The sequence below is a fragment of the Electrophorus electricus genome, chromosome 26 (genome assembly GCF_041902795.1).
Source record: "Electrophorus electricus isolate QZ-2024a chromosome 26, ASM4190279v1, whole genome shotgun sequence".
NCBI classification, from domain to species: domain Eukaryota; kingdom Metazoa; phylum Chordata; class Actinopteri; order Gymnotiformes; family Gymnotidae; genus Electrophorus; species Electrophorus electricus.
This window is the reverse complement of record NC_137522.1, coordinates 8,667,709-8,737,368: the sequence shown is the minus strand read 5'-3', so window position 1 is coordinate 8,737,368 and position 69,660 is coordinate 8,667,709. Positions and strand designations below refer to the sequence as shown.

The window sequence follows — 69,660 nt, the reverse complement described above, 5'->3', positions numbered from 1 at the left end:
GGGTTGGAGGAGGCCTGGGCTGTGGGGCAGGACGGGTTGGAGGAGGCCTGGGCTGTGGGGCAGGACGGGTTGGAGGAGGCCTGGGCTGTGGGGCAGGACGGGTTGGAGGAGGCCTGGGCTGTGGGGCAGGACGGGTTGGAGGAGGCCTGGGCTGTGGGGCAGGACGGGTTGGAGGAGGCCTGGGCTGTGGGGCAGGACGGGTTGGAGGAGGCCTGGGCTGTGGGGCAGGACGGGTTGGAGGAGGCCTGGGCTGTGGGGCAGGACGGGTTGGAGGAGGCCTGGGCTGTGGGACAGGACGGGTTGGAGGCGGCCTGGGCTGTGGGGCAGGACAGGTTGGAGGAGGCCTGGGCTGTGGGGCAGGACGGGTTGGAGGAGGCCTGGGCTGTGGGGCAGGACGGGTTGGGGTGAGGGAGAAAGCAGCACACTGTGTTTCTCTATGAGCCTTATTAAGTGTGTATTTTATTTTGTGCGCATGTACGTGTCTGTATGCTGTGTATGCTGTACAATAATCTGTGTGACTGTGGTGGAATGCTGACCCTGAGCAGGGTGCTGGCCGTGGATGGGCTCGGGGAGGCAGAGGCTCAAAGGCTCAGCTCACATGGTTTGGATCATCGGGCCCCCTCGCCGAGGGAGGACTGGGAACGCACGAGAACGCCATGCAACACCACCCCCGTCCTGGTGATTTATGAGGGAACACATAAAACTCTTGCCACATTGAGGAAAAGGATTATTGAATATCATAATTTGATTCGTGATAATAAAGAACATATATCGACCGTACAAAATATCATCGACATGCAACATTGCCACCCTTCCTTGGGTCTCCTCAGATCAGCGCTTCACATTTTTTCAATCAAATTTGACAAACATCAGTGGCACTTTTACAGTTTGAAATAAAAAAAATACTGCCTTTATTATTAAGAGTTATTTACATAAGCATCTAATCCAACTTAAATTAAGACATGGGCTGTGGGCGACGTTATGTGCCGCTTTGGTTAAGAGCATGTGTGCAGTACTGAAAACCTCTGGCGTGACTCCAAATCACTATTATAGATTTACAGATTCCGGCACTTTATACATAATTTACAAGACAGATAATTCTGGCTAACAGATTTTCAGCCCCCCCCCCATGTTCTAATCAAAAAAAGGTTTCTGTGTGCAGAAGAAGGCCAAGGCAGAGAATCTGACAGAAGACACAATGTTTTTGCAGTGTCTTTGGGGAGTTTGTTTCAAACTCTTTGCATGCTTGGGTGTTGTTTGTTTGTTTGTTTGTTGGCCAGGGCTTCATCCTTGCTATTCTCTCAAGGCTCTTTTTGTGGAAGCTGTTGGAGACTGTTGATCTGGGAACAGCCTGTCCTGCTGCATTCAGTGACTGTTTCCTAGCCATTGCTGGACTAAAAGTAATTTCCTTCAGACGTGCGCGTGTTATCCACCAGCTAAGGGACTATGTGACAGGCTCCGCTGGTAAAGTCAAACTCTATGGTTGTCACATCTGTTTTGTAGCCTTGCCCAGATTTTTGCCTCTGTGCAGTTAGATGCCTGATTCTCTTTTGTCTTTATTTTTACATTTTCTTTCTGTTTCAATTGTATATGTGTGATATAGAAAGAGTGTAGAGCAACAGCCATAATAATTTTACACTTGGCATGATGCATAAAGTTAAGACACGAAACTCTACAATGTGATAAAAATGGTACATAACTTTACAAAGCCCATTCTGACCAGCTTACATCAAATTGAATAGGAGAGGTGAAATAAGATAATAATGATGACAGGTGATAAGATCCATTTGCTGTGATATAATATGGTCAGTCAGAACATTCGGCATCTTTGTCCACCAAATGACTCTGGGACGTCACTGTTTTAGTAGATTTTATTTTGCAGAACACTGCTCTCTGCTGGTTGTGTAGTGTTATTCAGTTATTCCAATAACTTTCTACAGCACATCCAAACATTTCACTCTCATCTACTAGAGAGGTCATGTAGTATTGATTACAAACCACAAATTCACTCTCAAGTGTTTTCAAAGGTAAATCAACATAAATAGATAATAAACATGGGAAATAGTGGCAGCATTTTGTCAACAGCAGCATTACTGAAACAAATCCAGGTGCTACTGCTTTGACCATAAGGTTATATGTGAAAGAGAATAACAGTGTTAACAGGCGTGTACAATACATATAAGATATAAGCATGAGGATTGATCGTAAGACTCAGTACGTTTTATTAAAATGGTATTAGTGGAGATTATGGAATGACCTACAGCTGGTTCAGTAGCCTAATAACCTGTAGGCTAAGCAGATTTTCATTCTGGCAGGCCTGGATTGGATGTTGCAGTGCCACATACGTATGGCACCTGTAAACAGGCCATGTGACTGAAAACTACTGTGATTTCATGAGCCTCCCTCCCTAAATGTCCTGTAAGGCTGGGATTCGTTGCCAGTGATGAGCGCAGCTGCTCTGACTGCTCTCTGACGCTTGCCGTTACGCAGCCAGTCAGGATGCACTCTGTGGTGCTTGCTCTGTAGAAGCTAGCAAGGATGTTAACGCGCGGCCGGGCAAACCTCGCAGCTGTGTTGGAGTAGAGGGACCAGGTGAGGGCATCAGTGAGCTGCACGCTGAGGAACTTAACACAGCTTAACACATCACTTCAGCTCCTTGGATGGAAGGGAGTGTGAGCGTTGATGCAGCTTCTCTGTCTCAATGTCAGGAGGTGGCGGCCACCGAGGTCGCTGTCGTTACTCTACTCTGACAGCGCTCTGACCTCATCTCTGCAGGCCGTCTCACCTCCAGCTGAGGTGAGGCCCAGGATGGCTGTGTCATTCGCAAAGGTGTGGATGATGCTGGAGTCACGACACACTCGGCCACGAACAGGGAGCGTGGGTTGGGGCTAAGCACAGATCCCAGGGGAGCCCCTGTGCTCGGAGTCAGTGTGAGGGAGATTTTGTTGCCCTGCTTTCTCCATCTGCACTTGTGGTCTACACACGCCAGAAAGTGCAAGAGCCAGTTTGCAGACGGTTGTTTAATCCCAAGCCCTCAAGATTTGTAATGAGATGTGCACGTGATAATGGTCTTAACTGCTGAGCTGTAGTCAATGAGCAGCATTTTCTCATAATTGTTCTTCTTGCCCAGGCGTGTGAGAGCAGAGTGCATCATCAGAGCAAGGCATCATCTCTAGATGCAAACTGAAGAAGCTCCCTTTTTCCATGCATCCCAGCGTGCCTTTTCAACCTTCCACAAAGTCACAAAATCCTAGCATGCAGCTGCCAGGAGCCATGGTGATGTCACTGCATGTCATGGATCAGGGAGCAGGAGCAGGTGCCCAACCACCGCCAGACCTCTGTGCCTGTGGACTCTGAGCTGTCGCAGATAGTGTACAGTGACATTAGATTTCCCCTGCAGCAGACCACAAAGGGCCACAGCACTGGTGTGCTGAATCAGGACGCCTACAGTGAGTACACCAACATCCTGGACAAGCAGTGAAACTAGTGACATTTCCAGCAATTATTTTGTTGTCAAAATTAACACTGAATTTGTAATTATCCTTACTGTCCTCAGAGTGTCATCACTGAACCAGTGTGGAAAAAATGGCTTCATTCACTCATCTCCATATACTTCAGGCTAGTCCATCCAGAGGGGTTAAGACTTCTGGCCACGTTGCTACAGTAACTTTTAACTCTGAATTTTTACACGTTTTAACGTTCACTTGCCACCTTGCCCTTCCCCATGGAACCATTTCCCCAGAAGGGAATCCCCATTATTGGGGGCCAGCCAATCAGCTTAAGGCAAGATCGCTCAATGAGGGCTAAGAGATCGTCAGCATCTTTCTAGACTTCAGGAACAGAACTTGCCCCCAGAGCTTTTAAATTTCCTTTTCTAAATACTGATAAAATGGCAAAGAAAGACATTTTTAAGTGTAAAATGGCAAATGAACTAAACAATATTTAAAAACACGGTATTAAGTATGCTTACATAGGGTTTTGTGCAGCTAATCAGTCAATACGTCAATCAATACATGACAGCTGTTTGATATAAAATGTTTTTATACAGCTTATTTTAAAGCTACATCTTGTGACATTTTTGGTAAGGTCAGTACGACTCACATACAGTACATAGGTCAAAAGAATGTTAATGTTCAACTGACATAAGAAAACATTTAATCTGGATACACTCTGTAGCGATTTTGGCAGGCTTTCTGTAACATCTGAATCCACAGTGGACAACAGGCGAAAGTTTACTGCAGCATAAGAAAGACAAAAAGCACAAAAGAAAGAAAGAAAGAATGATGTTTATTACAGCATGGCGTCAGGATTCGGCTAAGTCGACACTTTAATCAACACAGTAATAAAGCAGGCTACTCGTGCAGGACATAACGGCCTGTGCATGCAGCTACAGAAACGATTGTAAACAAGAGCCGTCTCAACCAAAGGATCTTCCGCCAGCCCTACCTATTACAGCTGGCATGTGGACACCAGTCCATCTGAGGAGAAAACCAAAAGATTGGTTTTCTCCTCAGATGGACTGGTGTCCACATGCCAGCTGTAATAGTTCTCTGTTCAGATGCAAATGGCCCCCTTTTCTGAGTTTAATAGACCCTCCAGCCTCTGCCTTTATGCCACCGACTGCCTCTCACACTCGACCAATTTCCTCTTAATGTGTGTTATTGATAGCACAAGCTGGAGAGGACAGCTAAGTGACAGACTAGGATTCATTCAGTCCACGCTGCCCCAGTAATCCGCACCATGCCCAACAGGAGAGACCCTGATAGGAGAGCTAAGCCCTTTTTCTGTGCTCCTATGACAGATTGCCTGTGTGCTGCTGTGGGTTCTGGCTGGCAGAGAAGCTCCCTGGCAGATGCCTATCATTAGCTGTGTGGGTTTCACCACATTAATCCAGCATGCCTGGTGTTGTCCTTCAGTTCATCTGTGTTTACTGGGACCTCAGCGTGCAGACAGGATGTAACCTCAGTGAGTCACACGCTTCTTGCCTATGTAGCTGAGAAATGCTACGCGAGTACTGGATGGTTTTGCTCCTTGTAGCAGTGAAAACAAATCCACCTGACCAGAGGAATCATTAGTATTAGACTTTAGGAACCTTTCGTGGTGGTGAGAATGTCTACTGCCGACTGTTATACTCCTGATTGATTAGAATTAAAAACAGCAAAGCACTTTTCTTTGCCTGAAACCAAATCTTTCTATAAATTAAAAAGGATTGTCAAGAACGTGGCATAATTTGTGTATAAATTCGTATAGATATACTAAAATTTTAAATTGTTAAAAATAAAAGAGATATGTTAAATTATGATAAGCAGCACGTTTATAAATGTCAAGTAGGTAGAAAAATTAAATCATATATTATTCATCATTTACCAATAATGAAATGATAGAAGAAATGCATTGTACTAATATATTGATACCGTAACATTCGCTGCATACAACAGAATTTTCATCTAGAATATTTATTTATTGCAAAGCAATGTCATACATAAATACATGAAGATAAATCAGACAGAGTTGCTTATTGGGTTTATGGACTTTGTTGTCTGCACTGTGCTGTGCTGTAGATGGCGCTGTTTTGGACCTGCTAGTTGTGCAGCCATACTTGGCAAATGAACTACTGTACGTTATTGCAACTGAAAGGAGTGGGTGATTACAGTAATGAAAACAAGCCAAGATGTGTTCAGAAGAGGGCTGGTCTGCAGAAAGATGAACTGAGTTAACCCCAGAGCGTTGAAGGCAGTTCCGGTAACTCAAACTCCTTTTTGACATTGTTTGCCATAACTATCAAACCCTGCTCGAACATTCGTACTGTGCCCCAGTATAATGTGTTTAAAGCTACTGGGCCCCAGTGTAATGTGTTTAAAGCTACTGGGCCCCAGTTTAATGTGTTTAAAGCTACTGGGCCCCAGTTTAATGTGTTTAAAGCTACTGGACCCCAGTGTAATGTGTTTAAAGCTACTGGGCCCCAGTTTAATGTGTTTAAAGCTACTGGGCCCCAGTGTAATGTGTTTAAAGCTACTGGGCCCCAGTGTAATGTGTTTAAAGCTACTGGGCCCCAGTTTAATGTGTTTAAAGCTACTGGGCCCCAGTTTAATGTGTTTAAAGCTACTGGACCCCAGTTTAATGTGTTTAAAGCTACTGGGCCCCTGTATAATGTGTTTAAAACTAGGGTGTTAAAAACAAATAGTACATATAGCATATAGGCTCAGAATTTGTTTCTTTTTGTAATATGGATATCTAATTTTTTAATAATACCGATATCTAAGTAATTATAATATATTATATATATTATAATTATAATTATAATATATTATAATCATTTATAATAATAAAAAACTATGGTAACATCTACAAAATCATTTAATGTTTAAATCATAAGTGAGATCATAATAACCTGAGATGTACTGGACATTCTTTTGAAATAAAAGACCATATTAAATGAAGTAAGTGTGGTTAAAGTGCTACTTATTGTCACTCAGTGATGGGTTTATGACAGAGCCTTCCCATTACGTTTGTGGTCTACAACAGAAGAGGCAATACAGTGACCCATGTGAGTCCTCCCATTGTCTGCGTGAGCCGCCATTCAGCTGGAACGCAATCTGATGAAATAAACATTAATGTCACATCAAAGCTGTTCTGCTCAGTTGACTGGCATTGAATAAACAGTGATAATTTATGCTAGTTTGAAAAAGTTAAAAACAGCAGCCAATTAAAGCTAGCTTGCACTGAAGCCAACTAGCATACTTATTTTACAGAAATTAAAGACTTTGTTAGTTGTCATGATTCCATAAATTAGAAGTCAAGTCGTTTCGTCAAATCCTTCATTGGTCTAAGGGAAAAGGAATTTGTTGTGTGGCCAGTATTCAGAACACATCAAATAAATAAATAAATATTAAATTTTTATACATATATATATATATATATATATATATATATATATATATATATATATATATATATATATATATATATATCTGGGGTAAATTTGTGATTGATTTTTATCTATGGTTCTTTTCATAGCTCTTTGAAAATTCGCAGTTTAAAAGTGATGGTCTAGCAAACACTGGCAGCAGTTGCCTAGGCAACAAATGACCAATGTTATAAGGAAGAGAGAGTGTTTAAGGTTAACACTCTGGGGGAGAGCAAAGACTGTGTGTGTGTGTGTGTGTGTGTGTGTGTGTGTGTGCGTGTGTGTGTGTGTGAGTGTGTGTGTGTGTGTGTGAGTGTGTGTGTTCGTGTACGTGTGCGTGTGTGTGTGTGAGTGTGTGTGTGTGTGTGTGTCTGTTTGGGGTACGGTGAGACTGGATTTCCTACTTTTCCTGCTTTCTTACAGTGCAGTGGGCAGCTGCTGCTGAAGTGTATGGTTTTGCCATCTTACTGGTTTAAGACATAACGTGGAAGCATTAATCACAAACCACAAACACCAAAATTCTGTTCCCCGCAGTAAAACACTTCATCCATAATGGGGTTGCCAAAACTGAATTCATTTGAGCTGTGCATGACAGCATTTAACTTTAACTCCAGATGAGTAGGCTAAGGGCAATGGCTGCATGGACTAAATACAGGCCTTCTCTGCGCAGACTGTACATACAGGCCTTCTCTGCGCAGACTGTACATACAGGCCTTCTCTGCATAGACTGTACATACAGGCCTTCTCTGCGCAGACTGTACATACAGACTTTCTCTGCGCAGACTGTACATACAGACTTTCTCTGCGTAGACTGTACATACAGACTTTGTCTTCGCAGACTGTACATACAGACTTTATCTGTATAGACTGTACATACAGGCCTTCTCTGCATAGACTGTACATACAGACTTTGTCTTCGCAGACTGTACATACAGGCTTTGTCTTCGCAGACTGTACATACAGGCTTTCTCTGCATAGACTGTAAATACAGACTTTGTCTTCGCAGACTGTACATACAGGCCTTCTCTGCATAGACTGTACATACAGACTTTGTCTTCGCAGACTGTACATACAGACTTTGTCTTCGCAGACTGTACATACAGGCTTTCTCTGTATAGACTGTACATACAGGCTTTCTCTGCATAGACTGTACATACAGACTTTGTCTTCGCAGACTGTACATACAGGCTTTTCTGTATAGACTGTACATACAGACTTTGTCTTCGCAGACTGTACATACAGGCCTTCTCTGCATAGACTGTACATACAGACTTTGTCTTCGCAGACTGTACATACAGGCCTTCTCTGCATAGACTGTACATACCGGCTTTCTCTGCATAGACTGTACATACAGACTTTGTCTTCGCAGACTGTACATACAGACCTTCTCTGCATAGAATGTACATACAGACTTTGTCTTCGCAGACTGTACATACAGACTTTGTCTTCGCAGACTGTACATACAGGCCTTCTCTGCATAAACTGTACATACAGACTTTGTCTTCGCAGACTGTACATACAGGCCTTCTCTGCATAGACTGTACATACAGACTTTGTCTTCGCAGACTGTACATACAGGCCTTCTCTGCATAGAATGTACATACAGACTTTGTCTTCGCAGACTGTACATACAGGCTTTCTCTGTATAGACTGTACATACAGGCTTTGTCTTCACAGACTGTACATACAGGCTTTTCTGTATAGACTGTACATACAGGCTTTCTCTGTATAGACTGTACATACAGGATTCCTCTGTATAGACTGTACATACAGGCTTTTCTGTATAGACTGTACATACAGACTTTGTCTTCGCAGACTGTACATACAGGCTTTCTCTGTATAGACTGTACTTACAGGCTTTCTCTGTATAGACTGTACATACAGGATTCCTCTGTATAGACTGTACATACAGGTTTTCTCTGTATAGACTGTACATACAGGATTCCTCTGTATAGACTGTACATACAGGCTTTCTCTGTATAGACTGTACATACAGGTTTCCTCTGTATAGACTGTACATACAGGCTTTCTCTGTATAGACTGTACATACAGGATTCCTCTGTATAGACTGTACATACAGGCTTTCTCTGTATAGACTGTACATACAGGATTCCTCTGTATAGACTGTACATACAGGATTCCTCTGTATAGACTGTACATACAGGCTTTCTCTGTATAGACTGTACATACAGGATTCCTCTGTATAGACTGTACATACAGGATTCCTCTGTATAGACTGTACATACAGGATTTCTCTGTTTAGACTGTACATACAGGATTCCTCTGTATAGACTATAAATACAGGCTTTGTCTTTCTCTTTCTGTCTCTAGGTAGGAGGCCTCCTATTTTGCCCAGTATTCTCTGATAAATTGTTGATGACTGTCTGCCTGATTGTCTTGAAACATTGGGCAGCAGTGAATAATGCTCTGACCGCTTTGCCTTCATAAAGCTTTGGTATGCTTGACGGGCTCGGACACTCAAATGTCCAGTGCACAACATTTCAGAAGTCTCGTCCTCTGTCCATGTGATTTCCTTATTGATCATCTGATGCAACACAGTATAATTTAATTATATCATTCAATCATTATTGCAGTGTGCAGAAGGCAACAATAAGGCAAAGACCTCTAGAATTTTTTTTATTATGGTGTTTTGACCATCCTGTCTTAGACATTCTAGATGTGGGTTTTTTAATCAATGGGTTCACATTAAGGGTTGACCAAAGTATTTTTATTGCAAGGATGCTCCAATCACAGTAGGTACCCACATAAGATAAATGTGGTATTTTTGCCCATAAAGTGCCATCCTCATAACCCAGAATTGTGCAGTCACTTTTGCACAGTCTAATTATTGCCATTTTGTACTGTTTTGGCGCAGAGATTAATGCATTTTTAGTGTTACTTGATTAATTAGATTAACTGATTGATGACATTGAGGGGGAATCCAGTCATCCATGTTGCATGTTCATATATATTCGAAAAATAGAATTTGCTGAGGTATAATCTTGAGAGGAGATGGAGAAAGGGTTTTGAGTGGGTGACCCCAAAGGTATTCTGGAAGATTATCAATTTCTCAGGAGGAGGATGCAACATCACCCAAGCTGTTCTGAACAGTGGTGGAGATGTTCTGACATCTACTGGGGCTGTTATTAAATGGTGGAAAGAACATGCTGAGAAACTCCTCAAACCAGTGGACATGCCCCGTGGACATGTTAAGAAACTCCTCAAACCAGTGGACATGCCCAGTGGACATGTTGAGAAACTCCTCAAACCAGTGGACATGCCCAGTGGACATGTTGAAAAACTCCTCAAACCAGTGGACATGTCCCATGGACATGTTGAGAATCTCCTCAAACCAGTGGACTTGCCCAGTGGACATGTTGAGAGACTCCTCAAACCAGTGGACATGCCCAGTGGACATGTTGAGAAACTCCTCAAACCAGTGGACATGCCCAGTGGACATGTTGAGAAACTCCTCAAACCAGTGGACATGCCCAGTGGACATGTTGAGAAACTCCTCAAACCAGTGGACATGCCCAGTGGACATGTTGAGAAACTCCTCAAACCAGTGGACATGCCCTGTGAACATGTTGAGAAACTCCTCAAACCAGTGGACATGCCCTGTGAACGTTCCCTTTGGGAAGGAGCTGACGTATCATGGGCTTTTATTCAAGCGTGATAAGGGAAGTGTGAGACTGCCCTAAGGATCAGGTGAGCAGTAGCAGCACTGCGGTTTCTAAACCACTCTGTGGTGGTGAAGTTCCCATTCCTACCTTTGGCCACGAGATATGGGTAGCGGCCAAAATAATAAGAGTACAAATACAAGCATTTGAAATAAAGTTTCTCTGCGGGGCTTCTGGACTCTCACTGTGTGACAGGAGAACCTCAGAGTGGAGCCACTCATCCTCAAGATGGACAGGAGACAACGGAGGTGGTTTAGGCATAAAGATGCCCCATGGTTGGCCCCCAGGCACGTCCTACTGGAAGGATGCACAGAGACAGACCCAGAACACACAGGAGGGATTATTTCTCACAGCGGGCCTGGGAGCGTCTGTGTGTCACCCAGGTGGTGCTGGAATCCATCGCAGGGAAGAAAATATTATGGGCTGGTCTTCTCAGCCTGTTTCCACGGTGACCCTCAGCAGGAAAAGTGGAAGAAGATGATGATGATGATGGATGTTTTGAAAACCCTGCCATCACAACACTACTGCTTTAAAAAAAACAACAACTTTGATTTAAATTACAAATAACCTTTTTTATTATACATTATACACCATACAAATATATATGCAAAATTTCTATATTTTCTGATATTCTCAATTTTCTTCACATCAGGCCCAGTTTATATATATATATATATATATATATATATATATATATAAATGCACCACTGCATTTGAACATTTGATGGGTATATATATATATATATATATATATATATATATATATATATATATATATATATATATATATATATATATATATATATATATATATATATATACCCATCAAATGTTCAAATGCAGTGGTGCATCATCCACTGGAAGCAGGTTTCTCAATAGGAAATAGATCATAAGCTAAAGGTTCAAAGGAAAAAAAACAACACTTGATGCATTTTTAATTAAGGTAAAGGGCAGATGGTTGATTAAAATTAACAGCACAGCTTCATGCAGATATTAACATTAAGGTAGCTGACAGGAGAGTAACACCATGCAGTAACATGCAATTTTAATGATTTAGTCTAGAAGGTTCCATCATCTTGAGCAGTGCCAAAGTCACACATTAGTCTATAATGTAATTGTACATATGGAACATAAACGTTACATTGGTTTAATTACCTAATATTCTGGAAATAGGTTAGATTTTTGTTGTGGTGCAGATAAATGTATACACTTTTTGGACTACTCACAAAACAGTTGTATTAATTTATTAGGCCTATTTTTTGGTGGTAAGCCAAGAAATGAAGATGCGGAGAATTCTTATAGGGTTAGAGTTGGTGTTCAAGTAACCTATCTTAGTGAATCATAAATACTGGCTAAATTCCGCTAAATGGATCACATATTTTAAAAACGCGTGTTTATATGTTAACACACTAACATATAACATTTTTCAGTTAAGGAAGAACTCATTGCATAGGTTAAGATGTGTGAGTAGCTCTGCAAGTAAGTAATAAAAAGACTCAGTGTTTCAGAGCGACGCTTGAAAAATCTCCTTTGTAAAGAAAATGTCGCAGGACACACAGGCCGTTTCCGACGCCCTTGGTCCGTCCCTGTTGGCTTCAGTGGATCTAGGTCTTATTGTGTTTCACTGGCAAATCACTTTATTTAATAAGACAACAGTATGGATGGAAAATAAATGGAGCCGGCTCCGGAAAAAAAAAGGGCCACAACATATTTGGTTAGCAAATTACTTCCCGTCATTCACTTCTTCTCATCCGGCTTTCATCTTTGCGCATGGGAAAGAAGAGTTATTCACCAAGGCGGCCATGCCTCCAGCTTGTGACTCATCGCTTTTGTACTGACAGGAAAGACATCCTTTCGCGGCGATTCAGTGCTCCCTGTCTCTCTCTCCACCTGCTCTCGTGTAAGGTGCAAAGTTAAACGACGTGAGATAACGGTAATTGCTCATCTTATATCTGTGCGTCATATCCTAGGCGCAGTCAGAAGGCATCTGAAGCTGACAAATGCAGTGTTGTTTTCAAGCTGGTTCAAACGCAGTGTGGATGTTGATGTTGGATGTTATATTTAAATCCGCGGACGCAGAGACAGGTGCAGCCTGAATTACGCATCTATCCGCCAGCCATTAGCCTACCGGTGTAAAGGCAATAACGCTCGCAAGACACCGGTGTTACATAACGGTCGCGCAGTCTAGACTTGCTTTGTCAATTTTATTTTTATTCAGAAGGGATGAAATTGGTTGACTGCACCCACCCTACATGCCCACTCATCGGACACACTCGAGAGAGAGAGAGAGAGAGAGAGAGAGAGAGAGAGAGAGAGAGAGAGAGAGAGAGAGAGAGAGAATGAGAGAGAGCGAGAGAGAGTGGTAGCATTTGTTAAGCTGTTAGACTCCATTGCAGGTGAATTCAAGGCTGTAAAAGGATTTGCATAAAAGGAATCTCTCAGTCTCTCAGCAAGTCCGGTGCAAGACTGAGAGTTATATCAAAGTCTTGGACTGGTTTCGGCTTGGTCACGGAGAGGCAGTGGCTGGAATGACATCAGCGCGTGGGCAAGCAGCGTTACTGGGTGTAACGGAGATTAACGCTTTAGCTGCGCTTAGCGACCAGTGGGAACTCTTTTGGTGTTTATTTCATCATTAGTCGCAGAACCTTACATGGTAGACAGATATGTCCTATTTTTTATTTAGCTGTATCTGATAGCCTAGTAAAATGTATTAAATGATGCCACCTCCTGGGAAAGCAAAAGAGAGCTACAGCAAGAGAAACAAACACGAACTTGTGAGATATAAAAATCTCCTGAATTAGCCGAACATTTCGGAAGTGGTTAAGCAGTTGTTATCTTTAGCGCTCATTTGTTAGGCTATAGTCCTTTTTTTATCTTTTTGTGTATTTGTTTACCGGTTGCATCAGAATTAATGTAGGGGTATTTTTAATTGCATCATACTGGGCTATTCTTTAAGCTGGCATTGTTTTTATTTACTGCATATATGAGATTTAAATGTTATGGGTGCCTCATGTTTTCTTAACCTAGGGCCACAAAAGGGCATCCAGATCTGCCAATGAACATGCGTAAAAACCAAGCCTGGGAGTGACTTGACTGGACCAGGCCTCGTATTTCCAAAGAGACTGAAGTAGATTCATTCACGGTAATTCGCCATCACATCTCTACTTAGCAGTAAGAAAAATCAGGAGAGGCAAGTCTATTAGTTTTTGGTTTTTCACACCTCTGCGTTACCTCGGTTTTAATCAGCAGGATAGCGTGTCTGTTTGCCTAGTAACTTGTTTACCAGATTGTTTGCAATCAATCATGGAATCATGGATGCTATTCGCAAAACATTTTTGTATTCATTTATAAACTAAGTCAAATGTTTATACTAGGAGAAATATTTATATGTGTGTGTGTGTGTGTGTGTGTGTGTGTGTGTGTGTGTTATTACCTTTAATTAGTATCAAAATTATTGATATTATTTAGCTGAGGCATTTATCCAAAGTGATTGACAATTATGACCCATAATTAAGGGTTATGGGTCTTGCTCAGGGTTTGAACTGATAACCTTCTGAGTACTACTCAGGTACCTTAACCACTGAGCCACCACTGCACTGCATGGGCCAAAATTACTTATATAGCACCCACCACCAGGCCTGACCTTCGGTCTGACCTTTCATAGAACGCTAGGCAACAAACGTCCTGTCATTTCAGTGACAGGCCCAATGATCTGTTGTGATTCCTCACACAGTGCACTTCACACATGCCCTTCACTCTGATGCTGATGGACCTGTGAAAAGCAGCAGTGTGTTTGTGACGACGCTTTCCAAACCTCTCTGGACCAGTACTCCCACACCACTCTGGACCAGTACTCCCACACCGCTCTGGACCAGTACTCCCAAACCAATCTGGACCAGTACTCCCACACCATTCTGGACCAGTACTCCCAAACCAATCTGGACCAGTACTCCCACACCACTCTGGACCAGTACTCCCACACCACTCTGGAACAGTACTTCCAAACCAATCTGGACCAGTACTCCCAAACCACTCTGGACCAGTACTCCCACACCACTCTGGACCAGTACTCCCAAACAAATCTGGACCAGTACTCCCAAACCAATCTGGACCAGTACTCCCACACTGCTTTGGACCAGTGCTCCCACACCGTTCTGGACCAGTGCTCCCACAACATTCTGGACCAGTACTCCCACACTGCTCTGGACCAGTACTCCTACACCGCTCTGGACCAGTACTCCTACACCGCTCTGGATCAGTACTCCCACACCGTTCTGGACCAATACTCCCAAACCACTCTGGACCAGTACTCCCATACCACTCTGGACCAGTACTACCACACCATTCTGGACCAGTACTCCCAAACCTCTCTGGACCAGTACTCCCAAACCTCTCTGGACCAGTACTCCCAAACCACTCTGGACCAGTACTCCCACACCACTCTGGACCAGTACTCCCACACCACTCTGCACCACCACTCCTGAGCTGCTCTGGGCCAGCACTCCCACACCGCTCTGGGCCAGCACTCCCACACCGCTCTAGGCCAGCACTCCCACACCGCTCTGGGCCAGCACTCCCACACCGCTCTGCACCACCACTCCTGAGCTGCTCTGGGCCAGCACTCCCACACCGCTCTAGGCCAGCACTCCCACACCGCTCTAGGCCAGCACTCCCACACCGCTCTAGGCCAGCACTCCCACACCGCTCTAGGCCAGCACTCCCACACCGCTCTGCACCACCACTCCTGAGCTGCTCTGGGCCAGCACTCCCACACCGCTCTAGGACAGCACTCCCACACCGCTCTAGGGCAGCACTCCCACACCACTCTGGGCCAGCACTCCCACACTGCTCTAGTGCAGCACTCCCACACCGCTCTAGGGCAGCACTCCCACACCGCTCTAGGCCGGCACTCCCACACCGCTCTAGGCCAGCACTCCCACACCGCTCTGGGCCAGCACTCCCACACCGCTCTGCACCACCACTCCTGAGCTGCTCTGGGCCAGCACTCCCACACCGCTCTAGGCCAGCACTCCCACACCGCTCTAGGCCAGCACTCCCACACCGCTCTGGGCCAGCACTCCCACACCGCTCTGGGCAGCACTCCCACACCGCTCTAGGCCAGCACTCCCACACCGCTCTAGGCCAGCACTCCCACACCGCTCTGCACCACCACTCCTGAGCTGCTCTGGGCCAGCACTCCCACACCGCTCTAGGCCAGCACTCCCACACCGCTCTAGGGCAGCACTCCCACACCACTCTGGGCCAGCACTCCCACACTGCTCTAGTGCAGCACTCCCACACCGCTCTAGGGCAGCACTCCCACACCGCTCTAGGCCGGCACTCCCACACCGCTCTAGGCCAGCACTCCCACACCGCTCTAGGCCAGCACTCCCACACCGCTCTGCACCACCACTCCTGAGCTGCTCTGGGCCAGCACTCCCACACCGCTCTGGGCCAGCACTCCCACACCGCTCTAGGCCAGCACTCCCACACCGCTCTAGGCCAGCACTGCCACACCGCTCTAGGCCAGCACTCCCACACCGCTCTGGGCCAGCACTCCCACACCGCTCTAGGGCAGCACTCCCACACCGCTCTGGGCCAGCACTCCCACACCGCTCTAGGGCAGCACTCTCACACCGCTCTAGGCCAGCACTCCCACACCGCTCTGCACCACCACTCCTGAGCTGCTCTGGGCCAGCACTCCCACACCGCTCTGGGCCAGCACTCCCACACCGCTCTAGGGCAGCACTCCCACACCGCTCTAGGGCAGCACTCTCACACCGCTCTAGGCCAGCACTCCCACACCGCTCTGCACCACCACTCCTGAGCTGCTCTGGGCCAGCACTCCCACACCGCTCTGGGCCAGCACTCCCACACCGCTCTAGGGCAGCACTCCCACACCGCTCTAGGCCAGCACTCCCACACCGCTCTGCACCACCACTCCTGAGCTGCTCTGGGCCAGCACTCCCACACCGCTCTAGGCCAGCACTCCCACACCGCTCTAGGCCAGCACTCCCACACCGCTCTGGGCCAGCACTCCCACACCGCTCTGCACCACCACTCCTGAGCTGCTCTGGGCCAGCACTCCCACACCGCTCTAGGGCAGCACTCCCACACCGCCCTAGGCCAGCACTCCCACACCGCTCTAGGGCAGCACTCCCACACCGCTCTAGGCCGGTCTTTGGGGCAACGCTGAGCCACACCCGTTTCGGCATGTGATGCTTTTCCTGCACTCACGCTCTCCCTGCCAGCCTGTTCAGATAGCTGATTACAGAGAGGAGAGGGGCGAAGTTGCCTTGGTAACCGTGAGTCATTCTGCAGCAGTCGGTTTAGTCACACTTCCACTGTAGAATTCTCTACACCTCCCTCCCTCCTTCTCTCTCTCTCTCTGTCTCTCTCTCTTTCTCTCTGTCTTTCTCTCTCTGTCTGTCTCTCTCCATTCTATACATTTCTGTCTGTTTGATGGCATCCAGTGGAGGAGTGATGTAGCTCCACAGGCTGGGTAGAACACGCAGCGCGTCAAACGCTGTTCCTCACGGCACGCTCTAACCACCAGTCTCCCTCTAACAGCATCCAAACCCCAACTCCCTTGTCATTTATCTGTCCCACTTCTGCCAGCTTGCTTGGAGGGCCTCCTTCTTAACAAGGAGCCGCTTGAATTTTAGCCAGTATCACTGTGATGTGATATTGCTCCGTAGCTACACGTTGCAGTCATGTTGCTATGGTTGCGGTGATACTCTGCTGGAGTTGTAAGCTACTGATGATAAAATCTCACATGATGCGAAGCGAGATTTATTTTTTTTAACACAGAGTCTGTCGGCTACAATCAATATGGAAGTGTGATTCTGACATAACGACATGACGTGTATGTTGATTATCGTAAGGCCATGTTTTGTATGGCTAATTCCTTATGGTAGCGTGGACAGGGCTTTAACAGAGCTTGCTTGCAGAGGGCTTTCATACTAATCACAAACTGCCCATTGACTGATGGTCACGAACATTCCGCACATAAAGTTACATAAAGATAAATATAAATGACAGCCAATTTTTCTCTCTGCACTGGGAGAGCTCAAGGGCAGTGCTTTTGTAATAACCACAGCAGACATTTTTAAAGGCAGACATTGTGGAGAAGCAGAAGGAGGGCTGGATGATGCAGCTCAGCTGTTAGGGTTAGGGGTTAGGGGTTGGGGTTAGGGGTTGGGGTTAGGGGTTGGGGTTAGGGGTTAGGGTTAGACATCGTGGAGAAGCAGAAGGAGGGCTGGATGATGCAGCTCAGATGTTAGGGTTAGGGGTTGGGGTTAGGGGTTAGGGATTGGGGTTAGGGGTTAGGGTTGGACATTGTGGAGAAGCAGAAGGAGGGCTGGATGATGCAGCTCAGATGTTAGGGTTGGGGTTAGGGGTTAGGGATTGGGGTTAGGGGTTAGGGGTTAGGGTTAGGGGACGTGTGGGCATTAGGGATTAGGGTTAGGGGTTAGGGTTAGGGGACGTGTGGGCATTAGGGTTAGGGTTAGGGGTTAGGGTTAGGGTTAGGGGTTAGGGGCGGGGGACGTGTGGGCGTGGTGCTCGGCGCTAAACACTGTCTCCGGTTTCTTCCTTTTCTCGTTCTTTATTTTTCTTTCTCGGTCTCTCTCTTGTTCTCCCACTCTGCCTCATACAAGCGCACAACTATGAAACACAGAAGCAATTTTGTGAAGAAGCAGTGTCCATTCATGTGGGCTATACTCTCTATGACTCATTCAGGATAGCTGGCTTGGCTTCTTAACAATCTCCCACCACCTTATGCCTTCCGCCCCCTCAGTAGAGAAGCAACCTTGCACCTCACTACCCCACCACTACCCACCCAGCCTTAAAATCCAGCCCTCAATAAAACACACTTCACATTAGCTTCATCCTGTCCACTGTCTCCTGAGAGCAGGTAACTGGTTTCATCCTGAATGTTAATGCCTTTGTGCTATAGCTTGTTCTTTCATTTACTTTAGTTCTCTTGTGTCTATTAAAATTTGTCTTTTTAGTAGTTATGCTCATTACAACCGTGTTTTTGAATGGTTTGTTAAGACATAAACAACATGTGTGAGGGGGCTTGTCAAATTAGGTTTTTAGCCAGCTGTCTTGCTAGGTAAATGTTTTCACATTTCTCTGTGCAGTTTAATTAGAGAGGAGAAACTGAATGACCTTCCAATGAATGTGTGCATGCACAGTCTGCTCTGAGTCACTGGGGTTCTCCCACGCACTCCCTGCCTCTCCCTGATTTGTTCAAATGGCTAACAGTAAAGGGGTGGGCTAGGACAGAGAGAGAGAGAGAGAGAGAGAGAGAGAGAGAGAGAGAGAGAGAGAGAGAGAGAGAGAGAGAGAGATTGCTCTACGCGTTAGCCAAATGGCAAGGACGCCTCTTGTGATGGTGTGTGGGTTATATATCTGAAATCCTTTTGTGTTTGCAATGAGTAAGGATCCACCTTTGCTCTTTGGATCATACAGGAGATGGAGCTTCACAGTCATCGGGCTTCCTCTTCTCTGACTCTCACAGCTTCGTGCCTCAGAGCCAGTGTATCTCTGAGCTAAGGCCCACGTGGAGACCGAAAGTGGGGTGAAGTCTCCACATGGGGCATATGTCCTGCTCTTAAACTGCGGAGAAGCGTGTAGCGCCTGACTCATCCAGCGTGCGTCACACACGGTCATCTTAATGAGCACGGGATGCACACACAGCACAGAAGGCTCATGGCCCAATCTGTGGCTTTTTTTTTTCTTTGATCTTATGCAAAGTTTTAGCTCATCAGTAAGTTTGCGTTTGGAATTCCGACTGACAGCTTAGAATAAATAGCAGCGTGCGCACTATCGCAGTCTCAAAGTGAACGGTGCACCAGGGGCTTAGGATGAGAGACTACAAATGAACAATGTGCATGCATATTCATAGGACTGTCTGTGTGTCTGCGGGGAGATCCAGGGGTGAGCGAACTTCTGCAGCAAATCTATCCAGCTTTGATCTGCTCGCTGGGTTGTGCCTTCACACATCAATTCTAGACTCTTCTCCCTGCACAATGCCACTGCACAGATCTATAATCCAATTGCCGTTTTGGCCTGTGGTCAATAATAACCATCACACTGTGATGCCTCTTAGGGCAAAAACTAAATAAAAATAGTTAACTTGAAGGCCAAAATTAGTGAAGCACTCCCCTCCCCAAATCCATGAAAAAACCTCTCCCAGCTTTAATGGCTTTGTTATAAATGCATTTTCAATGTAGCAGTGCTCTTATACCTATATCTGTGCAGTAGACTTGTAATGATACATTGTTATGAGCCTACAGTGATTCACCAGAATCTTTGAATGGAAGGAACGCACGTTACAGAAACAGGAGACAATATCAGTTGTTTGTGTTCTTAGACGGCCGAGTGATTGTCATCGCACTGCAGGCAAAGGGCCCTCTCTTCCTGGTTACTCCACGTCGCTATTGATCTAGAATCATAATTACTGCACAGCCATCCTTAATTTATTAGCCCGGCTGATATGAATATTTGATGTTCCCAGCAGAGTTTCGGCACCTGGCGGGGGTGGAGGGGAGCCCATAGCATTCTGGCGACGCGCTGTACTTCCACGGCCACAAGGCGTAAGGAAATTAGCCAGTAGAAGGAAGTCTGGATCGCTCTCAGCTTTATTGCTTTATTATGATGTTTAGTGTAGATTTGCAGGAGATACTTTGTTTTTTCAACTGGGAACAAAAGGACAAGTCATGCACAGATATAACGCGTCGTTCTTTATTGACTAGTTGGAAAATAAACCCAAAATAAACATTTACATTGGTTGGTCCCTCAAGGCTTAGAAGATCCAGAGTAAACAGATCGAGGTAAACAAAATTTGTTAGTTATTCAAATTTTCTGGCATTTTTCCTTCTGTGAATTGAGCTATTAAATGTCAAGCAATTATACAGAAATGCTTTAACTCTGTGGAAATATAGCTTGCAAAAGAAGTGTATACTTTCTCTGTTGGAAATATACTAGCAAAATCTATAGATTTTTTGGCCATAGACATATTCCTAGCAAAGTCTCATTAGTCAGCAAGACACACCCCTAAAATAAATAGACTTCATTAAAATATTTTAAAAAATATATCAGTACTAATATCATTTGATTTCTATTTTTATACTTCAAACAAATAAGCATCCAATATGTAATCTAGAATTTGGTACTGAATTTCTGATTTCAGAGAAAATGCATATCTTTACTAAAGCAGCTTCATCTCATGCAAAACAATGCACACTAATGCATCAATTTGACAGGCTACTTGATAGCAGACAAAACATATCACCCACGTATCCCCATTGGAGTCTAAACCTAATTAAAGCAAGACTATTCTAGAATCTGCAATGGGACACTGTTGTGCTTGTACACAAATCGCCCTTTGTACAAATGACCTATGACTGGAATTATACCGTGTTTCTCTCTGTTGGCTGTCCTGGATGGGTTATGGAACACAGCAAACAGCAGGTTTGTGCTAGCAGCAACGTAAGAGAACCTGGTGAATTCAGTCATACATAGTGTGGAGAGACTTAAGAAGTGCTGTCAGACACACAGGTCCATGTTAATGGTAGTTTTAAAGACATTTTATAAATGTTATATCTGTCAGTAACAATACTACTCACTTTCTATCTCTCTCTCCCTCTCCCTGTGTCAGGAAAATTTGACACATTGTTCCATCTAGGTCTTTGGGACTCATTATAAACTGCGTTCACCACACAGGCCAAGGGTCTTTATCTCCATTGTCTCTTGCTTTCAAAGGCAAGTACATCTGGAAAGCACAAAACAAAAGCAGAAAACTGAATTCTGTTCTAAATGACCAAAAAGACATTGAGAACGTTCACAAGCCCGTGAACCTCATCAGAGAAGATTGCGAATACTCAACACAGATCCACAAATAGCTTTTACCCAAAGCATTCGCTAATCACATCTATTCTCCACAGGAATCCGTGAATCGGAACTCCATGTTTAATCCTGTTTATTGGATAATTGGAATTGACTTGAATGGTGGCATTCGAGATGGGCTCCACTCGCATGGAGTTGTGTGTGGATGTGGAATTCACCACAAACAACCCCTTTGTCATTTTTCCCAGAGGCAGGAGGGAGAGATGGCGCAGTCACTGGCCTTTGGGGACATTTCTCTTTTGTTGTCTTCACATGAAAATAAAACGTTAATGAACGCATAGTGGTGGGCCTGTGACCAGCGTGCAGGAAGAAGCATTGCGTCCACATGACCCTAATCAAATCTAATACAGCACGGATGACCCTGGAGGCAGAGCAGGTCACACTCAGACTCACAGAGGCTCATCTCTGGGTGCCCCAGAGTGGGAGGTTTATGAATGTTTCCCACAAACATCATTCTGATTGCAGTGTGTTGATTAGGTTATCTGACCTATTTGGCACTAAATTCTTTAAGACCGTAAACTCTAGAATTTTCATTCTTCAAATGTTAAACCAAAAAACACACATAGATTAACATTAAATAATAAAATCATAATAAATAACGCAGAAATGGCATGGATTGAAAGAAAAGCTCAGAACGTTACAGTTATCCCATCAAAGGTGGTTTCTCCCCATTTGCATTTAGCTGACGCTTGTATCCAAAGTGACTTACAGTTATGACTGAGTACAACTTGAGCAATTGAGGGTTAAGGGTCTTGCTCAGGGGCCCAAACCTGGCAGTGGTGGGACCAGGAACCTTCCTATTACTAGTCAAGTACTTTAACCACTGAGCTACCACTGCCTCATCTCAGCAGTTCTGGGATAACCCACAACACTGTAAATGAGAAGGACACTTCACGAGGAACACCGTGCTTCCAGGACCTCAGATGAACATGCATACTTCGAGGTCACACTCACATCACAGCAGTGCAGCATACACACCTCAATTCATCCTGTTAAATTAATGAGATTTTGCATTATTTTACAGCCAGACTGATAAACCAGGGGATTGAACCGGAGCATTGGTTGAAGGACTGGATCTGTAGCACACTGGCTCAGGACATTAATCAAGGGGTTTGATAGATATTATTGATATTATTGATAGGCATCATTTGTGCTCACTGGTCCATATGCTAGGATTGCCTTTTACAAACTTAGACGGAACAGATCCAATGGCAGGTCCAACTATAAGGTTGAAACCCTACTAACAATAGTCAAGCATTGCCACAAAAGAGGGAAAACATATTTGCAAAAATATTGCTAAATGATTTTGCATTTGCAAACAGATGAAAAGAGAAGCACATTTGGTCATTGGATCATAGCGAATTAAGAACGTTTTGTCCAAATGGGGAGATGGTGAATGGAGGTGCAGAACAGAAATATGGCAAATCAATGCAAGAAGACACAATTAATCGAAAGTCAAATAGCACCCAATTTCACAGTGGATTACCTAGTGCAGATAATATATTGGCTTTTGAGCTCAACACACAACTAAATGGAGCCTGAAAAAAAGCAGTAACCGACACATTGTAATACTGTACAAAATTAACATAATGTCATGTCATATGGTGAGGTAAGGGTCTTGATCTCCACTTACTCAATACTGGAGATAAAATAGGTAGGAATTCCTCTTAAAAGCTGACCGAGGACCTGCTTTCCCCATCCCTCTCTCATAAGCCTAGCCCTAAAGTGACAATGCAACCTGGTTCCAGATGAGTTTCTGAGGGAGATTTCCACCAAGCCTTTGGACACTGAAACCCCTGCAGATGGGAGTGTGTTGTTGGTGGGGATGAGTGGAGCCATGTGCTACACTGGGCTGTGGTCTGGTGAGGCGTGCGTGGCAGTCAGCGTGCGCTCTGTCTGTTCCCTGCTCCTGTGCAGGCCCGAGTAGAGGCGCTCCTCGAGGCTGGCAGCAAGCTTACCGCTCAGCTCGGCTGAGACAGTCTGGGGGCCGCACCCTATCCCAGACAGCTGCGGGGGCGAAAACTCGCCTGCCGACTCAGAGGGCGGGCCAGTCTGTCCGGACTCCTCAGCCGGGACTTCTGGTTGGTCCGTAGTGCTGTCAGTTATAGAATGTCCACTGCTGTCAGTGCTGGGAGACCCATCCCTCACGGCAGCCTTGTGAGAAGCCGCTGACCTCTGGTCGGTCTTTGGCGTGTCGGGTAGGCCGGCCGAGCCTTCGCTGTTCTCTTCGTCCGGGGCGCTAACGATCCGCGGGAGCGTGCTGTGGTAACTGCTCTCAAGGGGGTAGTTGACGGTCTCCCCACGGCGGAGCGGCACCCGGTACCGGTCGAAGGACGTATGGAAGCGCTGGCCGGGGTCGCTGTGCTGCTTGGAGCGCTGCCACTGCTTGCGCAGGTGCACGCGGGAGCGGTGCTTGGGCCGCAGCGGCGACCCCTGCTGGTCAAACTGGGGGTCGTGGCGCAGGAACTCATGGAAGAGCGCATCCGTTTTCTCATCTATGCTGTAGTCCCGGCGCGAGAGGGGAGGCACATGGGCCCGTCTGTCAGGCTGAGTGAACATCTGTCCGTACGGCGACCACACCATGCTGCCCTCATCCAGCTCGGCCACTCCGTCGCTGCCCCCACTGGCACCCACGGGCTCCTCTTCCAGCTCCTCGTCAAAGATGTCTGTATCGAAGCTCTCACACACAGTCCCCCGATGACCGGAGCTGGTGAAGCAGCGTCGGCGTTCCCCGGCCGAGCCGTCCTCGCCGATGCCGTACAGCAGCTGCGCTTCTTCCGAAGTACGGCACGGGGCTTCGATGGAAGCGTACCCGCTGTCCATCTGCAAGAGCTTCCGGGTCCCCGATTCTCCATCGCTGCCCCTCTCCGAATCCCAGCTGTCCTGCTTGCGTGGTTTCTCCAGAGCCTCGTCCCGGGACAGCTCGCCGTCGCGCTCCGTCCCGTCCCCGATGTCCTGGGAAGGGTGTCTGCGCAGCTCCATCTTTACTGTCCTCATCCTAAGAGAGCACACGCTGTCTGCATCGCTGTGCACTGAATCCTTGTCATTGTTGCTGCTCTGGTCAGAGGAGACGTGCTTCTCCAGAGAAGCACGCAGGGTCCAGATGTCACGGTACAGGCTCTGGGGGTCCATGCTGTCCTGACGACAGCACACCCCGAGAGCCTCGTCTTGGGGCTCGGCACTAGTGCCGATAGCCCCGGGCCCTGTAGCCCTGATGTAGCTAGGCTCCACCATCACCTCCACCTCTAACCTGAAAAATGGAGCGTGAAAGGGCCATCAGAAACAAATCAAACACTTCATACAGACCCAGCAACGGGAGTAGGAGTACAGTGACGCTTCGATTGGTCTAATATATATATATATATATATATATATATATATATATATATATATATAATTACACACACACATATATATATTTTATTTTTTCAACAGCTTTCAGACAGACACGAAGAGATTGAAGCAGATGTTAGTGGTAAAGCACAGATGGCACGCGGCATTCTACGCCGCACGCAGCGGTCGAGGTGAGAGAACTACAGCATAACTGTGCATCTCCGTACATGTGAATGTAAAAGCGGTGAAACAACTTATAAGATCATCATGGACGACGCGCAGGCCAGCATACGAGACTCCTGAAATAATCCGCCGGCTGCTACTCGGCCCGTCTCCTGAGAACCACCCAGTCTCCAGCCCCTGCTGGAGCTCTGTGCCAGCACTCCAGCTTGGGAAGGCTGGATTGGGGGGGGGGGGTTGCGTGGCAGAGGCGGATGGCTGCAGTGGCAGACGGATGGATGGATGGGGGAAGGGAATTAAAGATACCTGCCGAGGGACGGTGGAGGCGTGGTCGTGGGGGAGAGGAGGCGGGGCGGAGGCGGAGCCGGCGACCTGCTCGGGCAGTAGGCCACGTCCTTAGTGCGGGCGATGTACTGGATGAGGTCGATGTGGCGGGTGCCCGGCTCGTCCTGGTCCGTGCTCTCGCTAGCTGCACGCTGCCTCTGGAACGGCCTTCTCTTGGGGGAACCTACGAGACAGAGAGCATGCTGGCAGCCCCGCACCGAGAACGCCTTTCCTACGGACCCACAGTTAGATGCAGCCCATGCTTCCACGTTTTAATGACCCTGTTTGTTCATAACCTGTCCAGTCTAGTGCAATGCTTCTGGGGAAATTAACCAATAAAAGAACCACATCTGCTCACCTCTTTATGGGTGAGCAGATGTGTCTTGTAATGAATCTTTTTCATTGCAATGTGTGAAATCAATGTTTTGATGCTCATGCACACCCCCACACACATACACGCACCCTGTCTAGCGATCATTATCCACTTCTCTTCAAATGAAGGTCATAATCAACCATTTTCTGAGGTAATGTATAATTTAAGAGCTTACAGGGCTATTCTACCATTTACTATAGAAGCCTAGAAGGGAACACGAAAATCATTTAAAACTCCCTTACAATAAAACGCAAAGAACATTTGTTGATCTGCCATATGCCTTCATCACGAGGGCGCGTTGAGTCAACAGGTTGGTCTGTTCCTTTCTAATGCATGAAATCACCGTCCACTCTAATCAGCCATAGTCCACAGATGCAGTAGATGAAAAAGTCCGTAGCCTTCTTCTAATGATAAGCTTGGGCACTTTGTTTTCTCGCCCTCGGGGCAGGAAAATGGCTGTTGTGTGTATTCAAATCACCGTTTCTGTTTACCGTATTACCATTCATGCTGCTTCCTTAGGAAAGGACAGAACTCATTATTGCACACGCTGTCTGTCACCAATCATAACACGCACATCTGCTTAGGACTGTATTACGCAGAAGACAGAAAGCGACACAGCACGTCTGCTTAGGACTGTATTACGCAGAAGACAGAACGCGACACAGCACGTCTGCTTAGGACTGTATTACGCAGAAGACAGAACGCGACACAGCACGTCTGCTTAGGACTGTACTACGCAGAAGACAGAACGCGACACAGCACGTCTGCTCTGCTGCTGGCTTGTAACTGAAAAGGGCTGCGTCATCCAGCCTCATCTCCGCAGGGCCGCTTAGATATTTGTCTTTTTCTTTTATTCCACAAAACATTTCAGTATCGAAAAATATTTAATGATGACACATGTGCTTTTACTGAAATAACAGGGTAATTCAAACGGTTATTATTACTGATCACCGTCATTCTGTCATGACAATAAGCCCTGGTATATTTATTTGTTGTTTTTATTGGATGGGTTGTCAAGTTAACCTTTTTTTGGTAATAAACAGACAGACTGTTAAAGACTGAACATAAAAACCAATGACATTTATAATACAGTCATAATGAAGTCTTATAAATTAAATATAAATGATATAAAAATCACCTGGATGAGGGTAAAAAACATATGTGGAAGCAGTTAAATAAAGATATAAGGCATTGAAAAGGTTAACAAAAGTTAACCCTTTCACATATATTTATGTATGTTTGTGTTTGGTTGGTTGTTTGATTTCAGTTGGATCTTTTTGTCAGACAGATCTCCAACAGCAGGGGGGAGTGGGCCATACCTCTGGTATCCAGGCTGGACGCCCTCTGGCTGCTGCCAAACCTCCATCTCTTGATCTTGAAGTAGGGGCTGGCGCCCTCCAGACTGGCATGGCGTCGAAGCTTGGTGAAGAACTGCACCACTGGGCCCTGAGGGCCACTGACCAATGAGCAGGGCCGAGCTGCTGAGACAGACAGCCTCTCCCGGCCACTCCCTGGGCTGCCTCCATTCCTGGCCCCTCTCATTTCCATCTGAGTGGGGGTACCAAGCATTTCCTTTAATGCAACCAGTTAAGAGCAAATCTGTCAGTTCCTCACCAGAGTATTTGCGTCTAAAATAACGTTCCCCTTATTCACTCTTTAATCATAAAAAGGAAAAAGGAAAATGATACACTTTTGAAAAATGAGAGACAATTATGTAGCTGCCAATACGTAGGCACAGACAGGCATAAAGGACAGAGTGATCAGTGTGTATGGTGTTTAGAAACACATTCCCTCTCCTTGTTTATCCATCTACACACACAGCGCAGTATGCAAAGCAGCCTATAGCTCCTCAGTCATTTATAATTCTGGTGACCAACTTGTTTGGCTGCAGGTGGTCTTGGTTGCAGTTCTGGTTTCACTGGAGTGTGTGTGTGTGAGACTCACCAGGCTAGGGCTCGGAGGCTCAGGTCCAAGAGCTGGTGGGCTCTCACAGAACGTGGTATCCACAGTGGAATTGAGGGTGTCACCTGGCAAGGCAGAACTGGGACTACCGCTCAGGCTGATGAGGGCAGTTTGTGGCACCGGGCACAGCAGAGGCTGGGCACAGACAGATACACAGTGCAGCTTTACTGCCCGGGGTTTCACAGTAGGCCAGGCTTAGCTCACCAAATGTTCCTGGAGTCTCTCAAATTTATGCAACTATAATGGCAGCAGGTATCCTGTCTGCTCGTTTACAAGCACGTGCCAATCTTAAAGAACCCACTCAGGAGACAGGAGCCTTAGCACAGAATTAGTACCCAGAGCAATCAAATAATCTGCAGAGCAATGGCAGGGACTAAGAGTGATCCTCTGCTTAATAAACAGTGTGTCCCACAGACCAGCAGCCAGCAGTCCCAACCCACTACAGCACCAGTAGCACAACCACACTTCCCTGCTAGCTCCCCAGCGGGCATCACCTGGAATATGGAGAGGCTAGATTTAGTGACGGGGCGGGTTGCCATGGCGATGCTGCTCTCCGCTGTCTCACACTCGTGGATGGTGACGATCTTGAGCGTGGACGGAGGGAGGTGGAGGTGGGTGAGTCTGGCGTTCTTCAGGTGGTGGAAGTCGCCCTCGGTGAGTGTGTACCTGAAGCCATTGTGAGAGAGAGAGAGAGAGAGAGAGCGCAAGACAAAATGAGAGGGCACTCAGGACGGCCGCTTCGGACACACAGGAAAAAAAAAAAGAAGAAGCTGAAGAAGTAAACATGCCTGAGAGAAATGCACATTTGTACGCTACACATAGCGTAGCGTGGGCGTGCGTTACATGCAGATAACTCCTCTCAGAGGAAAAGCAGGCTAGGCAATGTAGCTAAATGAAAACAGATGATCAACTCTGTAATTCACATCACCTAATCCTGCATGCAACTATATTTTTATCCTGTCAAATTAGTTTAAAAATAGAAAAGATAAAACATTACCAAGTGTAAAGATGACCACTTCCTGTTTACAATACTCTACGAAACTGCCACAATAACAACATGTCCCAGTCAGACTTGGTTAAAAGTCAGACTGTGCCTGTCTTTGGCAAACATAGTGTCTACCATACGAAAAGAATGATATTAAGTGAACAGTCTTCTGGTCTGCTGTGTATTGACAGCAGAGTCCAGCACAGTTCGGCTCATCAGAGATCGTGGGAGGTGAGCGAGAGTGGGTAGCCAACCTTCGACCTTTCTCCTGCGCTTTCTTGCCATGGTCAAAGAGTGCTGCCTCGTTGAAAGACACCCGGCGGCCCGTGGTTCCTGTGGAGAGGAAGCGCTCGGTCTCCTCATCGTGGGAACTGCCTGCGGACACACACTCCACCTCGTCCACGCGGATTGTGATTTCTGCAGCAGACAAACAAAATACGCCACCGGCTGCGTTGGTGCAACACATACCAAGGCTAGATGATAGTCCACTTAACTGAACCTTGCTTATATTAGACATGATCATCTGTGAGAAGATATGTTATGAACAAAGCTAGGACCATCATACCATGCACTGGCTGGGTCTCCTCGAGATAGGGGGTGGTTATTTTCTCTGGATCATCTCTGGCTCTGAAGCATAGAATGAACCTTCCAGTACAGAAGGAAAACAAGCAGTCACATTTAGGTAAGGACGCAGATGGTCCTTCATCCCACATCCACAATGAAATGGCAGTCGAATGTGCTGAGTCTCGTGAACTCAGCCTACTGCGCTATTTGCATAAATGACACGCTGTAATAGATGTTTTCTGGTTGCAAGCGACAAGTTCTCTGCCCATATGGGTTTCTGTATCAGTGAGAATAAACTGGGGGGGGATCTGTACTCTGTGACTCTGCACCACTGTGTGCATTTGTGTGTGTGTGTGTGTGTGTGTGTGTGTGTGCATGTGTGTGTGTGAGACTGCGTGTGTCGGCACGTACTCCGCACACCAGGGAAAGATTAATCACGCCTGATGGCTGCTATGAGATCTCATTTGCCTCGTCGTTTGTGGGAGTTTGCAGCGCGGCAGGCCAGCCACTACAAACTGTAGCCAGCTCCCACAGTCAGTGCCTCTCAGCCACTACGAACTGTAGCCAGCTCCCACAGTCAGTGCCTCTCAGCCACCACGAACTGTAGCCAGCTGCCACAGTCAGTGCCTCTCAGCCACCACGAACTGTAGCCAGCTCCCACAGTCAGTGCCTCTCAGCCACCACGAACTGTAGCCAGCTGCCACAGTCAGTGCCTCTCAGCCACCACGAACTGTAGCCAGCTCCCACAGTCAGTGCCTCTCAGCCACCACGAACTGTAGCCAGCTCCCACAGTCAGTGCCTCTCAGCCACCACGAACTGTAGCCAGCTCCCACAGTCAGTGCCTCTCAGCCACCACGAACTGTAGCCAGCTCCCACACCCACTGCCTGTCAGTCATCACACACTACATTCAGTTCCCACACCCACTGCCTGTCAGTCATCACACACTACATTCAGCTCCCACAGTCACTGCCTGTCAGCCACTATACACCGTAAGCCGGTCCCACAGCCACTGTCTGTCAGTCAGCTCACCCTGCATCTGGCTTCTATAGCCTCATCAGCAGACAGGAATACAGTGAGAGATCTATTTATGGGAACATGTCTATTCCCAAAGAAAGGCCTGACTTACAGAACTAGGACCTTCAGCTCATGTGAACTGTGTGTGAACTGTGAACCGGACAAAGATCAGTGAGCACAAAATAAGTGAAAGAGCAGCTGTATAAGGACCGATCATCTGCATGTCTCGATTGGAGTTTGAATACCAGATCCTCAACCAGGTTTTATATACAATGGCAGTACCACCCCGCCCGCTCTAACTCTGCAGAGGTCTCTCTCTCAAAATGAAGGCCGCTATCACCGACAGCATCTCACATGCTTGCGGCTTCTCCGGCGTTGTGCTCCAAGGATTACACGTTTGTTACCGCCCAGTTCTTAAACTGTCTGAACCGGCCATGTATACTGCCAATGTAAAGCACTATTCTGTGTTCGTATATTGCCTGCTGTTGGTTGATTGGGGGGCCTCTAGCCAGTACAAACTTTGCTTCTGTACTAAAATGTGTCAAAGAAACTTTGAAACTAGCATATTATTAACTTTTATAAATTAATTCTGAATTAAAATAGAATTTAGTCATTGGTTGTAAAGTTTATGTTACACATAAGTAGATGTGTACAAATGCATTACATTATTCCAAGCTATAAATCTTATTGGGTGTCATATCTTTGCTCGCTGATGGGGTTTGTGTGTGTTCTTGAGTGTGTGTGTGTGTGTGTGTGTGTGTGTGTGTGTTTTTGCCTCACTGTGCATAGAGACGATCCCCATCGCAGCAGCGACGGCAGGTGATCAGCAGGACAGAGACAAGGACCAACGTCCCCCCCAGGAAGATGGACAGGAGGACCAGCAGCAGGATGGCGCCATCCTGCACCCCAGGCTCCAGGGGGAGCTCCTGAGGAAACACCACGGAGACGTCACCCAGGCAGGAGTTTCCACACTGGAGCATGCTTTTACTCAGGATTAAATTCTCTTCCTTAATCCAAGCTATCACATGACAATAACAGATATTTAAAATATATGGTACAGCAAACTGGTTCTGATGCTTAAAACTGGGGAAACTGAGATGGAATTATTTTCTGGTCAATGCGGAGCTTAAAAAACAGCTTTTCCTTGATCTCAAAACACATAGGCACATGCGCACACACAGTACTCGAGAGTTTGCATGAAAGCTCTTATGTTCTGTGTGGCAGGCGAGCGCTCGCCTCTCTGTGTAGTGGGCGGGGAGGGTGAGGAGGACACAGGTGTGTGTGCTTTTGTTCCTGAACTGAGCTGTTAAGTACAGTGTTCACTGCTTCGCGGAGAGGAGGGTTTTCAAAGACCCAGCAGTGCCGACCTGGTCCACCAATACAAGCACAATAGACACCAGGTTTCTTTCTCCAGGAGATCAAAGCCCATATATATTGCACAATGCCAACTGTTTAATTATCATCTATGCCCATATATCCAAAGAGACACCCTATAAGCTAAATTAATGCACAAGAATAAGAAATGAATAAGTCTGTGGACTGTACATGTTCACCATGCAATTATCCTCCCTTTCTCTCTTCTAGAACAGACTATATACCTCAACATCTGAGTATTAATTGTCTGAACGACTAGAGCCAAATTAATGGATGATACTATTTGGATAGCAGGCAGGCAAAGCCGTGAAAGGCATCGTGTTAAAGTGCAGGTCTATTACATTACCAGTGACAGAAACTGATATAGCACTGGTGGATCCAGAATTAATGTAAAGGCCAATAATTCAGTCATTAACTTACTAGTGCTTTGGTAAGAGAAAGAAAGAGAGAGGGAGAGAGGAAGATGCTTTCTATAGACCAAAGCAGAAAAGGGATGTTTCAGTATAAGAGTTTGACACAGTATAGACTTTAACTTAGATGCACTCTTATAGACTAGGTATAACATGAATCCAGAACCGTTAGAATTTAGGAAAAGATCAAAGTGCAGAAAACAGCAACAGAGTGGTCATCAGTTATAAATGTCTTCTGCACTCCTGCTGCCATTGGATGTAAAGCACCAAATATAAGAACGCAAACCTTGGCCAATCGTCAACACTGCATTTCTCATTAATAAATTAACACAACTGATGCTGATAACTGACGATACCATAAGCAATTCTGATGTGCATTGCATTCTTTGTCTAAGCTTTCTACAGCTCTGCTCGACTAAAAGTTCTCCTGCGTCGCTAATCTGTTTAAACCTGGCCGTGAATTCAATTACTGCGTGCACAGAACAGGATATTTTCTTTTTGCATCTCTGGAGATACTTCTGGAGAGAGACTGGAGGTAATGAAGAAGAGCAGGAAGTGTGAGGGGCAGACCGCGAGGGGGACTTACTGTGGCGCTTTCTGTTAGGTTGTTCCAGACGGCCGACTCATTGCTCATGGTCCAGGCCGGCAAGTGCGTCCCCCTGAGAATGACATGCAGCTGTTTTTATTACGGCTCTGCAGGAACACGGAGTGGTTTGGTTTCCAAATCTCCGACATGGATTAACGTCACTTTGAATGGCATATTCTGCTGTCCTGAGGTGCACACAGAGTCCTGCTGTTCTGCCTTTATCTTACTGAATGATTTCAGCCCAGGCTGTAGTACAGGTTTATGAAGAACACAGGACGCCGTCTGCCTTCAGCATGATGCAATGGCCATAGAAAACATGTAAACACAACATTAACTTCCACAACAGATCATACATCTGAAGTCCTGCTCTCCTGACAGTCTTTCCTGTAAGATCAGGGTTCAGCTTTCTGGCAGCTCAGGCCTGGCAGCTTCCTCTCTGATGTCATTATTGCTGCAGCTTATACCTAAACCACATTTCAGTGTCTCTCTCTCTCTCCCTGTCTGTCGTTATACCTCTCTCTCTCATTCTGTATCTCCCTATTTCTCACTCTCACATCATGTATTTGTCCGTCTACCACACACATGCACACAAACACAAGCATAAAGCCACATTCACACTCACCTTCCAAGCAGGTCCACTTACATAGCAGGCAAACGAGAACATGCAGAGAGATGAGTGCCCTGTCTGTTTCCTCAGCGCCAAGGTGCTGCTTGAAGTCAGTGTGCGCGCATCTGTGTGCACGCGCGCGCGTGTGTGTGTAAGCATGTGCGAGTGAGAGCGTTCCGTGTGTGCCGTTGTAAAGCTTCTGGTTCCTGCTGCATAGTGGGCCAGCTTCTGCCCACCCACCTGGTGGTACAGCCTCATAACAGCTCCACATTATCCTCATCTCTCTCTCTCTCTCTCTCTCTCCCTCTCTCTCCCACCCCTTTCCAAAGCCTTGCTAGCCCACATTAAATGACTAAAATATTTCACGTTCTGAATATCAAAATCACACAGTATAGTACATAGCTATTAGAATTCAGAACTCAGGCTCTCCGGGGGGGGGGGGGGGGGGGGCATTTAATGAAGCATGTTGACTTTTTTCCAATACAAATATTTTAATATAGGCACTGATCAGTGATGTAGACAGCTTTACGTCAGTAAGGGAGTTAACTTTTAACTCTTCCGTCCATTTACATTATAAAGAAGTGCACTGCTTGACTCTGGTTAAGAAACATAAGGGATACAATTAAATATTAAATATTACAATACTTTCACATATTGTAGAATTGTAATGGTGAGGCAAATCAACTACTGTGTAACATCATAAATGACTGATGATCGAGACAGTACCCAGGGTGCAGTTGTTGGAACTCAACTATAAATTATTTTTGCAACGTTCGCACAAAAACACCCTTGCCGAGAAGGTGAACTGCAAAGCATGATTGAAACTGCTTCTGCTGTGAGCAGCACAATCGCCCTGGCTGTTGCACACTATATTTATTAATGATGTATACTATCCAATGAAATAACTCAACATCCACAGACATGTCTTTTATTTCGATGGGATACGAACTGATGACATAATGCTGACATCATTTCAACTTCAACAGCCGATACTTCATCAGCACATAAACCTGGCAGCGAAGCGAACTGTCCCGGTTGAGAGACAAGAAGCATCACTAGCGTGATCACTATGCCCGTTTTGATCTTTTTGCCTGATGCTTTAGTTCACCACGCGGTGTTGATCATCCGATCCCTTAGCTGATAGAACAGGCAAACACGACCGTCACGCTTTCTTAAGACTTTAGAAGCGACGAGATTCTTGGATTACGAACCGGTTACATGCAGAGGACAATGAGCAGTGCAAAAATAGGCTACATAGCAAAAAAAATAATAATCGAAATGACAGCAGTTCAAAAGAAACAAATAACATACACAGCGCAAATAAATAATCACATAGGACATTATCTTACCTATTTATAATGTGTGTGTCCCATGTAAGAATCCTTCGTCGAATGCAAACGAGCTTCTCACACCACGTTTATTTCTAGTTGAAAGCGATATGTATTTATGAATGAAACCCCAGCGTTAGACACACCCACCCACCCACCACTGATCCAGGAAAGCACCGTGTGACGTAGAGGGGGAGCTGAGGCGAAGGAGTGACAAATAAGACAGGGTTCCTACAAGAATGTATAAGGAGGTGCACACAAATCTGTCAGGGCACAAATCATGCCAGTAGCGTATTAGTTAGGATAGGTAAACGTCCAGAACGTGCCCATTACGTTCAATGAACCGTGTTACCTAAACCTCTGCTTAGTCATGGTTTAATTTAATCGGCCAATAAATGCAGGCTGCATCTGATAAATATATGAATTAAGTATACCTAATTCCGTTAACCTGTTGTGACTGCTCTGATCAATGGTCGGAATTAGGTAGCTCAGCACAGCCCGTGTTTAATTGAGGAGATGTGGAAGAAGAAAACGACAGAAAACTAGCCGTCTGTTTATGAGCAACGTATTATCGAGCCTTGTTAACCCCAATTGCCAGTGACCATCTTTCCTGGTGACTAGGCGCCACCCTCTGGCAAACAAGCACACATTCGACCAATTACAATAAATTGTTGCCTACTACAATTTGTCGAAAATTATTGTTCGGTTTATGTATTGATATAAGGTGCATGTCAGGTCAACTGAACAAGTTATTTTTGACAAGTTATTATGATAAAAGTACAAAGTTGCACCAAGAGTAAACAACCGGTCTCTGCATACAGGCGTTTACCTATAGAGAACTACATCTCCCACAACTCGCATGAAGCCTGCGGAGGCTCATGGGTAGCTTGCCTGTGCCCTTGTGCTATCAGCGGCGCAGTGAATGACGGGCTTCTTGCTCGGGTTGGGGATCTCAGGCTTGCACGTATATATACATTGTAAAGGTCCGTTTATTCACGTTTAGGGGAAAAATGATGGCAGCAAGGCTTCTCCTTCGCCGTGCAGCCCCTGCACTGAGACAAGTGCGGGGTTACGCCGAAGCAGTCACTTCTGCAACCCAGATGTCCTTCACTTTCGCCTCGCCGACTGAGGTAGGGACACTCGCGGAAGGGCCTCGGCCTGTTCCAGGTAGTGCACGGATCTTTGAAAGTCTAAGATGTTATCAGTGACATAAAACACATATCGTGTTCCAAGTACACCCCGGTTTGAGATCAAGTCCTGCATCCTGAGTGATGTTGCGGTCATTGGTTTTATCGCTAGCGTCACCTAGCACGGACACAGCTCCGTTAGCGAGGTTGGGTGGCGAGCTAACGCTACCGACGTTAAGGTTCATGTGCATTAGCTGCATAGCTAGCTAGCTAGCTTCCGTTCTAATTTGAATTTAAATTCTAATTGAAAGTATTATGTATTTTCTCGAAAACCTGTCGACGGCACGGGTAAATGTAAACGGTTACGTTAGTTAGCTAGCTAGTTAACTTAGAAACCGTAGTTAGCTAGCCAGCTAACTTACTCTCTTAACATTCCGTTGTCTGGTCATCTAGTCGTCATGGCAACGTTCATCTTGGCTATGGTGCAAATCAAGGATGAGTAAGTTATTTAATAAAACGTAACACGGTGATTTCTGTATTCTTGGTAGCGATCTAACTGACTTTTCCTCACAAACGTCTCTCCGTCTGTGCGTGTCCCTGACGTTTGTGTCTGTGCAGGTGTTCTTCAAGGCAGCCAGCGTAAAGCAGGTCGATGTCCCCACGATGACCGGCGCTTTCGGGATCCTTCCAGCCCACGTCCCCACGCTGCAAGTGCTGCGGCCTGGGGTGGTTACCGTCTTCAGTGAGGACGGGTCTTCATCTAAGTATTTTGGTACGATTTTGCCCTCAAGTGTTGTGTGTTGATCTCTTTAGAGTAGAAAGCTTCTTGTTGCATTCTTAGGTTAAATGATAAATGTAGGTCCATACCTTGATTTGAAATGACATGACCCTGAGTCTCAGATTTCTCTGATCCACATAATGTAACCTTTTGTGCTAAAGGAATACATCAACAGTATGGCTAGTAACCCCCCTTTTTTTCTTTATATATATATATATATATATATATATATATAAAATGTCCATCATTATTTATTTATAAATCAGTGACCTCTGGGCCCTTTGTAGTGAGGACCTGAGTCTTCCTCCTTCAGTCTTGGTGCTGTGCGTATGTTTGGTTGCATGGTCCTTGCAGGAATCTTTGGTGTGTTTGTGTTGCAGTGAGTAGTGGCTCAATCACTGTCAATGCAGACTCATCAGTGCAGCTGCTTGCTGAAGAGGCCGTTCCTTTGGAAAGCCTGGACCTTGCTGTAAGAGACACCAACAAATCATATGGTTTTATTTCCATTCTAGACATCAGTGTTTCCCTGTTCCAGCCCCGGTGTTCCCCAAACTACAGTTTACTGATTTCCAACAAACCAACAAAGAGTTATCAATGGGTGTTCTGAAGATAGGAAAACTGGAAACTGTACAGTGCAGGAATGCTTCCTGTTGTGCACTGGGGAACTACTATATGTGCATATCTATAGTGAATATATGTCAAACCAGTACATTGTCTTACCAAATAACTAGTTATTATCTAGTCATGAATATATTTTCCTATACTTGCACCATCATTTTGCTTATTATGTAAGCAATACTGGTACATTTATATTATGAAAATCTTGTATCCCAAGAACAGTGAACATATTTAGTGAAAACTGAAAACCTGTTGTGGTGTTTTTCCATCATCTGTCACATTTTTGGGTTTTGCTTAATGACGGCGATGCTTGGAACAACTGGACCTCCCCCGCGTTCCTCAGTTAAGCAGTTATGGCAGACCCAGATGGTTTTTAGCACAAGCAAGTGTGGTGAACCTCTCACCACTGCCTCCCACCTTTAAACTCCAGGGTGTGTGTGTGTGTGTGTGTGTGTGTGTGTGTGTGTGTGTGTGTGTGTGTGTGTGTTTTTCTTGACCTGGTTTTAAAGTGCAGCCCTACAATTAGTTGTTTTTGCTATTTAAATATCCGAGTTGTAACTGTCCCTGTTTAATCTCCATAAACATCAAATCACCTGATTCCTTTATTAATTGTCTCCACTATAATAAATATAGATATTTATTTAATATGGTTGAGAAACTTTTCATTCTAAATAAACATTTTTCTTTCTCTCTCTCGCTCTCACACACACACACACACACACACACAGAGAGAGACTTGTATGAGAGAGAGAGCAAGCTTTTTCTGAAGTGCACTGTCAAGTTTACTCCATCGAAAAGAATGACTTTTGATTCTTCCCAGTGATGCTCGGGCGTCTGTGTGGTTAATAAGGAAGGAAAGGTCAGTCCCCATCGAAGTGGAGCAGATGTGTCACATCCCCACTGGGAGACCTTTAACTTCCAGCAATGTTTGGCCTTTGCAGCGGTGTAATCGCCACCATAACAAATGTCCCTCTCAGGAAAGAGGTCATGTTGATGTGCTGCAGTATCGGAGGGTTGTTGCCTCGCTCACCCATCCCAAATACGTTATAGTTCTTTAACATTTAGTTTGACCTCACAAAAAGAGCCTTTTCAGCCTATTTTTAAAAGTAATGCGCAGGCTGTGATTCACTCGTCACATGCTGGTGGAATAAAGTAGTCAGTGAGGGGAGGTCAGGCGTAGCTGCTGAACAGTTTGTCGTGTCGAGGTTTAAGCGATCCCTCATGTCGCCATTAATTTAGTGCGTTGTAAAGACAAAAGCGAAAGTCTTTCTCGAGACTCATGAGAGGGTCCGAAACGATTTCTTCCACAGGCAGCGAAAGCTAACCTGGAGAAAGCCCAGGCAGAGCTGCTCAGCACTTCAGACGAGGCATCCAAGGCAGAGGTCCAGATCAGCATAGAGGCCAACGAGGCCATCGTCAAAGCTCTGGAATAACGCTGCTGTGGGCTTGCAGGTACGGGACCCAGCACTGTGCTCCCAGGGCACTTCTGTTCCTGCTGGACTATAGTCATGGTGCCCAACTTCATGTACATGCTAATAGTAAGGGGCGGAGTGGGATGCTTGTTAAAGATGCACATTTTTCTAAAAGAAAGGACAATTAACTACAACAGACGATGGCTTGCACGTTTATTTGTCTTTAGGTTGGAAGTTGATGTGGGGGAAAAAAAGCCCATCTTTATCGATTTCCCCATCACAAGTGACATCAGTAACTGCAAGTCAAGCTGATTACTTTGTACAGTGGATGAATTTACCAATAAATGTGTTTGGAATTAACTGCTGTGTTTGGAGTGAATCCCTAGTGCTGAGACACTAAGGTTTATCTGTAATTTCCTTAATGTCTTGTGCCTTTCATTTGATATAATGATACAGGCGATCACTGATAGTTCCATTTAGTGCCAAAAGGGGGCAGTAGGGTCCTGTGGAAACCCTGTCCAAGGTAGTTCCTATCAAATTTGTTAGGCATTCACTAGATTTACTCAAAAAAAAAAAAAAAGTCTGGGCAAGTGCTTTCAAGTCGTTAGGTTTTGCTGAGCTACAGATGTTGATGTACTATGTTACATTTCCAGTTTTAAACAAGGAGCACTTCTTCCTATTGCCTTCCTGTCTTCTCATTGCTTCACCTTACACTGATCTCAGACTCTTGTGGTAGTGCCAAGGGTACTGCCCATTGAAACAGGACTCTGTGTGAAATAAAGCTTTGGGAACTTCCTTAGATGCAGGTTAACATCTGTGGAGCCGTGATCAAGTGCCGACTGGAGCTTTAGAAGACAAAACCGCAACATCTTTTACAAGTGTTGAGATCTGTCAGTGTAGCATACCATAGCTTGCTTCTGCCTCGTGCACTGGAGTATTATACAAGGTCTTTTCATGAGATCCTATTGTACTATAACCCTAAAACATAGTGAAAACAATACAACTATAAGCATTGTAATGAACGTCTACCACTAACAGGTAGGTTCAAGGCCATTTGGTTTGATTAAAGATGAGTGTGTTTAAACATGGTAAAATAATATGAATGCAGTGATATGAGCTGTCTTATGTAAGAGGATTGTGTAGTAGATGATGATCTGTTTCCTGAAGCTGTAATGAAAAACATTCTGCGAAATGGCACGTTTTCATTCAGGCATCTACTTTACAACCTCTTTTCTGTCTTAAAGCAGCCTTGTGGGCATAATACGTAGACTAATTCACTGTATGAGTCTTTTCTGGGATGCCGGTTTGGAGTATCTAAGCCGTCATTGCTGAGCAACGTTGCTGCGGGGCAAAGTGTGCTGGAGTTTAGCTGGTTGCCATAAATGTGGGCTCAGGAAGTGAGCAGTACCAAGGAAAAAGATGGGAGGGGCACTTCTCATTTCTTGCCATCTTGTCTTGCGCAGCTACATTGTGCCTGTAAGTAATTCACTGTAATTTGCTTCGAACATATTTCTGGGAATTAACGAGGATTTTTCAGTGGTGGCTAAATCCGAATAATCAGAAAGAAAGAACAAGCTCAGTGCAGCCCCTGCTGGTGTTTGGAGGCTTCCTCTTCATGCTGATTGCTGGAGCCTGTAAAGGTGCTGGGCGCCCTTCAGAGGGTCGTGCCGTCCCGTCCTCTCCCTGGTACCAGAGGCCAGAATGCCCCAAGGTCAAGCGCCACTGGTGGTACTCACTGTTGTCTTATTGTCTGGTTAGAGGAACGTGAACCCCACTTATTGAACCCCAACCGTCCTGTGTGTTCATCAATGGAGGCAAAATGCACAGTGTTAAAAACAATACAGGGCAGTTTTTCTGCTGAACCTGCAAATCTGCCTGCCATATCTAAACTAATTATGATCAGCTTTATCCTCAGACTAAATGCTCTTGTATTTGTGTGTATGTTTCCTAAAAAGGAGGTGGTCTCATATAAAGTTTGGTAGTTCTTTCTTAGATGGGATGCTTTTGCATCACATACTCCAGGCCCTAGTTGGAGGATTATTCATATTGGAGTAAAATTAACCTTTAGTCATATAACTGCTCAGAGAACTAGTTCCTGCATGCCACAAGATTGCCACAGAATTATAATTCTATAATAAAGCAACCTTTGTTGGTATGTTCGGTTCCATCTTTATCTTGGCTTATGTTCTGCTTGTGACATGCTATGAGAGGCCACAGATATATGACTAACGCTGAGTCTATTATTACCACAAATTAAACTGTCTGTGTGCAGCTGTGGCAGAGTAAGCAGTGCATGATGAGAGGCAGGGCCGGGCTGGTGCCTCCCAGGGCCAGCCCTGCCTGTGCGGGGAGCGGCTTCGCTGCTGGGCCCCACGTTCACCCTTAGGCAGCTTTACAGCAAAATCTGTGGCAGCCTTGAATTCCCGAGCACAAAGTGTCACATTCCAGTTGAGCGAGGCAGGCAGATTGGGGGAGTGGTACAGAGGGTGAGGCCATGGGTACAGGGCTCTGTGGTCGAGCGAAGCCCACCCACCATTCACACTCATCATAGACCAGAAACCATACTCTGAGTTTTGCCATGCTTAGACTCAGCAAGACTCAATGCTGGCAACGTCGCCAAGTGGTAGATGGTAAACAGTGAAAAGAGGTAATGAGTCAGATTTGCCAAATGCCACCTGAAAGTTCTAAAGCGCCAAAAAAGGTTTGAACAAAATTCCTCCCAGCTAATGTTAGCTTTGTTGTTACTTCTTATGAAGCAAGACATACTATATGCAAAACAAAGCTTGACTTGGTAAACTCTTTGTACTTTACTTGACTGTTGACGCCCACAATCTGCCTCCAATTGCAACATGACTGTTTTTATGGCAAAAGGCAAAATTTTCCAATCAGTCTTGCACGCTCTCTCTCCCTCCCACCATCACGGAGCCTCTCGTAAGATGTCCATCTGGAGGACAACTCGGATTTACTCCGAGTTGCATTTTTCTCTGACCTTAAACCAACCTCTCAGCCCTCTAGACCCAGTGGCACGGCTGCTGTGGCATTCCCTGCGGTCCACTGTGTTTCACCCTGGAAAATTACTTTTCTTTTTCTAATGACTCAGTGTACTGGAAATGCATGGAATATTGAACTCCAGATGATAATTTACCAGTATTATGATCTTAACACCAATTCAATAAAAATGTTTAGGTGGGAACTAATTGTTTTTGTGTGAGTCACTCGTTTTCTCTGTGTCATAACCTGGGCTAAAGGCAGAGAGTTCCCCTGCTTTCCTGATCACATGTCTCCATGCAGAAGCTCATGGAAAATGCTATCAGGCTAGTTTCCACTCTGAACCGGCTAGGCAGACATGTTCCTTTTACATGCTTGTACTGGTTCAAGCAAGACTGGGATTGCACTGCAATCCCTCTTGTATGCAAATGAGGCTTTCCTTGCAGGCCAAGGCAACAGGGTCAGTCCCAGGCAGGCCTATTGATCAAACCCTGCTGACTAGCTGGTATTAGGTCCATGTATGCAATGGCAGCTGGCAAAAGAGAACAGCAATGGCAAGCAACGCTGACGTTTATGGAGCACCTGTTGATGGCAAAGCATGTTGACGTGAGCTGTTCAACATCTGAGCTAAGAGCTGGGGAAGAGTCCCCCCTCAAACCACAGGTCACCCAAAGGCCAGTGAGCTGATTTACGTGCAGCCCAACAGGACTGCCTGTCCGCCGCCCGTGTGCGCCATGACTGTCATGCTGGACAGTGTCCCCAAGGAGTCTCAGCCTAGCCTGTCTGCATCAACGCCAGTGCCCGTGCCGAAACCTAAAGGGCATCGCGGATGGACGGATGCGCGTGCCACCCGCCCGCCTGGCTATCAGGATGCATGGCCTTCCTGTTGAGCACGACGTGTAGGTTGAAGAGAACAGCCTGTCGTGGCAAAACCCCAAGCCTGCGGCTGTGCACGTGGTTCGGGCAGGAAGGACGATAAGGCTGCCTGGAGCACATGCCCGCTCTCTCCCACCAGCTCCAGAATGCTGATCCAGCGCTTAAAGGCAATTTGGAAAACAGACCGTTCGGAGAAGACTAGAACGAACCCCAAATATATCCCAGCCAGGATTCTTGGAGCCACTTGAGCATGGGCACATATGTGCAGCGTGCCATGGGCCAGCGTTGACCGCGCAGCTTTGCGTCAGTAAAGGAGGAAGTTTGGTGGGGAATTACGGATATTGGAATACAGCAAATGCTGTAATCTCTGACCTTTGCACTGGACACTTGATGCATGTCATTCAGCTCGTTGGTGTTTGAACGTGTCATGGTGAGAAGGGAATACATTGGAATGACAGAGGTGGGTAATATTAGCTTTGCATTATAAACATTTTTTTTTTTTACAAAGTTAGCACCAGATAGGTCAACAAGATTATAAAAATAGACATGTCATGCTAATTATCTGTGAAGCGGTAGTTGACCTGTTGCTGCCAGTGTCAAATAACATGAGCGGTAATTATATACCAGACAGGACTAAACATAGACAAGGTATTACTGAAGATGTTCTAAGAATCCCTACCCCAATATATAATTTTTAAATATCGGTGATAATGGAATTGACTGTAAACCAATGCGATTTGCTGCTGTGGCTGTAATTGTAGAGTGAGGGCTCTCAGTTGCGGGCTTGTCTTATGATGAAACTGCCTTTGATGCACGGCATTTGGTAACAACTCTCACTTTCACGTTGAGGGAGTCACAATGCTTCTAACCGGCTGAAGTGTAAAGACCGTGACAGCAGCAATATTGTACTATATGTTTTAATGTCTAGCTGACATTTTCCCATTAAGTGAAATGTGTTTTGCTAAATTAAAACAAGGCTGGTACTTATAATCGTCTTGTTTGCTCAAAACTAGTGCCAGCTACATGAAGCAGTATCGAATCGAATCAAATTTTAATAATAATTTTTAAAAAAGGGCAGTGAATTTCTTTCTTTCTCTGTTCTAGTCTGTTGGATTTACAGGTTTGTCGATTTCCCCAAACTATATAAGAACAGAAAGACACTGAGAAGCAGGGGGAAGCTAATTTGCCTGTAGAATGCAACCGCTCCTGTGGGCAAAAGGATGTTATGCAATTTGCCAAACAGTTCTGTTCTCCAAATCTGGTTATTGGAAACTCCAAAGACCGTTACTATGACCCTCTCCCAGCCCACACACACCCCCTCAACCCTCGCGCAGTGTTACCCCACCCTCCTCTTCCCAGAACGGGATCCTACTCTGGCACCTCCTGTGTCATGTATTTGCTGCGCGTCCCCCCTCAAAGCACACAGGCTTAGTTTACAATGAGGAGCCGTGTCAAATGCGGACGCTTAAAGTACCCTTTTCTAAGAATCACTGTTCTTGACAGGATTGTTGTTCATTCCCGTTGATACTGCATGCATTCGGCTTATTAAACCTTATGTAAATATTTTCTGGACGCATGAAGCTGCACCCGAAGCCCTAATACAGAATATGACTCTGAAAGGAGGAAATGAGAGCAGGTTTGCTGGCACACGGGGCGGAGGAGAGTCCCGAGAGGGCGAAGCGGTCTGGACTAAGGGAATAATTGACGCTGTCGTTGGCTGCAGTGAGCTATCTTTAGTATCCGAACGGAAGAGCTTGAGTGAGCGTCCAGAGGTGCAGGCAGAATGAGTCGCCTCGCTGGCCGCGGAGAGGAAGGCACCGTGACTGATAATGGCCTTTTCTGTCAATGATTAGATTACTGCCCCCCGAGACGGGGGCACAGGTGAGACGTCCGCGTGCCTTTCAGACGCCGCGCGGCACCGCTCTCGAGAGTCAGGCGTCTGATTGAATTAGCTGAACGTGGGACGTTGCTGATCCAGGCCAACTCAGGATTAGCGAGAAAGAACTCGGGAGCATGTGGGCAAATGTGTGTGGGTAGGTAAGTGGCTGGTAGATCAGCGTCTCTGGAGAACAAATACTGTAGACCAACCGACATTTGATGCTAAAAAAAGATCGTGTCTTAACGTATTTCCTGCGCTTCTTTTACTCCCAGGGGAATCTTAAAAAGAATTATCATTCAGATAGAGGGTACTGCATCACATTGTCCATTGTTCGCATTTGTCTGTCCAGTAAGGCTGCCGGTAATTTGCAAGTCTCGATTGTCAAGTTTTGTTTTGTTTTTTTCATGACTATCACTTTGTCATGGTTTCACATTAAGTTAATTTGTGAATGACGCTATTTCAGCTATAACACCAAAAACAGCAACATGCAAATGGCTATCCACATTACACCCAAAGATTCAATTTTCACTTCACATTTTGACTTTATTTTGTCATAATTTCACTTTTTTCCCCCACTTTTCTCTCGTTTTATTTACTTAACTCTAAAATATCAGACTGTGCTTATCATTATCTGTTTGTGCACTGTTATGACCTAATATGGTAAATGTTTGAGCCCAGACATAAGTTATGTATGAACATTACATTCCCACAGTATTCACCTGTGCTAGTATATTACCTTTCACCACCAATCCAAACAATTGTGGTGGTTTGACAGATATGTGGGCTGTGAGTATTACTCTGTTAGGCAGGAATGCTGTTCTTCCACATACAAACATACACCCCTATGTGTCCCCACAATTCAAAGACATGCAAGTTCACATATAGGCACTGAGTTCATATATATATATATATATATATATATATATATATATATATATATATATATATGTGTGTGTGTGTGTGTGTGTGTGTGTGTGTGTGTGTGTGTGTGTGTGTGTGTGTGTGTGTGTGTGTATGGGTGGGTGTAACTCTGATATGTATGTGTACATTGTCATGCGGGAGAGACTCTGTGGTTAGACTGTAGCCAGTACCAGTGCATCCTGTGTGGTACCCCGGACAACATTTTGCTCGTGCTGAGACAGGTGAGTGCATCCGAATAGAGGAAAACCCTGACATGCTTTGTAAGACTACAAACCTTCAAACACACTTTTTACATTATAGCCTACTTATATAGTGTTTATAAAATGCTTTTGGTCATTGCTCTATGGTAATCTGTAGCAATGCTGGAAGCACAGCATTGGCTTCTACCTGGAAATAGCCTAAATTGTTTGAATAAGCAAAGGTGGTTGTAAGATCCTGTGATAAAATAAATTTTGATTAATATTCTACTTGATTTGTCTTTACAATTTATCTATATCTTTTTTTTTGCAAAGGTTTACATTGCTTTACATATTAATTTCGATTTATGTAACGTTGCGATAAGTTATTGTCGTCATTTCCAATTAAAATTAGGAAATTCGAGCGCAGTCGCAAGATTCGTGACGCCATATTAAAACTTACTTTCGTCATTTCTCGTTTAATTTGTTGCCAGTCTGTATACATTCTACACTGGAATGTCACAGTAACAATCAAACTGTTGTTTATCTCCGTGGTCTCGTGTATCCAGGCAATATGTTTTGCTGGCTTGTTTTATTATATTTTTTTCCCAGATGTGTCGTCATGACTGGTTACTCCTCTTACATCCCATAGGCGTGCTCTTCGCTTACTAAGCGACTTCTTAAGGTGGTTCTGTTTACTGTTTTTCGCTTGGGAATGAAAAACCGTGTATACGCCCGTCTTCCAGTCTGCGGTGATGCTGAATTAGAATTGCAACATCACAGCGAGATCTTGTTTAACTCTAGTTTTATTACGCGTCTTTAAAATGGAAACGAAAGGTTTGTTGACACATCCACTTTAAATCACACGCTGACATCGCAGTAATACTCTCCGCCCACTCTGTGAGGAGCCCTCCACTCCGACTTTATGAGTAGACGTACCTGCATGTTCCAGGGAGCAGAGCAGTCAGGCTGGAACTGACCTGGAATGCCGGTATCTACGAGAAGGAAAGAGATCGCCGCTCTTCACCTGACAGGCACATAAGTGTTGTGAAACTAAACTGTAAAATTAGTCACTTTGTGGAAATAGGGAACTGTCGCGGATCAATTTGAGCTATAACAGATTCCGCTCGATACATGCCAAAACTGGGGAACGCTGAGGATTCGGAAACTTTGTTGCGGAACTTTGATGTTTTCGTCACTTTAATTGGTAAGTTTAATTGTCAGTGTCTCAAATGATTAGACTATGGATCCTCGTGCTACATTTAGTGTTTAAATCGAGACGTTGATGTAAAAGCCAGATATAATACTTGATCGGCTGTACAGGCTGTTATCAAGATATCTGAGCTGAATTTCAGTCGAAAGAAATTCGAATTAAAGAAGTGTTTTCGGACTAGTAGTGTTCACTGACTTTGAGAATCGTGATTATTCGGGCAAGGCTTATCAAAACCGGCGACCATTAACAATAATCGTCTCGGAGTTTTTAAAGGTCCACTGCCATATAATAATCGATCATCGTTGCGTTGTGATAGACGTGTTCATCTAAAATAAGATCTGTTTTACGACTTGTGATAGATTTGATTTACATATGACGAGGGGGAATATACATGTCTGCAGTTTTCTCTTGAACTAGGCATCAAAGATTATTCTTTTAGGCTCCGATCCGAACCGATGGACGCTGTTACATGTAACCATTGACAACCGCATAGAGGAACTATTAATTGTGTCGATTATGGAATTAGAGACATATGCCCTCGTTTACCACTGGTAGGCGATCGAGTTTCCGTTCTGGTTTCAGGAAACTGTTTAGAACAGACCGGCGCGATACTGACTGTGGCGCGCGTTGCGCTGGCGTTGTGTTTTTGTCTTAACAGGACTGCAGAAGGCCAGCGTCACTGCAATATTCAGTTAATGTCATTGCAGTAGGCAATTTGGTTTCTTTTTGTCCTGAATATATAATTATGTATGATTCTTATTGTTTTCTCGATTAGGGGCTTTCTGCTACGACAAATATCTAAAATTAGTCTAGTTCCGTTTCGAGAAGCGATAATAGCCTAAGTTGGTTTTACTCCAGTGTGTCTAGGTCTGAATATCATTGACATTGTTCTATTTCCGGACTAACTATAAATGTTATACGACATTGATCAGTGACGTAAGTGTCCAGTTCTGTAGTCTGCCCAGCCTTGAATAATCTACAGTACAAAGTGTTCTTTGACGACGAATATCTTTTTACTGCCCTGTCTGAATGGCGATAATTATAATCGTAATCTATGTAGCCTAGTTAAACTGGACTCGTCTCGTTGTCTTGTATAATGTCGGAAGAGTGACAGTATAATTCTATGTGTACATTTTATGGTGAAACATGAAGGTCCAACTCTTTAGTAGACCAAATCTAACCTCAATTAATTTGAATAGTATTCTACGTGGGTTTATTCTGGCGCAATGCCAGAAGGTGGCTCTGTCTAAAGGCATATGAATAGTACCGAAACAATCCTTGTTATGCTCGGTTCCCTTTTGTTATTGTGGCAGTTTACATTATGAATGGTTTAGAATTGGTGGAGTGGGCGGGGACACCAGGGTTCCTAAGAAGATTTAGGCCTCGCCTACTCAGATGGGATTCGTCCTCAACGAGGAAAAAGATGTGGGCCAGAGGAAGGGGGCGGAGCCTGTTCTCCACGTGGGTGTTCTTGTCGCCCCGCAATTGGCTTAAATAATGACGTATTCGTTTGCGCTTCGTTTGATAGGGCAGAGCAGCGGCGCACTGTGGGTGTAATCACAGCGCCGTGGCAGCCAGATACATTGTAACGACGCTCGGCGGACGCGTTTCGGCGGACTTCTCTTCGCGAACGGGACGCGAGGCGTCGCAGCGTTAGGCTCTTACTTTGTCTCTAGAATTACCTGTACGGTTTACCGAAACTGACAGCGGTTAAGGACTACAGAGTGCGCGATGCACGTTTTATTTTGTAGAAAGTGCAAGCGGTATTTGAGTTTGTGAGGATCCGTCCGTTGTGCTTGGGCAACCTAAAATCCAATATTTTAAGAACCCTCAACCGCCTTAAAAAAAATTTAAAAATCTGGATAGCCTCCGGTGGACCTCAACATATCTACAAAACAGGAATAACTCTTGTTTCATCCGCATACTTTCTGGGAATATTTTCGCCTTTATCTACTCTGGAGCGGCAAGGAAGCAATAACGGTTTCTTTCGCTGAAACCACCGGGACCAACACAGAGGACTAACCGTGTGTATTTGAACGCCCCACGTCGGCTTGTCTCCGTGCTGTATACAGGCTATCGAATGGACCAACATCCGAGCGCCCGGAGCTGCACCAGCCGCGGAGCACCGTCCTGCGAGGCCGTCCCAAGCGAGCCCCCGATGAATTTGCACATCCATTCCACAACCGGCACTCGTTTCGAGCTCTCCCTTCCCGCGGAGGAGACAGTGGAAGGGTTAAAGAGGAGGATTTCTCAGAGACTTAAGGTGCCCAAAGAAAGACTCGCGTTGCTGCACAAAGAGACGTGAGTATCAGTTCGACAAGTTGGGTGGGCTTAAAAATTGTGCTGTGCATGAGAAAAATGTAAATGGCTCAGTGAGCCTACGCGCAGTGGTGGCGTTTGCCTCATAGGTGCCTCATTCAACTGTAGGTGCATTCGCTTTGATGCATGTAGCTAAATAAATAAATAAATAAGCTTGGAATTTTACACTGGTTGTCCGATTTGAGAGGTTAGGTAGAGCTCTGTGGGTTTGCAGTCTAAGTTTAGTACTGAATGAGAGAGGTCTTGCACCGGAATTCCACTCGCTGGTTTGAAATTGCAGTTATCATCCGCTATCATCTACTTTCATCTATTATACAATACAGCCGAAGCAAACACTGGTCATGCATATCAAAGCTTCACCAGATATAGCTGGATGAATCCCACGATTAGAATGATTTTACACGAACACCCAGTGTGTCCGATGAAGACTCAGTGATGTAGTAGAATATTCCTCCATAACGTTGAAAAGGGAGGCAATGTTCGTTTCAGTGAGCTCTTCAGACTGCCTAACAACAACACAACGGTGGTAGAACTGGGATGAGAAAAAGAAGCTCTCTCCCTCTCTCTCTCACTTACAAATGACCCCTAACAGTTGCATTGTTTTTGCCTTGAGTCAGACCACTTTAACAGCCCCCATGAGTAATCAGCACCAAATTACATCATCCTTTAAAATCAAGGGCCCTGCTAAGCCTCTTCTTCTTGGTTTAGGTGCCTTCAGGCAAAGTACCGGGTCCCTTTGTTCACTAGAAGGTGACATTTAGCTCTAGCACTTGCCGACAGGACTAGATCAGCAGAAGGGGTTTGGCCCGGCGGTATTGTCTTTTCTGACAGGGTATTTAAAGCCTTAGGCTTTGTTACAGAACTATCATCCATTGCTGAATTATAGTTTGCAGATGCTGTATTTTCCAGATTGTTCCATGGTTTAGTTTATACCTTGAATAAAGGTGCAAGTACAGCAAAAATGTGCTCTTGCATTTAAGTTTCTTACCCATAAAGCAAAGCGATGGAAACTATCTGGTAGCAGACGGAATATATTTGCATGAATAAGTTGCTGATAAAACAGCAGTGCTAGTCTGATAGTGGTATCTGTCACCAAGTACAGTGCTTACAGTTCATCATAAACATATGTCATGATAAAATAAACACCCTGTATCCATTTTTAGTTTGACTTAATGCCAGTAAATTGAAGAAAGTCACTTGATTTTTATTTTATAAGACCAGTAAGCTCTGAATGCTCATGAGTTTTAATGTTCCCTGTAGGCGCCTGTGTTCAGGGAAACTTCAGGACTTGGGCATTACAGATGGGAGCAAGTTAACTCTCGTTCCAACAGTTGAAGCAGGGCTAATGGTAAGAATTCTATTCACTCAGTACCATATCTTTTTATCTCTTGCATAATCTGAATGCCCCTCCAGAGAAAATGACTGTTGATTCTCTTTCCTTTAAGTCACAAGCGTCGAGGCCTGAGCAGTCAGTGATGCAGGCCTTGGAGAGTCTGACCGAGACACAGGTGAGAGGTCACGTGTATTCTTCAGATAAGGCGTGTCCCTGCAATGGGCTGCGTCGCTTTAAAATATATGTATATATCTCAACTAAAATTGTGTATAGTGCCCCACACTTGGTATGTATACTTTAAGAACCACCTTCCAGTTTCCTGGCAACATGTCTGAGCTGAGGCAAGCCCAGGCAAACTCCACCTAAGCTCCCACTTCAGTAAGACCCCAAGCCTCTTTGAAAGCAAACCATATGCTTCCAGAGTCAAGTTGCTCTGAAATCATTTCAGTAGATATTCTTGTTTAGCACAGTGACTGCCTCATGGTGTCCTGTAGAGGTTACTGAGGAACTCTCAGTAATGGAGCGCATGGACCTGCAGTGGTTGCAGTGACCCGGGTTCGACTCCTGGCCTGGTTGCTGCCCGTGTGGAATTTGCGCGCTCTACTTGCGTGGGCTTCCTCTTGATACTGTAGCGTCCTTCCACATTCCAAAGGAGTGTAGGCTAGGTCAGCTGTGTCCCTGCATTGGCCTGTTGTGAATGAGCGGGCGTATGGGGAGTGTGTGGCCGTGCATGCGGCCAGGAACCCTGTCCGGGGTTGGTTCCCTTTTTGCTGTCTGCGCTAAGGGCTTATCCTTCCGCCAACCCCCCGGTTTAGAAGATAAGTGCTTTAGAAGATGAATTAAACATTGCTGGTGAAACACAGGCTCTCACTTTCCCCAGTCACTCTCCAGAAGGTATATTTACTCTGGAGGTCCTTGTGGAGAGAGGGAGAGAGAGGGAGAGGGAGGGAGAGAGAGAGAGAGACTCATTATGATAAAAGAGCAGTATGAATGTATGTGTATGAGTGAGAGGAGGGGTTAGGTTGGGGAGTGCACCATTCTTCTAATGCTGCACGCCTTCTCACAGCAGCTGCAGTGTCGGCTGGTTCCTAAAGAAAGGTTCTTCACATGACTCTGGCCCAGGGCCTCCTCTGACAGCCTGCTGGTAGTAAAGAGTTATTGAGCTGCCATAATGATATGTTACTTCTGCTCCTGTATTTTTCTTTTCTTTTGATGAAAGACATTTATCATCTTTTGGCTAAGGGCCTTGTTATATATTTCAGCGGTAAATCTGTTTGTCTGGGAAGGTTTTTGCGGTAGACTGTATCAGTGAAGTTCTGAAAATACAGTGGATGCGAACCTTTATAGTACTGGATGACTATAAATAGGAGGTATGAATATTGTTTGGGGAGGAAAAGATGACTGATCATTTTTGTCAACTTGTTTCAGAGTCTCAAACGGCATTGAGTTTCAAGATACGATTCAGAGCCAGGTCAAACTGCCTAGGGGTGTGTGTGTGTGTGTGTGTGTGTGTGTGTGTGTGTGTGTGTGTGTGTGTGTGTGTGTGTGTGTGTGTGTGTGTGTGTGTGTGTGTGTGTGTGTGTGTGTGTGTGTGTGTGTGTGATGTGGGGGGAGCAAGTAGATCAGGTTATGTGCCTGGAAGTGTGCTCATAGAATTACAGCTGATAATACCACCTTCCAGCAGCGTGATTCCACAGGCCTCAGGCACAGAGCCCTCTGCTTCCAGAGAAAAATCTATCTTGGACTTCCATGTAATCAGATGGAGAGCGCTTTATGGAAAAGGAAGACTGGCAATGATTGGAATAGTATTTTTCCCTTGTTACTCCAGCTCTGTAATTTGAGGCTTCTGCGGTTTTTCGTGGCTTGGTGACGTCTCGAGTTTTGTCTTTTTTTTTTCTTTTTTTTTCTTTCTCTTCATCGTCAAACACAAGGAAGGAGAATCCTGACCAGGGCGGGCGGTCCTTCTTTCTAATTTCTCTTTCCCTTCCAGAAGGATGCAAACAGGTACTATTCATTCAATTTAAACAGAGGCATGAAATCAAACACCAAAAGGCTTTAATGTGGTTAACGGCAGGCTCCACTGACTCACCTGCCCAAATAAGGACCCGTGTCATATTCCCCTGAGCGTTCCCTAATTGGAGTTCTGTACGCTGACCTGCAGCTGCTGGCAGGTACCTCGTTCTTTGTGCCCTCTGGGTGTAGCACCGCAGTTTGCCTCTCAAAGCCAGAGCTTCCCTACGGCCATGTCATGGCTTCCTGCTACGTCCCCACCTGCACTACCGACACCCACGGGCCGTCTTCCTCGGAAATGAGCAGCAGCGCTCGTCGTTGTGTCTGAAAACGGCCAGATGCGAATGGTGGGACGAAACAATATAGGGCGAGTCGCCCTCTCCCGTCAAGCTTCTCGTCATACCCCCCCCCCCCCCCCCGGCCGAGAGGAGGAGCGGGGGAGGGGTCGCGGCAGACGCGTATTGTCAAAAGTGAAGCGCAGGCTGAGATGTTTCTGCTCTCCCCGCTCAGGTTCTCGTGTGTGTGTGTGTGTGTAAGAGTAGCAGGAGCGGCAGCGGTGACTCAGAAAGCTGTGTATTGGCAGCGTATAAAAATAGAGCGACGGACTCGAAGGGCTCGCGTGACGTGGCTCTGCTGGACAACCATGACGTACGGGAACTCGGATACAACAAATTGAATCAGAAATGTGAACGTTCCTGTTAAGCTTGTAGGATGGCTTGGCTGACAGGAAGAGAAGTTTGCTTGGCAATATTCAATCAGAAATAAGATGAACGTTACACCGGTCAACAATGATTTTGCTTCCTGCACGAAATACATTATGTATGTTTGCGTGCTGGAAATGTGTTTTCAGAATTTCTCCAACACCCATAGTGATTTTGTTTCAGTACATTCCCATTTTGTATAGTATGGAAAATTAGCACCAAGGAACCTCTGTGTTGGCAGACTGCTGCTCAACATTAAAGAAGGAGGTCCCCGACGCCAAACACAGGCAAACATCTTGTGTTGTGCAATTTAGAAGTACATATTTAAGTGCAATAACAGCTTTGTTTATGAATAAGTAATATACACTTTATGTAAATCTTATTTGCCCCATCACTTGATAGAAATATTCTAAAGACAGATTCAAATTCCTCCGTCTGTCTTTTAGTTTGTGGGAGGAAAAAAGTCCAAATTTTGCTGCCCGGTGTGATTTTGAGTGTGTCCAGTGACTTCCCACATGTCCTGCTCCCTCCCAGCCATTATAAGTGAAGGACGTAGCTTTGGGACTAGCCTCATGTTTGGCAAAGCTTAAAGGAGCGACAAAGTATTAGCTGCAAACGATGCCATTGTTTGTGTGCCTGAGGCTTCACCCCACAACAGGCCATTAGGGTTGGAACCGATGGTACGACGTCATGGTGAAGCACACAGAGCCGTGCTGTGGGATACAGCTGCGCCTCACTATTGTGGACATGAGAAACAAAAGTCTCTTATAGCACTGTCTCGCACCCGTCCCAGCCAACTGAGGATGAGTCATGAGCGGAGCAGTCTTCACAGTGCATATTTCTGATCACACAGAAGGCTGCCCACGAGGGAGAGAAGCTCAGCAGGACTTGAGAGCAGTCTAAGTGGATTGCTTCTTTGTAGTCGTTGGTGAAACCCGAGACGATTGATTGTTGGATTCGGGTTGGGTATGGAAAAGACGGACAGGGATGGTGGATTTAGCAGGCTGCGTGTCAGCGGAGCCACCGGTCGTCATTCAGGTGACGGGATCCGGGCCTGCCCAGATCTCTGGCCACGGTCCCCTTCTCTGCCACTTCGGAGCATTGCTGCCTTTTTAGGATTTGGAAAGGGATGCAGTCCACTGATTATTTCGCTAAGGGCTTGTTCCTGCACTCAGATCCACCAAGTCTCTTTGTGGAGACTATTGACGGCACCACCCCACCCCAGAGCGATCAAAACCCACACATCAGTGATGGGGGTTAAGTAGCCAGTTCTGAACCTTCTGCACGTACTTGGCCCTGTGACAGAGCGTCCTGTGCTTCCTCGACTGTACTTTTCCTTGTAAGTGGCTGTTGCCCTTCGCCACTCTGCCGTGGGCGGCAGGTCGCTGGTCTCAGGCCGGACGGCGCCGCTACGCGCTGACTGCTGGGGCCCGATTTGATGCAAATAGCAGCAGTAGTAGCCCTGGACGAGTTGCTTGAACCGCAGAGACCACGATACGCAGTGCTTTGGCTTCTGATCTCACGGTGCGGGGGCTGGGAGGGGACAGAGGCCTACTCTCACTGAATATTTCATCAACATTGAGGTGCATATCCACTCTGTCGTCCCCACAACCCCCCTCGCGTACCCTTCTCCGCATAGCAACCACAGCCCACTGCAGAGCAAAATGCCACGGTAACAAAAAACAAAGCAGTCAGGGCACGAACGGCAGAGAAATGTTAGCTGGGGATCCCGGTACCGCGCTCTGCCGTCGCGATCAGCCTCCTTGTCGGGATATAGCCTCTCACCTCGTGTCTGGTTCCGGGCCTTTCCAACGGCTGGGGCTCTTCTCGAAGGTCGGTCGAGTTCAAAGCCCTTTCAGCCCTCGTCGTTGGAGCGCTGCCCGCCGGCTCTGCCGAAGCCCATGGCCTTTAACACAAAGGGCCATTTGAACTTTGAGCCGCGGTGGAGCTTTCCAGTGCCCGACCCGTTCCAGGTGGCACAGAGATCGGGCCACCAGCCGGGACTCGATATGCCGGCCCGGACGGCCACGACGGCCTTTGTTCCACCCACAAAGTCTGCGCTGCCTTTTCTGACTTAAGCCTCTTGGGTATTTGTAGACACAGGTCACATGTGCTTCCCTCATCTGCTCTTCAGTGAAAGGAAGAATGCTGAGGTCTAGGAGCTGACTGGGACCATTCCTAGACAGCTACTGCATGTTCTCCATAATGGCTTTCTAATATATTTTGGCACCTTTTTCCGTTCCTTGGTGTGTACCCCACATGTGAAAAAGAACTGGGGTTTTTTTTGGCCATAATATCAGGAGAGACGAGAAGACAGTTTGACATTAAACCCATTTCCCCCGTAGTGGTCAGCTGTGTTGTTTTTTTTTTTTTTTTTTTTATATACCAGAGCTGTGTGTGGTTGAAGTATTGGCAGACTGGCCGAGCTGTTCTGCCGTGGGGGAATGTCTCGCCCTCACTGGGGCCGCGGTTACTCCCTGCTCGGGGTTTGCACACTCTCTCTTATTATGTGGGTAGAGCGACGGAGTCAGCGAGGCTCTTTGACTCAGCCCGAGCACCAAGGCTAGCGTGGGGTCTGGCGTGCCTACTCACCTACTCAGCACTAGAGAACGTAGCGCACCAGTGTGAGCGGCTGCTTCACGCGCTGCTGTCACAGGGGCTCTTGCTCTGCACCTGAACCTGTGGGCTGATGCAAGCCACCATGGCTGTTTGCCTGATAGCTGTCAGTCAGTTCACGGATTCTCTCTGCCCACCTCCTGGGTGACTTATCGCTGACCTTTGCACGGAGTTTCCCGTCAACCTCAGGCTGAGGTTGTTGGTCTCACGTTCAAATGTAGTGATAAAGGCATAAGGAGACACTCTGGTCTGATTGAAATGCAGTGAGGAACCTTCCACTCCCTTACTACACAGGTAAAAGGTCAGTCTGAGATTGTTGAAAACAAGCTCTTCATGCACGGGCATGTCTTCAGATGATACTGAAAATAAGATGGCGGCCGGACCCCAGAGAGGCAAGAGGTTTATGGCAGGCCAGCTGACACAAGGCTGCTAAAAGCCCAACAGATCTGAACCATCTCATGTTCACTTCAGGACTCCTTTGCATAAACCGCATTGCTCTATTGATATGAACATGTCTCAAATATTTTTAAAAACTCTGTGCACGTGAACATGTTGAAGGTACTTCGTTGAGCAGGAATAAGAAAAGCTTTCCAGACTTGGTCCCTGCTCTCAAAAGCCAAGGAACTCAAGTGTCTTATTTAATCTTTTATAAAGCTGCACACTCAGCGTTCTGAAACATCAGCATGAGGTTCGAACCCAGCTAGACGACTCCTAACCTACATCCACGGGGAGACCAAGACGGACGTTAATGAAGGTGTCTGAATCTGAATAATTAGAAAAGGAGGGATTCTTTCAATAAAAAGACTGTTGTTTTAAGGTCTGTGTCCTCCTACCAGACCAGTAAGTGGCAACGGTTACAAAGGAAGCCTGGGGACAAGAGAGAAGTTGTTATGAGTGTGGTGGGCCAGCCAAGTCCATACAAGCCCTGTGTGCTTCTCTTCCTGGTCTGTAGGGGTCCGAGCCCCCAGGCTTGGCTCTGCTCCCCATTCTGGGCACTCCTAAAATGGGCAAGCCTTCCAGATCCGCCCCGACCCCTCGAACAATCCCCTATTATGTTGCTAGGAGGCGAGTGGCTCTGTATCCTGTTTCTGTGGTGGATGTTTCAGGCCCAGGGCCAGACAGAAGTTGGCCCTTTGTGGGTGTGCTGAATGGCAGAGTTCAGGGCCGGGGGAGTGTTTGTGTGTGTCAGTGTGTTTTGTATGCGCGCGCACACGCGCACGCATGCTTTTACATAATCGCACTCGGCCCTAAACCGCCATTCACAATTTTGCATTCATTCGGCCGTTTTGCCAAAGCTCATCCGAGCTACTAGCTGTGCATGGGGAGATTCCTAAATCCTCCTTTCTTCACCCCACTTCCTGCTCATAGGTCAGTGACTTCCTGTCTGGCCGTTCTCCTCTGACCCTGGCCCTGAGAGTGGGCGATCACATGATGTTTGTCCAGCTGCAGCTGGCGGCGCAGCACTCGGGCGGACAGCAGCTGCAGCACCGGCACATCGTCTCGCGCGGCGCCCCGGACGGCCTGGCCCGGGTCTCGCACGGCCCCCATCCGCACCCGCACCTCCCCCCCAGCCCGCTCAGCCCCGCGCCCTTCCCTGCCTCTGCTCCGCCCGCCTACCCCGCCTCGGCCTCCACACACTGCAGCACTCTTGGTCACTCCCCACCCATCCCAGACGGCCTCCTCCGGCACCAGCAGCCCCCATCACCCAGCAGCCCGAGCGCTGCGGGCCCCTGCCCCGAGGTAAGGCTCTGTTGTTGTTGTTGTTGTTGTTGTTGTTGTTGTTGTTGTTGATCATACGATGACATGGGATGAGTGGTACTGGCTTGAGCATCTGCCCTCGTCTTTCGCAGGCGAACTGTACCGCTCGGGCCGCGAGTAGCTGCACCGTTCCCCCGCGCTCTCGCAAACCAGGTGCTATCATCGAGAGCTTCGTCAACCATGCTCCAGGGGTCTTCTCCGGGACATTTTCAGGTATTCGGTACCACCGTTTCAATCGGGACGTTTGTCGTTGGGTGTCCCACAAGCGCAAAGGCCTTGCGAGGACGACTGGCCTCTGACCGTTTGTCTCTGCCTCCTTCTCTCGCTCCGTGCAGGCACTTTGCATCCGAACTGTCAGGACAGTAGCGGTCGGCCACGGCGGGACATAAGCACCATCCTGCAGATCCTGAACGACCTCCTGAGCGCCACGCGCCATTACCAGGGCATGCCGGCGTCGCTGGCGCAGCTCCGCTGCCAGACGCAGTGCGGCGGGGGGGCGGCGTCTCCGGCGCCCTCGCCCCCGCCCTCACCGCCGGCCACACCCCCGGCCATGCCCGAGTTCGCCGCCGGCCTCTCCCCCAAAGCTACCTCCGCTCCGCCAGTGAGCCAGCCCACCCTCCACCCTTCGCTCCACCCGCTCGTCCAGTGCCAGAGCCAGGTCCGGATGTGCAAGCCTCCTGGTGAGTAGCGCGGGATTCGCTTTACGATGACATCTTTTTTTTTTTCTTTTTTTTTTTGGTTTGATTTGGTTTGTGGGGTGGAGCTATTTTTAAAAAATTTAAAGGGTGACTGAAGCTGAGACGCAGCCGAAAACCCAAAACGTGCCTAGCATGAGAACACCCCTGCGTCCCACGTAGTGGATGAGGCTGATGTGAAACAGAGGAGGGCTCGTAAGGAGGGTGCTAGAGCAGCGGTGGTACTATCGTGAGGTTCCAATGTTCTCGTGCAGAAGACTCATCCACTCAGCTCTCAGCAGATCCGGCTTTGTCTGCCCATGCGGACGGTGTCGGGTTTCCTCCGGGAGAGGATGAATAGGGGGGATAGCTTTCAGGGGCGTGTGGTAGATTCCTTGCTGTGTCTCCAAAAGTTGAGGCAACTTACTTCAGCTGTCAAGCAACAAAAAGCTCGGACAAGGGAATAACCCTCATGTCTGCGGTTAGGGCCAGTAACACTACAAATGTGAAAGAGCGCCATTGGTTGCTAGAGGAATCCAGGGATTCTTGACTTGTTTTTCAGTTTTTTGGGGGAGGACTCCATCATTCCTTTGCACACACTGCTTCTGTCATCAGTTTTCCTTTGTTCCACTCCCGCGTTTCCAGTCAATGGGCCATCCTACTCTTTCCACTCGGGCTAGCCAGGACTTGACGCCCCATCTGTAAAAGTCATCCAGGCTCTGTGATCCAGGCCTCCTCAATGACGCCTTGTGTGTGGGTTTTTTTGTTTTGTTTTTGGTCGTTTTTTTTTGTTTTGTTTTGTTTTGTTTTTTCTTTTTCTTCTTTCTGCCTCTAAATAGAGTGATTTATACAAGACGCATGAGCTCACAGAGAATGCTCTTTGTGTTTGGAACTGTACAGGACGGGGGTGTCCCTACCAACAGTCCATTCATAAAAATGGTCGGTTACATCCGGTCACCGACTGCCTACTAAGTAGTTGGTGTTTGTGTCTGTGTTGGGGTGGGGCGGGGCGACGTGAGGGCGGGGCCTGTATGTGGGGGTGAGTGGCGCTGGGGCTTTGGGGGACGCGGGGAGCAGGTGACCAAATGGCAGAGTCACGCTCTGAGGGGTCTTCATCTTTAGCGCCTGGTTACTGGCTCACTTTATGACTGTTCTAGTCATCCCAGAAATCTGCCTGAATTCCCTGCAGGAATATCCTGGGAGGCACAGAGCTCAGTGTGTTCTGGGTAAGATGGGTTCCTGGAAATGTCACATACTTGTGCTGTCTCCACGAGGTCTGCGTTTCTTACCCTGCCGTGTGTGTGTGTGTGTGTGTGTGTGTGTGGGGGGGGGGGATGCAACTGATCCCCTACGTTTGACCCTCTTTCACTCGAGGCCCTTGGCCTTGGACGTCTCTGGCCTCTCCAAGGGCTGAGCGGGGCAGTCTAGGGGTGGGATTAGATTGAGTCCCAAGAAAGGGGAGGTCTGCGCATGGGGCTTTGGTTAATGAAAGCTGAAGTCCTGCACACGGTGGGGTCCTGGTGCTCCCAGCCAAGCGCTGGCCTGCCCTCTGCTCTTTGACCAGAGCGGGTAAATGGTCAGTTCTGTTACAGTGCCACGGAAAGCGCGGAGGATGAGCTCTCCTCGCTCTCCTCCCGTCACTGTCTGTCGGGTCGGGTTAGTTTAGTCTGGGCTCAGGTGGAGTTGCATTTCAGACGAGAGGGAGAACGCGGGCGAGCGAGAGGGGGAGCGGGGTGGTGACCGCTCGAATTCCTGGAGAAGTGCCTTTAATCCTCCCGATCGCGAACGCGCCCAGAGCCCAGAGCACTTTCGGCGCACCAAGAAACGTCACAATCCCGTCGCTCTTTAGCCCATTCGACTGTCACAACCCCACCCCACCCCCGTTGCTATAGGGCCCTGGCCTGGCCAACCTAAGCACCGTTGAGTCAATCTTTCCCAGCACAGTCGCGTCACTGGTGGGGGAGGATCCTCCCCCGCGAGCTGCCTGTTCTCAGCCGCATGGCCGTAGCCGAGCTCGGCATCCAGGCCGCCTCTCCGTTCGGCCCTTTAGTGCTCCCTGCATGAAAATAACGGCCATTTGAGGCACGGGGCACCCGTGGTGTCGCTGACGGCGTCATCCGCGAGAGGTGCTCGGGGGCGGAGGGGCCGCGCCGCCCCCCAGGCTACAGGTCCAGATGGTCGAGCACAATGAGTGTCCTGTGCGGCGGGGCTGTGGGTAAGCCCGCTCGCTGGCCTCCAGGGGCGGGGCCGGCTTCCTCCAAGCTCTCTAAGAACACGCAGAAGCTGGATCACGGTAGTGGCCTCTGATTCCAGAGCACAGCTGGGCCGTGCCCTGTACCCGGCACGCCGATACACAGGGGCTGTAGGATTGTTTGATTGGTCTGTAGCAGGAAAGACTGTGGATTCCCATTAGAGTAGTCTCAGTTAGGTTTGTCATGATCAGTCTTGCTCCTTACTAAAGGTATTTTATAATTTGTGTTTGTAAGGTGTCTATATCCTATATTCTACTTGTCTACATTTACAAGAAGACTGCTGATCTGCTGAGCTATACCATATATTTCTCAGAGCAGTTGGTCTTTATGAATAGCTGTAGATGTACGCAAAACATGTTTTCTGAGGCAGAGCACTCCCCACACCCCCTTTATGAGGATGCTTGCATCCAAACTCAAAAAGATCAAAGAACTTTTCTAGGAAAACAAACAATTCAAAGACGGCTCTTAACTAAAGCTGATTTTTAATGGATCAGTAGTGGGAGGAGGTTGAGTTGAGCTGTTCCTCCAGTGTGCTGGGGGTTGAGTGGAGCTGTTCCTTTGGAGCTGTTCCTCTGGTGTGCTGGGGGTTTAGTGGCTGGCCTGAGCTCCCTGCTAACCCTGAGGCTCCTCCAGCTGGTCTGCAGCCGGGTCTGTTCCACTGATTGATTGAAAATCTCTGTCTCTCTCTGTCACATTCTCTCTCTCTCGCTCGCTCGCTCTCTGAATCTCTGTGCATCTCCGGCTCATTCCCTTTCTATCCTTCTCTCCTCTCTCTCTCTTTCTCTCTCTCTCTTCTCTCTGTGTTCTTCTCCTCCGCCCTCCCCCCCTTGCCCTGCGCCTCCCTGTCCGTTTGTACTCCCTCATGTGGCAGTCAGCAGGAGGCTCTTCTCTAAACCCTCCAGCCTCTGCGCTGTGATCGATACATTCTCATGCATCAGCCTCTTCGCCCAGGTGCATGCTGGGAGCCAGAGTCGGCTGCCCCGCCCCCTCTCGAGGCGCCATTCTGCCACTAGTCAGGCCTCGTCATGGCCTTTGTGTGTACGCGCCCTCTGCCCCGACATTCCAGGGGGGTTCGGTGTAATCTTTTCCAGCCCCTTGAGCTTGTTCACATTTTGCCTTCTTTTTTATTTTTTAAATGTCCCTCAGAGGCCCCTGTTGAGGTGCTGCTGTGGAGCGGTGCGTGCGTGTGTGTGTGTGTGTGTGTGTGTGTGTGCGTGTGCCCTTGCGCAGCCGAACAGCTGCACGGCAGGGAGCCTGTGCAGTTCTGCCCTCTGTTCCACTCCACCACCCCCCCCCCCCCCAACCCCCGTGCTGGTTTTATTGTCCACTGGGTGCAGTGTGTGCTTTTGAGGACACTGCAGTACCCAGCTCACGTGAGACGATGCAGCGCGGAGGCCGTGGAGGAGGATGGGAAGGTTGCGGAGGGCGGTGGGGGTGGGGCGTGTCCTGTTTTCAGTTGACACCCCCCCCTCCCCCAAGCGGTGACCCTGCTCTGTCTCCGTGTTCATGACCTGCCCTCGTGAGCTCATCCGGGTCCCGAGTCCGAGCAGGCGCTGGGGTTGGGTGCGGGGGGGGAGAGGGGAGTGGGGGGAGCTTTTAAAAGCACGAAAGAGAAGAGCCAGGGAGAGAGAACCGCGAGGAAGGAGAACATATTCACTGCTCGCCTTTGTTCTCCCGTGCTTCTCTATCCAGCCCCCACCCTGCCTGCCCGGCCTTTTCCCCGAGGCTCTCTCTCTCTCTCTCTCTCTCTCTCTCTCTCTCTCTCTCTCTCTCTCTCTCTCTCTCTCAGGCAGTGCTGCAGGAAGCCTGTGTGCTCAGCTAGCCCTGTCGCAATCTAATGATTGCCCCCATGGCCATAATCAGAGAGGGGGGCGTCTCCCGTCAGAGGCAGGGCAGTGCTTCTCGTCCGGGGTGCGTGAGCGAGCGGAGGCGTGGGTTTAACTGCAGCCCCACCCTTTCCCGCTCCACCTTCTCATGTGCTGACGATTACCTCCACGTTCCGGAGGACCAGCCAGGCACCGCCCACCACGTGCGGGAATGGACGCCAGATTCACACAAGCATGTGCTCCAAAAAAAACCAAAAAACCAAAAAAAAACCCAACTAAAAACCCAAAGAAAAGGCCTGCCTTGGTGTGGAAGCGTACATGCTGTTGTGGGCATGGTACAAAGCTCTGCTGTAGCACGCTGTGCTCGGCGTTCCTAATGAGCTTTTCTGGCTGGGGTTTTTTTTTTTTTTCGTTGTTTTTGGATCACCTTGCAGCACATGTGCTTGCATGCAAAGTGTGTGCGAATGTTCGTGCGTGGGGGGTGGGGGGAGTCTTTATTGGCCCCCGCTGTCGTGCCCCATAATCAGCACTGTCAGACAAGCCTGACGGGTCAGGGGCGAGGCAGGGGGTCACCTCTCTGTGCCACACCATGGATAAAATGTTGACTGGGAATTGTGAAGGGGGGAGATTACAGAGCAGACCAGGGTGGAGCAGGGCACCCCGCACCACCCGCCCACCAACCTACTGCGTGGGCAGCAGTGAGCGGATCTGAGTGAGAGGTCACGGTCACTTCTCTCGCCCGAGAGCCCAGCACGGGAGCTCGGGTGTTAGTCACGCAGGCACTAGCAAGTCATTCTGGGTAAGCATTTTTCCACGGCAGAATCGTACCTCCACCCCATGAAATGGAAAACAAAACAAAACAAAACAAAAAAGCTAATTAAGTGCAAAGGGAAATTGAACCCACACAATCTCCTGTTTTCATTCTCATATGGGGAGGGGGAAGGAGATTGTGATTGGGTGCTGCCACACACATCTGACCCCACCCTGCACAGAGCGTGCAGGACGGGTAGGATGCCACAACAAGCGTCTCCCTAGAGGTCATTCCTAACTCCGCTAACTGCGTGCAGGAGGAGGATTTGTGGTCGGGGCTTTTGGGGCTTTGGTGGGGTGTGGGGGGGGGGGCGTTGGGGAGGTCTCTCTACGTTTGTGTGTGTGTGATTACTCGCTCAGTGCGCTGAGGCCAGGTGGGGGAGGGGCCCTGTTTGGAGCCTGGCTTGCTTCGCTTACAATTTCCATTCGCTTGCATTTTCTATTGAAAGCCAATAGCCATGTCCTCGCCAAGAGATGGATTGCCGCGCTAGAGCTAAGGTTTAATCGATAGGTCTTTTTAATTTGCCATCGATCCATGTTAAAAGCTAGTGTGTGTGTGTGTGTGTGTGTGTGTGTGTGTGTGTGTGTGTGTGTGTGTGTGTTTGGAGAAGTGCAGCCAATGAAAGATGGTCTGTGCTTTGGATTATTGACATTCTAGCCTGTTATTTCATTCTTTAATTCTGGGATAGATCCTAATGGAGCGAGCTAATAGATTGCGGTTGCTTTTCCCTTCCATCCTCCTGAATATATTTATAAATGAAATTAAGGTTGAGCAGAATAGTGTGGTCTGATGCTAAGGGCAGAGAAAACCCTGGAGACTTTTTTTTTTTTTCTTTCAGTAGGCACATCAACAGCTAAAATGCATTTAGTATTGCTGCATTGATGGAAAGTGATAGGCCATAGATATTTACCTGGGAATTCTTTCCAGTTCCGTGTGTGTGTGTGTGTGTGTGTGTGTGTGTGTGTGTGTGTGTGTGTGTGTGTGTGTGTGTGTGTGTGTGTGTGTGTGTGTGTGTGTGTGTGTGTGTGTGTGTGTGTGTGCAAGCGCAAGTATATGCCTTGCAGGCACTCCTGATGCACGTACAGGTTTCAGGTCTCTCCTTGAAAAACTCAAGGTCATATCCATCTGCACGTGTTGAACAAACCGTTCTCTGATAAGGTCAACGGAAAGGATGCTCAACTGTACACCGCGATGCTTCTTGTTGATATCAGATACTGCGAGCCGGTGTGTGTGTGGGGGGGGGGGGAGAGTGTGTGTGCGAGCGCGTGTGTCTGCAGGGAGTGAGTGAGGGCGAGAGAGAGAGACAGAGTTTCTCTCAAATGCATCACAGCTCGTCTTTTTAAAAATGTCAGCATCGCCACTCCAGCCTGAGTGTTTTTCCTCCAGGCCGTGGCCTTGGTTCTTGCTGCACAGCCTCGGAGGAGAAGTGTCTGAACTCCCTTTCTCAAGCACTGAGTCACCATGAGCTCGATCAGACGCGAGATGAATCTCACTCTGTAGCGCCCCCCCCCCCCTCCCATCCCATCTCCAACAGAGACCGCCAAGTTGTTCGTTAGGAACTGACTCTCTCTCTCTCTCTCTCTCTCTCTCTCTCTCTCTCTCTCCTCCTCCTCTTCCCGCAGGAGACCGGCTGCGGCAGACGGAGAACCGCGCCACGCGCTGCAAGGTGGAGCGGCTGCAGCTCCTCATGCAGCAGAAGCGTCTGCGGCGGAAGGCGCGGCGGGACTCGCGAGCTCCCTATCCCTGGCTGCCCAATCGCAAGGCAGCCCGCAGCAACAGTAACAGCAGCATGTCGAGCGACGGCTCTCTCGACCTCGACTTCGACGACTCCGTGTGGAAGCCCGACGTCAAGGCCGACATGAAGTCGGAGTTCATTATGGCGTGAAGCAGCAGGGCGGAGTCGTGCCATCATTGAGGGTGGAGAACAGGCCCGGGGAGCCGGGATTCATGTACAGGAAGGGGAACCGTGTGAGACTAGAGTCCGGCATCGACCGAGGGTGGGGGTGGGGTAGGGGGACAATTCAAAGTGTCGTATGCTTCCCTTTGACCACAGACTCGTTTCACAAAGGGAAGTTCAACTGACTTTTACCACGTGTCCCCCCGTCAGCCTGCGATTATGGAAAACGGACTGAACCGCGTTGAGGCACGCCGGATGCAGACGGGACCGATTAACGATTGAGAGCGCAGGTGCTCACTTTTGCAAGAAGTAATCGCAAGAAAGGAACACAGCGAACTTTAACGGTGTCGGGGTTAGTTTCTTTCCCGCCTCTTTTTCCAAGGAGAACACGGGGGTCGGAAAACTACACAGGGCAAAATGCAGCCAGCACAGTGTGACTCACACTCAGGCGCTGGTCTCGCTGCCACCCCTGGGGTTTTGGGGGGGTTTTGGTTGTCTTTTCTTCCCACAGTGGGGCATTCACAGTTAAGAGCCATGAAGCAGATCTCAAATTCTTCATTTATGCTTTTTATTGCTATTAATCAACTTACTATTTTTGAAACAAATATGTAGCATTACCCGCATAGCATTCAGGTTTTTGATCTTATGGACGTGGAGGTTTTATTTGCACGTCTTTTTGATTTTCAGTGGATTGTCAAAACATGACTAAGAAAAAAGATACAATGCCTAATCGGAACCTCGAAACTTCATCACAGCCCAGTGTAGTAATTTAAAAATGTGTTATTCTGAAAATGAAAAAGATTTAATAAAAACCCCACCAAGACAAGACATGGCATGAATTGTATAGTTAGTCAGTTTTCATACATTTAAAAAAAAAATCATCTTTTGTTGTCCTGTTTTTTATTTAAAAAAAAAAAAAAAAAAAAAAATCAAAACTATTTGCTGAATGGATTGCTTAAAGCCATGAGATCAGTCATTTGACTCATTTGGCTGTGTAAACATACATTCTACACCATTTCTTAATTTTCCCTTGTATCTGTGTAGAATGGGTACACACAGTTTGAATATGTACACTGAGCTCAGTCAGTCTTGCAGCGCGTTAGGTTGCCATTGATTTAGTTCTCCAAGATGATCAGGAAAGCATCCAATTAGAGTTTACATACCTACTCGAAGGTTTCTGACCCCATCCTTTCACGTGCTAAAGATCCTGTCTTGTCTATGTAATGGTAATCTCTTGAGAGAACCTTTTGCAAACTGTTTTTGAGTGATTTGCCCTTATTTAGGCCCCTCAGTCTGTGTTAGATCAAGAAAGACGACTGCACCCAGTCTTCACCTACTCCATAGTGCCTGCGTGGCAGATGGGCAACGCTCCGATCAGACCTTCCAGGCGGGCTGTTACGTGGGACTTCCCTTTGCATGCAAATGTATGAGTTACACTCATCTCTTTTGTAAGGAAAAAAAACTGGTGAGACTGGTGCTTAAAAGAAAAAAAAATGCATGAAATCAAAGGAAAAAAAATTGCTCTGCTTGGGATTTGATAATTTAGAAACGATGTTACATATCAGTGGCGAATTAGAACCTTGGGCGGGAGTTCCTGCTGCCGTTATGCAGTATTCTCGGATCATTCCCGGACTGTGAAGTGCAGTGGAACGCCAGAGCACCGCCTCGTCCCTGACACCACATCCCAGGATGGAGGAAGGCCAGCATCTGCCCCTACTGTCTGAAAACTAGAGTTGAGAATTCAAAAAGGAGAAAAAAATGAAAAGAAGACCATGATTGCACTCACTGAGTTTGCAATGAGATTACCTGCCTGAGTGGAGCCTTGTCTGTTTTTCTTCTTTTTTTTCAAGTGGCCTTAACTTTCACACTGACACACTCGGGGACTGGGGGCCGGCCGGGGTGCCGTTTTGTTGTTTTTCATCCTTCTTCGTTTTGTCAGAACACAGTTTTCTCTGATTATCTGGGCAACTCTTTGCAGATCTTGAAGGTGGAGGCTCTAATATGTCAAGGCTTCTGTGCCTTAAAAAAAAAAGCCCTTCAGTGAGTGAGGGGGAAAAAATTCCAACCCTTGCAGGCTGGTTAGCATTGATATCATACTGCACTGGTAGAATATTTGATATTCAATTTTTTTTTTATTTGCAAATATATTCAGCACTACCTGGAAGAAAGAGGAATGGCTTCAGGTTTCATTAATGTGTTTTCATACATTTGTAAAATCAAGACCATTAAACCTTAACCAGTCCTACCACCAAGACACTTAAATGCAACATATTTACACAAAAAATGATCAGCAAACCGAATAAAGCAGTAGTGGGGACAATGGCTACAGCGACGAAGTGCCCCAATTTGGACATAAGATGCCCCGAGCCACCCCAACCAACCCCATCCAAAAACAGTTTTTAGTTTCCATATATGTATTAAATATACTCTGTGCGTGCCTCACCTATATGTGAAATGAGGAAGAAAAAAATACGGGGGGAAATGGGCGAGCTGATCTGAGCTTGAACGTGGTAAGCGGGGGGGGGGGGATACAATACAGTTTGTTGAAGTTCACATCATTTAAGTTGCCTGTTCTTTCTTGTAGCCAACAATTAAAGATAACAAGAGTCAAAAATACAATGTTCTAGCTATAGACCGGTGTAGCACATGTGTGACTGTATTAATTTATAAAACCAAAATGGTAACTGTGAATTATGTATTTCTTTGTGCATTTTTTTTGAAGTGGGAAGAGGCGAAACGGGCATGACCATGCCCCATTTGTTTTGTGGAATATAATGGAAATAATCAAGTAAAAAACAAAAAGAAAATATCTAAATATATTTTTTTCTTAAGCAATACATTTCAGTGTGACTTGTGATAGGACATTTTCTTTTTTAGGTAATAAATTGAAAGAAAACATCTTTATGGTCTGTGTCTGTGTCATTACTAATGAGGATGGTTGCACCTAGAGCCATGCTCTTAAGCCAGGCCCCGTGGGCTAGAGAGGCTCTGCTGTAGATTATATGTCGCACTGAACAGTGCGTGGAATGCGATGCTATTTTGTTATCCTGGGCTAAATATACCCAGCATGCTCAGATCCACCACGTATCCCTGCATTGTCCCCATACCGTGTCCGTCCGTACGTTCGGGACCCGTCCCGTCCGGCCGCACGGCAGCACAGATGGGACGAAAGGATACGGATGCTCGAGGAGGACCGGATCCGAGACGGAGTCCACTAGGGGGGTTAGGGGTGTGGGATGGGGGCGTGCTGACAGATCGGGGTGAGCGCAGCCTGGCCCAGCAGGAGAAGGAAGTGTGGACAGCGCCCAGCTCTGGCAGGCGGAGCGCCCTCCGGCCTTGCAGCCGATTGAAGATGCTGGGGGAATAATGACATGGAGCAGGGATGCACAAACGTCTACGAATGCAGAGGAGAGATGCGGAATTTAAGGCGCAAGGTCTCATGTTGCTGCAACGCCAGAGAAAATGAGATAATTAGAGGTTTAATTTGGACATAGTGGAAGTGCTCACCGCCAATCATACAGTGCATTCACTGGAAATCCCAACACGCCATTTCGTCCAGACGTTTAAGTTGTCCTTTGTCTGAAAATAGGGAGCTGAAACAGTAGTGCGCACTAAAGCACTAGCAGAATGCTTTGGCATTATGTATCTACATATCTTCTCATCATCTTTCATCACTTGGTTTGCTTCCTTCTGTTCCCAGGTGCTCAGTGGCCAGTGGATTGATAATGGCACTGGTTAAAATCTAGACACTATTCCTCTACCATAAACCCTTTGCAAATGTAACTAGCTCACTATCCTGGTAATTGAAAAAAGTCATGCCCAGACAGGGGCTTTCTGTGCTAGTCATGCAATGCACTGCACGTCGTTTTTGTGTTTTATGAAGAAAAAGAGACCTGCTTTTGCACTGATTTTGAATCACTATGGTGCTTCATCCAGTCCTTGTCTCAAGATGTGCCTGTTCTTGAAGCTTCTAGTGGTCTCCTTTACAGCCTCGGATGAACAGTGTTGGCTCCTCGACTCTTAATAGGCCGGTTTTAGCATCTTTGGCGTGGCTTCTGACAACATCGTGCGGAAGTATTGCACACTGTATCTAACGCCACTGTCACAGAGTGTAACCACTGCTTAACAGGCAGGGTCAAAGGGACAATCTTTCAAGTTTCCAGTAAGGCTAGTATTTCGGTTAAAAGAGTTTCCCAGAACAGACGGCCTGGTTTTGCGACGCATGCAACTGCCTCCACATTCAGCTGCTAAGACGCTAGCGTGACGCGGCGAAGCGCGCACTGAAATCGAAACTAAGCGCTGAGGCGCAGAACTGCGCCTGAGGCCAGCGGCACCCGATCGTGTGATGATGGTGTCCGCGGGGTCTCCCTCCGCTTCCTCCTCCTCCTCGGTGGTTGCAGAGCGAGGCACAACTGAAGCGGGTCATGTGACAGTGACTTTCAGCGACGTGCGCCCTTTGAATGCCGCGCCATGGAAACGAAACAGGACGGCGTGGCATTTAAGTGCCACTTCATTGTGGTGGCATTGAATGCACTGCGTATTGTTATACAGAAACTTCAAAAGTTGTTGTTTTTTTTTTTCTTTTTCTTTTTTATGTCAAAAGATATTGCGCTTTCATTACAAAAAAATCATATGACTAACTGCAACAGGATCACAGAGTGCAGGAGACCTGACCTGTCACGCTAAATCATAAGTATAGTGGAATCGTTCCTGAACATTCTCTTTGCTTTCCACCTCTTTTCACCTGCTTTTCAGTCCTATGTGTAGCTGAAGGCATGTTAATCTGGTAAATCTATCCCATTGACCTTACTTACACAGCTGTTTCAACTAAACCTTTCATTCATTCAAGTTATTTTGTGTGTCAGTGAGGTCCCAGACTGCATGACAGCACTGGGGTTATGCTCTTGCTATTCCAGCTGTCCAGACCTATTAC

At 46.9% G+C, this 69,660-nt stretch overlaps 3 protein-coding genes across 7 annotated transcripts; 2 read left to right on the top strand and 1 right to left on the bottom strand.

The window, feature by feature from the left end:
- Positions 1-20,321: 20,321 nt before the first annotated feature.
- On the bottom strand, positions 20,322-34,677 carry cbarpb (CACN subunit beta associated regulatory protein b). 3 transcript variants are annotated; one of them, XM_035523362.2, is made up of 10 exons: positions 34,564-34,677; positions 32,608-32,680; positions 31,018-31,163; positions 29,224-29,303; positions 28,913-29,075; positions 28,168-28,339; positions 27,656-27,808; positions 27,031-27,283; positions 25,321-25,522; positions 20,322-24,751 (listed from the first exon to the last, which is right to left on the bottom strand). In XM_035523362.2, exons 2-10 carry the CDS (start codon positions 32,653-32,655, stop codon positions 23,344-23,346), a joined length of 2,625 nt encoding a protein of 874 aa, XP_035379255.2. In that variant the 5' UTR covers positions 32,656-32,680; positions 34,564-34,677; the 3' UTR covers positions 20,322-23,343. The 3 variants fall into 3 exon arrangements, with proteins under 3 accessions (XP_035379255.2, XP_026863930.3, XP_035379256.2); XM_027008129.3 differs by having other exon boundaries at positions 27,031-27,259; XM_035523363.2 differs by lacking the exon at positions 34,564-34,677 and adding an exon at positions 33,230-33,442.
- A 760-nt stretch (positions 34,678-35,437) lies between these two features.
- Positions 35,438-38,837, top strand: atp5f1d (ATP synthase F1 subunit delta). Its single transcript, XM_027008126.3, has 5 exons — positions 35,438-35,672; positions 36,288-36,441; positions 36,828-36,916; positions 38,376-38,517; positions 38,705-38,837. Exons 1-4 carry the CDS (start codon positions 35,553-35,555, stop codon positions 38,496-38,498), a joined length of 486 nt encoding a protein of 161 aa, XP_026863927.2. The 5' UTR covers positions 35,438-35,552; the 3' UTR covers positions 38,499-38,517; positions 38,705-38,837.
- A 5,107-nt stretch (positions 38,838-43,944) lies between these two features.
- midn (midnolin) lies at positions 43,945-67,627 on the top strand. 3 transcript variants are annotated; one of them, XM_081708141.1, is made up of 8 exons: positions 43,945-44,378; positions 48,603-48,831; positions 50,110-50,197; positions 50,295-50,357; positions 56,878-57,249; positions 57,360-57,480; positions 57,603-57,947; positions 64,453-67,627. In XM_081708141.1, exons 2-8 carry the CDS (start codon positions 48,611-48,613, stop codon positions 64,713-64,715), a joined length of 1,473 nt encoding a protein of 490 aa, XP_081564267.1. In that variant the 5' UTR covers positions 43,945-44,378; positions 48,603-48,610; the 3' UTR covers positions 64,716-67,627. The 3 variants fall into 3 exon arrangements, with proteins under 3 accessions (XP_081564267.1, XP_035379270.1, XP_035379269.1); XM_035523377.2 differs by lacking the exon at positions 43,945-44,378 and adding an exon at positions 45,253-45,362; XM_035523376.2 differs by lacking the exon at positions 43,945-44,378 and adding an exon at positions 46,136-46,524.
- Positions 67,628-69,660: the final 2,033 nt, after the last annotated feature.

Bases quoted from the DNA above. Each gene is read 5' to 3' on its own strand.
- cbarpb (XM_035523362.2), bottom strand. From the start codon at position 32,655: ATGAGCAATGAGTCGGCCGTCTGGAACAACCTAACAGAAAGCGCCACA. The intron at 31,164-32,607 runs GTAAGTCCCCCT...GTGTTTCCTCAG, and splicing joins ACCTAACAGAAAGCGCCACA to GAGCTCCCCCTGGAGCCTGG. The intron at 24,752-25,320 runs GTATCTTTAATT...TCCATTTTTCAG, and splicing joins CCTCCACCGTCCCTCGGCAG to GTTAGAGGTGGAGGTGATGG.
- atp5f1d (XM_027008126.3), top strand. From the start codon at position 35,553: ATGATGGCAGCAAGGCTTCTCCTTCGCCGTGCAGCCCCTGCACTGAGA. The intron at 35,673-36,287 runs GTAGGGACACTC...GTGTCTGTGCAG, and splicing joins CTTTCGCCTCGCCGACTGAG to GTGTTCTTCAAGGCAGCCAG. The intron at 36,442-36,827 runs GTACGATTTTGC...TTTGTGTTGCAG, and splicing joins GTCTTCATCTAAGTATTTTG to TGAGTAGTGGCTCAATCACT.
- midn (XM_035523376.2), top strand. From the start codon at position 46,452: ATGCCAAAACTGGGGAACGCTGAGGATTCGGAAACTTTGTTGCGGAAC. The intron at 57,481-57,602 runs GTATTCGGTACC...CGCTCCGTGCAG, and splicing joins CTTCTCCGGGACATTTTCAG to GCACTTTGCATCCGAACTGT. The intron at 57,948-64,452 runs GTGAGTAGCGCG...CTCTTCCCGCAG, and splicing joins CCGGATGTGCAAGCCTCCTG to GAGACCGGCTGCGGCAGACG.